The sequence below is a fragment of the Arachis hypogaea genome, chromosome 17, assembly GCF_003086295.3.
Source record: "Arachis hypogaea cultivar Tifrunner chromosome 17, arahy.Tifrunner.gnm2.J5K5, whole genome shotgun sequence".
Classification (NCBI taxonomy): domain Eukaryota; kingdom Viridiplantae; phylum Streptophyta; class Magnoliopsida; order Fabales; family Fabaceae; genus Arachis; species Arachis hypogaea.
Window position 1 is genome coordinate 72,946,999 of NC_092052.1, and position 72,089 is coordinate 73,019,087.

Below are 72,089 nucleotides of genomic sequence, written 5' to 3' on the forward strand. Positions count from 1 at the left end.
CTTAGAGCTGATGTTCAAACCTTCAGACAGAAAGAAGGTGAATCCCTCTATGAAGCTTGGGAAAGATACAAACAGTTGACCAAAAAGTGTCCTTCTGACATGCTTTCAGAATGGACCATCCTGGATATATTCTATGATGGTTTATCTGAGCTATCAAAGATGTCACTGGACACTTCTGCAGGTGGATCCATTCACCTAAAGAAAACGCCTGCAGAAGCTCAAGAACTCATTGACATGGTTGCTAATAACCAGTTCATGTACACTTCTGAAAGGAATCCTGTAAGCAATGGGACGCCTATGAAGAAGGGAGTTCTTAAAGTTGATACTCTGAATGCCATATTGGCTCAGAATAAAATATTGACTCAGCAAGTCAATATGATCTCTCAGAGTCTGAATGGAATGCAAGCTGCATCCAACAGTACTCAAGAGGCATCTTCTGAAGAAGAAGCCTATGATCCTGAGAACCCTGCAATAGCAGAGGTGAATTACTTAGGTGAACCTTATGGAAACACCTATAACTCAACATGGAGAAATCATCCAAATTTCTCATGGAAGGATCAAAAGCCCCAACAAGGCTTTAATAATGGTGGAAGAAACAGGTTTAGCAATAGCAAGCCTTTTCCATCATCAACTCAGCAACAGACAGAGAACTCTGAACAAAATGCTTCTAATTTAGCAAATCTAGTCTCTGATCTATCTAAGGCCACTGTAAGTTTCATGAATGAAACAAGGTCTTCCATTAGAAATCTGGAAGCACAAGTGGGCCAGCTGAGTAAAAGGATCACTGAAATCCCTCCTAGTACTCTCCCAAGCAATACAGAAGAGAACCCAAAAGGAGAGTGCAAGGCCATTGACATAAGTGCCATGGCCGAACCTGTAAGGGAAGGAGAGGACGTGAATCCCAAGGAGGAAGACCTCCTGGGACGTCCAGTGATCAATAAGGAGCTTCCCTCTGGGGAACCAAAGGACTCTGAGGCTCATCTAGAGACCATAGAGATTCCATTGAACCTCCTTATACCCTTCATGAGCTCTGATGAGTATTCCTCTTCAGAAGAGAATGAGGATGTTACTGAAGAGCAAACTGCCAAGTTTCTTGGTGCAATCATGAAGCTGAATGCCAAATTATTTGGCATTGATACTTGGGAAGTTGAACCTCCCTTGTTCATCAATGAACTAAGTGATCTGGATCAATTGACATTGCTTCAGAAGAGACAGGATCCTGGAAAGTTCATAATACCTTGTACCATAGGCACCATGATCTTTAAGGCTCTGTGTGACCTTGGTTCAGGAATAAACCTCATGCCCCTCTCTGTAATAGAGAAACTGGGAATCTATGGGGTGCAAGCTGCTAAAATCTCACTAGAGATGGCAGACAGCTCAAGAAGACAGGCTTATGGACAAGTAGAAAATGTATTAGTAAAGGTTGAGGACCTTTACATACCTACTGATTTCATAGTCCTGGATACTGGGAAGGAGGAGGATGAATCCATCATCCTAGGAAGACCTTTCCTGGCCACAGCAAGAGCTGTGATTGATGTTGACAGAGGTGAAATAGTCCTTCAATGGAATGAGAACTCCCTTGTATTCAAAACTCAAGGATCTCCCTCTGCAACCATGGAAAGGAAGCAGGAAAAGCTTCTCTCCAAGCAGAGTCAACCAGAGCCCCCACAGTCAAACTCTAAGTTTGGTGTTGGGAGGCCACAACCAAACTCTAAGTTTGGTGTTGAACTCCCATATCCAAACTCTAAGTTTGGTGTTGGAGAGTCTCAACAAAGCTCTGCACATCTGTGAGGCTCCATGAGAGCCCACTGTCAAGCTATTGACATTAAAGAAGCGCTTGTTGGGAGGCAACCCAATGTTTATCTAATTCTTATTTTTATTGTTTTTCATATTTTCTTAGGTTCATGATCATGTGGAGTCACAAAATAAATATAAAAATTGAAAACGGAATCAAAAACAGCAGAAGAAAAATTACACCCTGGAGGAGCATCTGTCTGGCGTTCAGCGCCAGAACAGAGCATGGTTCTGGCGCTGAACGCCCAAAATGGGCAGCTTCTGGGTGCTGAACGCCAGAACAGGCATGGTTCTGGCGTTCAACGCCAGAAATGGCACACAAATGGGCGTTGAACACCCAAAATGGCCACCAACCTGGCGCTGAACGCCCAGAGTTGGATACAAAGGCATTTTTACATGCCTAATGGGTTCAGGGATGTAAATCCTTGAACACCTCAGGATCTGTGGACCCCACAGGATCCACTCAGGATCTGTGGACCCCACAGGATCCCCAACTACCTCCACTCACTTCTTCTCACCACTCTCTTTCACACAACCCCATAAACACTCTTCCCTAAAAACCCCTCACCAATCACCTCAATCTCTCTTCCCCACTAAACCTTCACCACTCACATCCACCCACTCTTCCCAATAAACCTACCTCATAAACTCCACCTACCTTCAAAATTCAAAACCAATTTCCCACCCAAACCCACCCATATGGCCGAACCTTTACCCCCCCTCCCTTCCCTGTATAAAGACCTCCATTCTTCATCAAATTCACACAACACACCCCTCTACACTCCTCTTGGCCGAAACCTCATATCACTCTCCCTCTCCATATTTCTTCTTCTTCTTCTTCTATTCTTTTGTTTATTGCTCGAGGGCGAGCAATATTCTAAGTTTGGTGTGGTAAAAGCATAGTTTTTTTTTGTTTTTCCATTACCATTGATGGCATCTAAGACCGGAGAATCCTCTAGAAGAGGGAAAGGGAAGACAAAAGCTTCCACATCTGAGTCATGGGAGATGGAAAGGTTCATCTCCAAAGCCCATCAAGACCACTTCTATGATGTTGTGGCCAAAAAAAAGGTGATCCCTGAGGTCCCTTTTAAACTCAAAAGAAATGAGTATCCGGAGATCCGACATGAAATTCAAAGAAGAGGTTGGGAAGTTCTAACAAATCCCATCCAACAAGTCGGCATCCTAATGGTTCAAGAGTTCTATACCAATGTATGGATCACCAAGAACCATGATCAAAGTAAGAACCCGGATCCAAAGAACTATGTTACAATGGTTCGGGGGAAATACTTAGATTTTAGTCTGGAGAATGTGAGGTTGGCGTTCAACTTGCCATACATGGAAGAGAACGCACGCCCCTACACAAGGAGAGTCAACTTTGATCAAAGGTTGGACCAAGTCCTTATGGACATATGTGTAGAAGGAGCTCAATGAAAGATTGACTCCAAAGGCAAGCCGGTTCAACTAAGAAGATTGGACCTCAAGCCTATAGCTAGAGGATGGTTGGAGTTTATTCAATGCTCAATCATTCCCACTAGCAATCGGTCTGAAGTTACTATAGACCGGGTCATCATGATCCATAGCATCATGATTGGAGAAGAGGTGGAAGTTCATGAGATTATACCTCAAGAACTCTACAAGGTGGCTGACAAGTCCTCCACTATGGCAAGGTTAGCCTTCCCTCACCTCATTTGCCACCTATGCAATTCAGCTAGGATTGACATAGAGGGAGATATCCTCATTAAAGAGGAAAAGCCCATCACTAAGAAAAAGATGGAGCAAGCAAGAGAGCCCAGTCATGGAGCTCAAGAGGCGTATGAAGCTCATCACCAGGAGATTCCGGAAATGCCTCAAATGTACTTTCCTCCACAAAACTATTGGGAGCAAATCAACACCTCCCTAGGAGAATTGAGTTCCAATATGGGACAACTAAGGGTGGAACATCAAGAGCACTCCATCATGCTGCATGAAATAAGAGAAGATCAAAAGGCAATGAGGGAGGAGCAACAAAGACAAGGAAGAGACATAGAAGAGCTCAAGGACATCATTGGTTCCTCAAGAAGGAAACGCCACCATCACTAAGGTGGATTCATTCCTTGTTCTTCTTACTTCTGTTTTTCGTTTTCTATGTGCTTATCTATGTTTGTGTCCCCATTACATGATCATTAGTAGTTAGTAACTTTGTCTTAAAGATATGAATGTCCTATGAATCCATCACCTCTCTTAAAAGAAAAATGTTTTAATTCAAAAAACAAGAAGTACATGAGTTTCAAATTTATCCTTGAACTTAGTTTAATTATATTGATGTGGTGACAATGCTTCTTGTTTTCTGAATGTATGCTTGAACAGTGCATATGTCTTTTGAAGTTGTTGTTTAAGAATGTTAAATATGTTGGCTCTTGAAAGAATGATGACTAGGAGACATGTTATTTGATAATCTGAAAAATCATAAAAATGATTCTTGAAGCAAGAAAAAGCAGCAAAGAACAAAGCTTGCAGAAAAAAAAAAGGGGCGAAAAAAATAGAAAAAAAATAGAAAGAAAAAGAAAAAGCAAGCAGAAAAAGCCAATAACCCTTAAAACCAAAAGGCAAGGGCAAATAAAAAAGGCTTTGAGCATCAGTGGATAGGAGGGCCTAAAGGAATAAAATCCTGGTCTAAGCGGCTAAACCAAGCTGTCCCTAACCATGTGCTTGTGGCGTGTAGGTGTCAAGTGAAAACTTGAGACTGAGCGGTTAAAGTCAAGGTCCAAAGCAAAAGAAGAGTGTGCTTAAGAACCCTGGACACCTCTAATTGGGGACTTTAGCAAAGCTGAGTCACAATCTGAAAAGGTTCACCCAATTATGTGTTTGTGGCATTTATGTATCCGGTGGTAATACTGGAAAACAAAGTGCTTAGGGCCACGGCCAAGACTCATAAAGAAGCTGTGTTCAAGAATCATCATACTGAACTAGGAGAGTCAATAACACTATTCGAAATCTGAAGGTCCTATAGATGCCAATCATTCTGAACCTCAATGGATAAAGTGAGATGCCAAAACTATTCAAGAGGCAAAAAGCTATAAGTCCCGCTCATATGATTGAAACTATGTTTCATTGATAGTTTGGAATTTATAGTATATTCTCTTCTTTTTATCCTATTTGATTTTCAATTGCTTGGGGACAAGCAACAATTTAAGTTTGGTGTTGTGATGAGCGGATAATTTATACGCTTTTTGACATTGTTTTTAGTATGTTTTTAGTAGGATCTAGTTACTTTTAGGGATGTTTTCATTAGTTTTTATGTTAAATTCACATTTCTGGACTTTACTATGAGTTTGTGTGTTTTTCTGTGATTTCAGGTATTTTCTGACTGAAATTGAGGGACTTGAGCAGAAATCAGATTCAGAGGTTGAAAAAGGACTACTGATGCTGTTGGATTCTGACCTCCTTGCACTCAAAGTGGATTTTCTGGAGCTACAGAACTCGAAATGGCGCGCTTCCAATTGCGTTGGAAAGTCGACATCCAGGGCTTTCCAGAAATATATAATAGTCCATACTTTGGCCAAGAATTGACGACGTAAACTGGCGTTCAACGCCAGCCTTCTGCCCAAATCTGGCGTCCAGCGCCAGAAAAGGATCCAAAACCAGAGTTGAATGCCCAAACTGGCACAGAAACTGGCGTTCAACTCCACAAATGGCCTCTGCACGTGCTACACTTAGGCTCAGCCCAAACACACACCAAGTGGGCCCCGGAAGTGGATTTATTCATCAATTACTTACTCATGTAAACCCTAGTGACTAGTTTATTATAAATAGGACCTCTTACTATTGTATTAGACGTCTTTTTGACCATCTGGGAACGCATTGTTCTTAGACCATAGGGGCTGGCCACACGGCCATGCCTGGACCTTCACTTATGTATTTTCATACGGTAGAGTTTCTACACTCCATAGATTAAGGTGTGGAGCTCTGCTGTTCCTCAAAGATTAATGCAAAGTACTACTGTTTTCTATTCAATTCTTCTTATTTCGCTTCTAAGATATCCATTCGCACCCAAGAACGTGATGAAGGTGATGATTATGTGTGACGCTCATCACCATCCTTCTCCCTTATGAACGCGTGCCTGACAAACACTTCTGTTCTACATGAATTAAGCTAGAATGAGTATCTCTTAGATCTCCTAACCAGAATCTTCGTGGCGTAAGCTAGAATGATGGCGGCATTCAAGAGAATCCGGAAGGTCTAAACCTTGTCTGTGGTATTCTGAGTAGGATTCAATGATTGAATGACTGTGACGAGCTTCAAACTCGCGAGTGCTGGGCGTTAGTGACAGACGCAAAAGGAGGGTGAATCCTATTCCAGCATGATCGGGAACCGACAGATGAATAGCCGTGCCGTGACAGGGTGCGTGAGCATATTATTCACTGAGAGGAGGGGATGTAGCCACTGACAACGGTGATGCCCTTGCATAAAGCCAGCCATGGAAAGGAGTAAGACTGATTGGATGAAGATAGCAGGAAAGCAGAGGTTCAGAGGAATGCAAAGCATCTCCATTCGCTTATCTGAAATTCCTACCAATGATTTACATAAGTATCTCTATCCCTATTTTATTATATAATATTCGAAAACACCATTATCACTTTATATCTGCCTGACTGAGATTTACAAGGTGACCATAGCTTGCTTCATACCAACAATCTCCGTGGGATTCGACCCTTACTCACGTAAGGTATTACTTGGACGACCCAGTGCACTTGCTGGTTAGTTGTATCGAAGTTGTGACAATTATGTATTGAGATCAGAGCACCAAGTTGCTCACGTTGCCGGGGATTGTTTGAGCCTGGACATCACAATTTCGTGCACCACTCTCTGCTTCTTTTCTTCCTTGTTTCGAATGCACCTATGACGCGGACGCGTCAACAACGCTTGCGCGTCGCGTGCGAAAATTTTTTTTTTATGCAGAATGCAGATGCAAATGCAGACTACATGCATGAACACTAAGAAAAATAGAATAAAATAAAACTAAGAATAAAACAAAATAAAATAAAACTGAAAAAGAACGATCATACCATGGTGGGTTGTCTCCCACATAGCACTTTTAATTAAAGTCCTTAAAGTTGGACATTTAATGAGCTCCCTGTTATGGTGGCTTGTGCTTGAACTCATCCAGGAATCTCCACCAATGTTTATGAATCCAATGTCCTCCGGGATCCCATACTATTTGCATAAAGCCTTCAAGCAAGTTAAAGCAAGTGACAAGGCCCCAAGAGTGTTGATTGTTTGAATGAATTCTGGGGTCCCAAACCTTGCTTTTGCACCCGTCTTCTTGTTGATCATCATTTTTCCACTTGGGTGATGAACAGTCGGAATTCTTATGGAGACATCCAAACAATTTCCTAGACCCATTCAATTGAGAATTATACCAACCTTTGTACTTCAATTTGGAGCATACAACCATATTGAACCTTGCATGACAACCCTTACCACTAACCATCTCCCTTTTACTCTTATAGCCACAAAGAGCTCTAAGTTACCCATCCGTCTCAAGCAAAGCATATTCAATTGGGCTAATTAAGCTTAGAGATGAAAGATTTACCCACTTGAATGAAGGAATGGGCGATGATGGCTTTGGGGGAGAGGTCTCCAACAACTTTGGCAAGGTAATTTCCAGCTCCATTCCCTTGAGCTCTTCCTTGACAACTTCCACCTTTTTGCAAGCTTCTTTAATATCAAACTCTTCCTCTTGGTAGCTTTCTTCTAATTCGATCTCTTCTTCATTGTTCACCAAGGGCATGGGAGGTTGTGCTTCTTCTTCTTTAATCTCCATGTCAAGTCCAATGGGAGAGGATTCATATATAGATAAAAATTAATCAATGATTGAATCCATCTCTTGATCATCCCCTTCAAAGTCTTCAACTATGATATGCCTTGGAGGTTGTACACCCTCCTCAACATCAAATTCAAACTCCTTAGAAGGGGGCTCTATGACTGGGCTTTCCCATGGACGTTCCACATCTCCTAAGTCTTCAACCACTTCTTCTTCTTTGATAATTCCGGCTTCCTCCACTTGTTCCAGTACAAAGTCATGCTTCTTACTGTCCACTGGAGTTTCTAGTGTCTCCTTCATGCTACGTTCTTCATTAGATTCTCCACATGAAGCCATGAGGGTTCCTTGAGTCTCCGAACGTCGGGAAGCTAATTGATTTATCTCTTGTTCCAGTTGATGAAGGGTTGCATGAAATTGATCTACTATTTCCTTGAGGCGAGCCTGTGATTCTTGGGTCGATGGATATGGACACTGTGCATATGGAAGTGGTGGTTCTTAGGGGTAATTAGATTGGAATTGGGGTGGATAAGGGTTAGGGTCATATGGAGGTGAATGGTTGTAGGTGGCTTGTGAGTATGGTGGTTCAAAACTATGTTGAGGAGGTGGTTCATTGGTATATGGTGGGGCTTGTTGGTAACTACAAGGGGGTCCACCATATCTATCATCTTAATACGCACCTCGGAATGGCTCTTGACCATAGTAAATTGGTGGAGGTGGTTTGTCACAGAGGGGTCCACCATAACTATTGTCTTGGAATGCATTGTAGGATGGTCGTTGTCCATGGTATCTTGGAAGGTGTTGTTGCCGAAAGGGTTGATCAGATCCTCGTAGCTCCTTTCATCTTCGATTGTTTTGACCTTGATGCATGTTCCTGTTATAGCTTCCATTCCTTTTAACAACATTGGAACCAAACTTAAAGCCAGAGGGGTGAGAATTCATAGTAGCTAAAGAAAATAAAAATTAATAAAAATAAACTCCTAAAACTAGAAACACTAACAAAGAAACAAAAAAGCAAATATTTACAATAACCAATAATAAGGCACACGTTTGCAATTCCCCGGCAACGGCACCATTTTGACGATATAGATTCTTGCTAATAAATAATTTTATAAAAATAATCGTGTTGTAAGTATAGTTTCTAAACCAACAGAGAATTCTTTCATACAAAAGTTTGGTTGTCACAAGTAACAAAACCCAATAAAATTTATAACCGAAGTATTCAAACCTCGTGTCGTCTTCTCAAGGAATTGCAGGGAAGTATGATTTATTATTGGTTATGAAAAAAGGTATATTTTTGGGTTTTTGGAATAAGAAACAAGTAATTTAAATGACAAAAAAAATAAATTAATAATAAAGTAAATTAATTATCATGAAAACCATTGTAAAGTATAAGAACTGGAAATCTCATCCTAGTTATCCTTATCATGTGTGATGAGAATTGTTTATTGCTCCCACTTAGTTAACCCTTACTAAATAAAAGAAAGTCAAGTGGACTAATTAATTTGATTCCTCAAGTCCTAGTCAACTCCCAAGGAAAGACTAGCTTTAGAGGTATCCAAATCAATTAGCAAATTTCAATTTTCAATCAACAGCTGAGTTTGATAACTCAAGTGTCACCAATTACTTAACCAAAGCAAAGGGAGAAAAATCTAAATTATTTATATAAATAGAAGATAGCAATCATAAATCTGAAATACCTCAAATTGCATCAAATAGAATATTCAAATCTAACATGAAGAGTTCATAAGCCAAATTGGCTAAATAAGTAATTACCAAGAGAAATAGAGCAACTAAAGTAATAGAGTAAATAAAAGTAGAAGAGAAACTAAATCAAAAGAACATTGAACCTGGAATGCAGAAGAAGTAAACATAACCTTTAAGAGAAATCCTAATCCTAAATCCTAAGAGAGAGGAGAGAGCTTCTCTCTCTAAACCTACATCTAAAACCTACTATTGTGAATAATGAATGTTGTATTTTTTGAATGAATGGATTCTTCCACTTTATAGCCTCTAATATGTGTTTTCTGGGCTGAGAACTGGGCCAGAAACAGCCCAGAAATCGCTGGAGGCGAATTTTGGTCCGTATAGGTCGCTGGTTTTCTACAGAACCACGCGTGCGCGTGGATTCATGCATGCGCGTCACTTATCGTCAGAGCAACTATGGTATATTATATATAATTTCGAAGAATCGGACGTTAGCTTTCCAACGCAACTGGAACCGCCTCATTTGAACCTCTGTAGCTCAAGTTATGACCGTTTGAGTGCGAAGAGGTCAGGCTAGACAGCTTAGCAATTTCTTCAACTTCTTGTATTCCTTCCACTTTTGCATGCTTCCTTTCCATCCTCTAAGCCATTCCTGTCTTATAAATCCTGAAATCACTTAACACACATATCAAGGCATCGAATGGTATAAAGGGAGAATTAATATTTGGTGATTTAAAGGCTTGGGAAGCAAGTTTCCAATTATAGAACAAAATTAGGAAGGAAAATGTAAAACCATGCAAATCATATGAATAAGTGAGTAAAGAATTGATATAAACTACTCAATTGACCATAAGATAAACCATAAAATTGTGGTTTATCAGCGCATGTCACGCGTACGTGTCAGTCACGCGTACGCGTCAGTCACGCATACGCGTCAGGTACGCACACGCGTCGCTGTGCATTCTCGCTTATCACGCGTACGCGTCAGGTATGGCACGCGTCGCTGTAAAAATATCCAAATCACGCGCACGCGTGAGCCCTGCTTGCGCGTCGATCCTCACTGGTTATCTCCTTCAATTCTTGTGTTCCTTCCATCTTTGCAAACTTTTTCTCCATCCTCTAAGCCATTCCTGTCCTATACAGCCTGAAAACACTTAACGTACAGATCACGGCATCGAATGGTATAAAGGGAAATTAAAATACACAATTTAAAGGCTTAGGAAACAAGTTTTCAACCATAGAACAAAATTGGGAAGGAATTGAACAATCATGCAATTTGTATAAATAAGTGTGCAAAGACTTGATAAAAACCACTCAAATTAGCACAAGATAAACCATAAAATAGTGGTTTATCAGGCGTCCAGGTCAATATCCTCCCTTGTAAAAAAGAGTTTTTGAAAGAAAGAATTTGCCACCATTTCTAGAGTCAAAGTCTCCGTGGCCCAACACCCATCCTCCAAAAACAACCCATGAATTTTGTTCCTCTTTCGCCTAATAACCGTCTGCAGATGAAAAAATTGTGTATTTCTGTCTCCACATCTCACCCATTGTTCTCTATATTTTTTGTACCACAACAGCTCTTCTTGAAGAAGGATAGCATTTAGTTCCTGATGTAAAACTTGCTCTTTGATCCTAAACTGTTGATCCTCCCGACTCTCCAGAGTAATCTGATCGTCATTCAAAAGCCTCTCTAGCTCCCTTTTCTTAACAAAAATATCACTAAAAACCTTTTTATTGAAGCTAGTTGCATCTTTTTGAACCTCCAACAAACATTTGACCACATCTGTAGCTCTTTTATTCCAATCTGTATGAACAACATTCCTAAAAAGAGGATGAGTCATCCATGCAGCCTGGAATCTGAACGGACGATGGCCCTTGGTAGCCCTCTCTGCCATCTTGCACCTAGTGAACAACAGACAATGATCAGAGTGAAGGCGCGCTAGCACCTCAGTATAAGCCTCCGGAAACATTAGTCGCCAGTCCTGGTTGATGACTGCTCTATCAAGCTTCTTAGCCACCTGCACCCCACCTTTAACCCTCCTGTACCAAGTGAATCTTCTCCCAATAGCCCCCATATCAAACAACCCACAATCCTCCAATGTTTTCACAAATTGTTCTGCTCTGGCAAGTCTAAACTACCTCCCTCTAACTTCACTCTGCAACAGAACATCATTAAAGTCCCCTAACATGATCCAAGGTCCGTAGATCATATTAGCAATCCTTGTCAAGTCACCCCACAGTTTTTTACGCCGATGTATATGTGGATTAGCATACACCGTACTGCAGTAACTAGAAGTATTGCCCATAAAAATTTCAAAACTGATACATTGATCAACTACATCCAACGCTCTCACAGAAATATTTGAATTAGAACATAGAACTTAGATACCCCCACTATGATCATTAGCCTCAACAACACCAACATCCTGATAACCTAGGTTGTTCCAAAAAGATTTCATCCTCTCGAAAAGAATATGGGTTTCAAACAAAATAAAAAAAGTAGGGTAAAATTTATTCACTAAATCTTTACTATGAACCTGGGCCAATTTATTATAGGCCCCTCTAATATTCCAAAATAGAAAGCTTAAATCTAAATAATCCATAAAACAGTTGTACTGTAAAAAGGACAAACCTTAGCCGAAGTCCCTAACGAGATGATAAAGATCCACCATCATATCCCCCTGAGACTTGCTTGTCCTTACCCGGTTATTGCTCGGTTTGTCTGTGTCCCTCTACTAGAAACCCTTCCCATGCAATTCGCTGATTTGATGCTTGCTGACATCGCCAAGGCATTTCGGAGTCGACGGTGAATTCTGCAAAGAAGAAGGGCGCAACCTCTTGTGTCCTTTTTGATAATGGAAGTGAAAGTCGGCACCGCAACGGAGACAGCTTTGCCCTTCATCCCTTGCTGTTTGGAAGACGCCATGCATGCTTGAGATCTGCCAACCGACCCGGTCTTCACCCCTGGTTCAGCTCCTCTCATACGCAGCCCAAAGTCACGATTTTGGCCCAATTTCTGATTTGAGTGCAACAACACTTTGTCTTTAGAGGTTTGTTGGGCTTTGTTTGATTGACTCAATTTTTCTCTCTTTTTACTGCTGACTTTGGTCCAGCCAGCCTCATCTCCCAAATGTTGGGACCCCACTTCCTTCCCAAACAACATATCACCCAATTCCTCTCCAATATCTACAACTATCACTGAATCTTCGGGATTGCATCCAAATTCAAAAATTTTCTCCTTTGAGGCTTCCTGTGGTTGCACCATCTGGGTCGCCGACTTGGTCACTGATGTTTTCTTTTGATCCACCTCTTCTAACTCAATCGGGATCACTCTGCAGTCACTTGTTGGATGCCCGAAATAATTGCACTTGTCACAAATAAGGTGTAAACATTCATACTCCACCTTATATTCAAACTCATCGACAATCACACTTCGGACCACCGGCAAACCAAGATTAATTTGCACGCAAGCCCGAGCAAATTTCTCCCACTCTGTCGACTTATTAGCCAGATCCACCCTGACTGGTCTCCCCACAGCAGAAGCGATTCTCATCATGGCTTTATCCTAATAGTACCATATGCTCAAACCAGTGTTTCGAATCCAAACCATAGTCTCCCCGAAAGTGTCCTCACAAGGTTTAAAATCCGGTAATCACGGCTTGACTGCAATATAGTGACCGAAGATCATCCATGGCCCCCTAGTAAAACCTTTTCTCGATCGTCCATGCGATCAAATTTGACGAGGAAGTACCCCAAACCCACATCCAAGATTTCATATCCACTGGTGATCCTCCATACCCCTTTCAGTTTGTGAAACATGGCCGTGTAACTAAGATTTTTTTCAAGAACCTTAATCACAATTGCCTCCTTGTATGGTTCAGAATAACCTTGTCACGGAAAGAAATTTTGGAAGTCACCCTAGAGCTAAAAAGGTCGCCCTTACTTGATCCCTCCTTTACACCTGATGCAATCCCTCCCACGCTCTTCCCCTTATCTCTTCCGATGGCATGGCCATCTTCCTCACCGTGTTTCACCCTCAAACGCTCTCTTCCGCTCTCTTCTTCTCTCATTTTCCCTGAGTACGGAGTACGTACTCCTTCTCTGCTACTTTAAAAATGGTTTAATTATTCTTCTGTTGGTTCCTATAGTTTTATTAAATTTATAGTTAGGTCTTTATAATTTTTTTTTCAATTAGATTCCTATACTACTTTTAGTTTTGTAATTTAGTCATTTTCATGTCAAAAATATTAAAATTAATAGAATATTTTTTAAAAAAATATATATAATTAAAGATCTAATTAAGTTCTTAATTCTAAATATCTTTAATTTAAAGATAAATATTCAATTTATTTTTAATATTTTTTATATTAAAAAAGATCTAATTATAAAATTAAAAATAATATAAAAATTAATTAAAAAATATAAAAATTTAATTAAAAATTTAATAAAACTAAAAATACAGAATAATTAAATCTTTAAAAATTATTTCTCTAACATTACGGATATAAAATACGGCACTTCATTATTGGATTTCACTGCATATCATATATAAATGCATGATGCATCAATCTGTTGCATGCAAATTATATATTTGTATGTCGTACTTTCAAACAAATATGTTGTGTTGTCATTCAATTCTATATTATTGAAGGTCGCTTTATTTATTTTTATTTTCACGTTAAACAGTTAATATATTTGAAAAAGACATTATATATATATATTAAAAAACCGAAACCAACATTAATACGGTAATGATGAAGTGTACCAACTAAGTTATATAAAAAATTGATCTTAGAGGAAGTGGATGTGTATCTGAGTAGTGTGCACTAGAATTCTTAGAAAATGATAGCCTTTGTAAGTTTTGGATAAGTCAATTTAGTTTTGAGTTAATAAGTTAGATTTTTCAAATCTAATAGTATCAAGTCCAATCATATAAATATTATTCTCTAATTTGATCTAGGCGTGAAAGTGCATATTAAAAGCATCACCTTATTTAGAATATATGACTATGATAACTTTTATATTTTAAGGTATTTCATATTTTAAACTAATTTTTGGCATGTGTTAGATTGAAAAGAAAGTTAGGGGAAAATATAATTGAGTTATCTGTTTGTGATTTTAAGATGGCAAGTGTTGTTCTTGTATAACTAATCACTCTTTTATATAGTTCATCCACTTTAGAATAAGCTCATATTCTTCTTGATGAATGAGATATATGTCCATTAAAAAATATACGAAATGTAAATACCTACAAAAAGTATTCTAACACTTAAATTAATTTTTGGTATTTTCTTAAAAGAAACTCAAATGGAATTTAAAACCTATATTTTTCATCAAAAGCTTTCTTTTCTTAAGTGTTGTAGAATTATAAGTGTTGGTCGGTTATAAAGTTTTACAATAAATAATTAAAATAAAAAATCATAACTACGAAAGTATAAATAGATCAGTTATAACCGAGTTATAACAAATAGAACAAGTGTAAAATACTAAATTATTAGTTGTGATATTATTTTTTTTCCTTTTTGAAATTGTAAACCCTAATTAAATGCAAGTCTTTGCTTTGGATAGACTGTCTCTTAACTGTTATTATTTTTGGGGCATTGAGTTAGAACATAGAAGTTAGAACTACTTAACATTATTAATATTAGTAGCATGAATGCATGAAATGGAGCTGAAGATATATCAAGAGATGAGATGGGCAGTGGTTGTTCTAAGGATTTATTAAGGAGAGAGAAGGAACAATATATTTCTCTGTTCATTTGTTTGGGTAACTCATATACTATTATAGGACTTGGTTGATTTAATAGCCGAAGGTGTTGAGAGAGAGCCTTTACTTCCATCAGAGAGTGTGTTAAATACCATAGGTCATCATATCCATGCATATAAGGATATGTGGTTCGGTGCTCGTTTTAATGGCTGAAGAGGGTGTTGGAGAGCTTTAAAGTTCTTAGTTTCTTCAGTGACCTAATTGGGGAAGTTGGAGTTATTATCTTAACATTAAATAAAGAACCCTTTGGCATTCAAGGACCTTCTTCCCTTCAACTGTACACACTACCAACATTAATTATGCTAGACCATATACATATCAAAAAATATATTTATATGTTTTCAAAATCATATTTAATATAATTTTTTTAAAAATAATTATATGGACTAGTTTTTTTCACATATTTATATATTATAAATTTTAAATATTATCATAAAAATAAAGTATTATAAATATTTTAAAGTATGTGTTAAATATATGTTATGTTTATAAATATTTTTCCTTTACATCTCTTTCCCTCCCCCGTCTCACCGACTTTAATTTCATAAGTAGCAAAACTTTTCTTTCGGTTGTGGCTAGGGTCCGATAAAGATGTTTAAAATATATTTTTTATTTTTTTTAATAATTAAAATTTAATACATATAATCGATTAAATCGTGTTATTTTTGTCAGAATTAGACCAGAAAAATTTTAATTTTACTAAAAAATAGTGAATCAAATTTTAAATCAGTCTAATTATTTTTTATAAAAAATTACTACAATATCCTTATCATAGAAAATAACTAAAATACTCTTATTATATATATTAATAAAATATATATATATATATATATAAGGGATATTTTAGTTATTTTTTATAATAGAAATATTGTAGTCATTTTTTATAAAAAATATTAATTTATATCGATTCAAAATTTAATTTATTAATTTTTTTGCTAAACTAATTTATTCGGTCTAATTTTAATAAAAATAACATAATTTAATTGATTATATGTATTAAATTTTAATTTTTAAAAAATATCTTTAAAAAAAATATTTTTAATATCTTTATTTAAATAGCTCTCTTATTTTTTTTTCTAGTATGACATGTTATGGAGGAGCCAAATTTATAATTTAATATATGCAAAGACTATATATGTTGTGTCTGTTTATTTTATGTCGAGAAATTGAGAAATTTTTTTATGATTCATTTTGTACATTCATTTTGGAATTTATTATTATTATTATTATTATTATTAGATGGAGTATAAATAAAATTTTTACTTGGGTAAAATATATTTTTTGTTTTTGAAATTTGGTAAAAATTTTAAAAATATTCTTAAATTTTATTTTGTTTCAATTTTGTTCTAAAAATTTTTGATTTGCATCAAATATATCTTCGATGGCTAAATTTTCAAAAAATTTAAGATCAATCTAATAATAATGCATGAAAATTATACTTGATTTGCTTGTGATTAGAGTTGTTCTTATGAAATTGTTGTTGAATTGGTCTTAAATTTTTTGAAAAATTAGTCGTTAGAGGTATATTTGATGCAAATCGAAAACTTTTGGAACAAAATTAAAACAAAATAAAACTTAGAGATATTTTTAAAACTTTTATCAAACTTCAAAAAAGACAAAAAATATACTTTATCCTTTTTACTTTAAGTGAAATCTCTTTGTTGTTAATACTAATAAAATAATTAGTTACTTAATAAATATCCTGAAATAATGAATCATCATATGTTTAGTTATTCTAAAATATTAGAGTTAAGTATGATTTTGGTTTTTAAGGTATAAGTCGAAAATTTTTTTTGTTCCTAACTTTTTTAGGCATACAAAATTGTCCCTAAGGTTTAAAACCAAATTTTAAAATCATCATTTTCACTTAAATATTAAAATTTTGGACCAAATTACCCATAACAAAAGAATAAAAAAAAGAATATTTCTACTCCTGCAAAAGGAAAAAGGAAAAAAAAGAAGGAGAAAGAGAAAAAGAAAAAGAAGTTATTTACAATTTACCTCTATTTTCACTTCTGTCGTCATTTTTGTACGATTTTAGTCTCTAAGACAAAGACAATTTTAAAAATAAATTAAATCTTATAGATAATTTTATATGAAAAAAAATTAGAATCGAACAAATTTTCAACTTATAACTTAAATACTAAAATGTATCCAAAATATTACTATGATAAGTTAAGGGGCAGTGGTACCTTATCTTGCTAGTGTAAAAGTGGAATTTTGACCTGATGTGTAATATTTTTTTCCGATAAGACATGATATCTAATAACATACAAATTAAACTTATTATAAATATCAACAGTTTGATGAATAGTCAAATACACGTACATAATTGACAGATGATAAAATAATAAAAGAAAACAGTATATATGCATGCAGTTTGCATACATCTTTAAATTTAGTCAATATAATTGAAATATGGAAATTCATATTTATATCTTTATTCGTATTATTTACTGAAGATCAAACAGTAAGTATGTTTACATATATTTAATTGTATTATTTTACATTTTTCTAATAAAATAATTAACTATTAAAATAATAAAATTTTTTACATCAAATAAATTTTTTTGACAATAGTTGAATTAGATATTTTAGAAAAACATACAAAAATAATCATCCACCGTACCATTGTATTTTTTACATTTATTCTTATGTTGACTATAAAAGTCACTTAATTTGATTATAAGTATGAATCAAATTGACAAATTTAATTATATATTTTATAAAGTTTGATTATATTTATGTATGTAGTTCTTTTGTATTCCTATATATATATATATATATAACGTAAATAAGAAAGAAAATTCATATTATTAAAAGAAATAGAAAACAAAATTAATAAAAATTGTTAGAAGTAACTTATTGCTAGTATCTAGATATCGCATTGACATCATAACAGTTGTGATAATTAAATATGCATACATTTTTTTTTCTCTTCAACTTTCGGATTGTCATGCTATTTGTATTAAGACTGCGACCACAATATTTAAAATAAAAAATATTTATAAGACAATAGAAACTCAGTCTAAATTAATCTAAATTTTTTTGTGTTAAATTATTTTATTTTATAATTATCACTGAAATAATTAGATTACTTTTGATATTATAAATATATACTTTTAAATATTATATACATAAAAGTATAAATATTAAATTAAATAAAATAATTTTAGATTATTGTCACTTTAGTCTTATCGATTTAAAACTATATTATTATAGCAGAAATGCAAATTGGCACACATAAATAAAATTTTATGTGTTCTATTTTTACTCTTCTGAATTCTAACCCTAAAAACTGCAAATAGAAAATACATCTAAAAAAGATAGTCCTTAGAAACAGTTATCTATAAATTTTTCTTTAAATTAATCAGCCTGTGACAAAGAGCCCTAAGTATAAATAAATAGAGCCGGAAATCAGAAGTTCAAATAATTAATAACTAAAAATGAATAAAGTAAAATAAAAAAAAAAAAAGGAAATGCGTACATAAATAAATAAATCCATGTTATGATGAATGAGGAGCGAGGCAGCTTGAGAAACACGTCATTCAAAGGTAGCCAGTAAAGGTCTTTAATTTCGTCCCTTGTTAAGTATTGTGTCCCCTTACACCTCCAACTATATAACCAACTTAATCTCACTCCTCCATTCACATTTTTATTTACTCACCACACCACAAACTCGATCATACACTATAAATTTAGTGTGTTCAGAAAAATTAAAGAGGAGTAGAACGTAACGTAACCTACTTACCTAGCTATTAAGCTATGGTTTCCTTTCACAAAGCGCTGCCCGAGAGTCCTTCAGAGCTGAAACTTTCATCAAACAATAATAAGAGAAAATGGGAACAGCCACTACTTACTACCGAAGATTTCTTCAAGGACCTATCAAAATCCTCAAAGATTGAAGCAAATCCTCATCAGAAAATCAATAAATCCATCTTTGATATAGAGTTTCACCTTCAGACTCCGCTACCTTCCGCTAAATTACAACACCACCACCTCACTATTCAGGTATATATATTCACGCGTACCTTATAGTTTAATTTCTTTTGGTTATTTTGTGAATTAATCTAATAATCCTTATTGCATAGTCAATATTGTAGTTCACATTATTGCAAAGAAAAGAAATTAAAAATTTTTAAAAAGTAAGAACATACGAAACCTAAACTAAGGTTCATTTTTAATGGGTTTTATATTAGATTTATTTAACAATCTGCTAGTATTGGTTGAAATTGATTGTTACAGTAATGATTTCTCAGCATTCTTGTTAATTAATTAATCTATCCTGTTGGTTCATATGGATCAGTCAGGGCATATAAATATGAGTAACACAAAGATGATGAACATGAAGAAATTGGATTCAAAGATAACCCCTGAAACGGGCATAGACCTTGAGCTGAACCTGACATGTGAATCACTGAGGAGAAAAGAAGACACAAAGAAGAGTTCCCCTGCTATATTAGCCGACGTGTTCAACAATAAGGACACGTCATCATCATCGTCATCGCAATCACAATCACCGTCGCCGTCATCTTCGTCGCCGCCACTACTGCCATCGTGGTTGTTGCTGGAGGGCGAAGATCAGAAGGAGATGGTTGCAACGGTTTGCATGAGGTGCCACATGCTGGTGATGCTTTGCAAGTCATCACCTTCTTGTCCTAATTGCAAGTTCATGCATCCACCAGATCAGAATCCTTCATTCTTGAAGAGACGCAGATGCAGCCTCTTGTGCTGATTCATGAATGCAGAAATGATAAATCTCACTTATTAATTAATTAATCTTCTAGTTCTGCTTAATTAGTATGGGTAATTTAATTTGACTTTCACTGAATGAGTGTGATGAGTGGCAGCAGATTATATATATAAGCATTAAGATTTTAATTAAGAAACTAACATATATATACTATAATATTATTATTATTATTATTATCATAATTAATCATATCTATGTACATAGAAAAGTGGCTGGTGTTGATCGTTCCTACAATTATTGTGTATGTTTTTAGATGTAAAATTTCGGTAGGCTTTTTTCCCCTTTTTCTTTCAAGAATGGAGGTTTATGAGGCCTCTTAACTATCAAATAGCAAGAGCGCATGTTCTTTGTGATGTCATTGTAATTTCTAGTAATGAGAAGAACCGCGTTTCTCTAATTTGTTATTAACTTCACTTTGATATATATATATATGTAGCCATTTAACTACTGACTTTTCATCAATGGGTATGTAATAAACTCGTTTGTATGCTACTCATTTTAAATTAGGTTGTTGATTGTTAAAATTCCAATATATGAACTACTATTCTTGTTCCAAGTTCAACAGACATCATGAATATAAAGGATAGCATCTCAGTGAATTGAATAAGAGGTCAATATATAACACATAAATAGTAAGAAGATACTACTTACTAGAAAACCGAAGCATCTGCTGAAGCAATATTTAAATGAACAACATAAAGTACTGCACAAATTGAATGAGATCATCCGCAGAACTTAGCTTTCTTTATTATTTATTCATTTTTTAACAGGGATACATGTCAGCCTACTATCGAAATTAGCTCTCTCTGATGGCAAAATTTGGAAGAATAACAAAAACTAAGGGCCTGTTGGTTTGAAAATATTTTTTCAATTATATTATGTGTAGATCAAAATTCAACCAATAAATCAATTACAAATATTAAATACATGTCAAAATATAAAATACTTATTAAAATTAGAGAAATGTTAGGAGGTCGTTAGAATTTATTGTTTTGGACCATCATAATTAGTTATATCAACTTAATTATTTTAATTTAATAATCTAACAACATACTTTAGTCCGCACTTTTAAATATTAATGACTAATTGATAGATAAAAATAATAAATTTTGATAGTTTTTTAGTATTTTTTTTTAAAATAAGTTAAACAATTAACACATGTATTTATACATAAATATATAATAGCTAATTTGATTCTCTATATTTTTTTTGTTCATATTACTTTGTTAAAAAATAAAAAAAAATTATATTATCTGTTTTTTTATTTTTAAACAGATTGTCAAAAACGAAAGGTTTTTTTTTATGACAAATCAACCACATTTCCTAAACTTAACGTGAAAGTGTAAAAGAGAAAAGTTATAGTAACATAACTTGACTCATCTAGTTCATCAAATACCTAAATGGCTAAATTAGGTGTGTTTGGTTTTGATTACTACTATTATTTTCAAGAAATAATCATGTTGAATCTAAAATAATCTAAACACACGATCAGTCAAGTAAAGGCTATAATTAATGACAGCAAATGAAGATCTGAAATATGGCTATTGCATTAATTAGCTTACGTCTGTTATACTACTACTACAACATTATATTTCCAATCGCATTAAATGCATACATTGGATGTTAATGTGTCTCTCTTATCTTCATGCACATTTACGTTTCTTGCTCCCATAAATGGAAGCGTTGAAGTTATAAATAGTTAATCCTTACATGCCACATATTAAAGAACCTCAATTTCCATGTTATACAATTCCTAAACTCCCTTTTGGATGCTGGAGCTACCAAGTCAGCTGCATTTATGGCATGCTTCATTGTTTAGGACTCTAGTTGATGGATATAGACAAACTAAACAGAGTTTAGCTAAATTAAAGCTTAATAAGTACTGCTATTGTGTTGTTCAATTACGGCGCTGTAGATCGTCCCTAACGATGTTGAGTTGTTTTTTTCCACTGAATAATATAAAGTGTATTTCCAATCATCAAAAATATAAAATATGGATATTTATAAAAGCAGTGTAATTAGATATTTTTTAAAAATTGTCTATTATTCAGTTTTAAAAAAAAAAAAACTAAAAAATAAGTAACTTTTTATAAAAAATAAGTAATTTTTTATAAAAATAAATATTTAAATTAATTAAGTAATATTATTTAAATAAAAAAATTAACTAAAAACTAAAAATTTAAAAGACAAATAGGATTTCTCTTATAAAAGATATTCTGATATTTAAGTTAATATGATTAAATTTTTTATTTATTTTTTTTTAAATTCTAAAACAGCCACTTTCTCATCACTAGAATTTTTTCTTTTGTATATGAAATATGAAATAGAGCCATTGATGGTTTGTATGATTAGTTACTAAAGAACATTCAATTATAATAAAGAGGATTATTATAAGGGTAAAATATGTTTTTATTTCTCAAATTTTTTTACAAGTTTTAAAAATATTATTTTAAATTTTATTTTTTTTTAAATTTTGTCTCAAAAATTTTTTATTTGTATTAAATGAACTATTGACAACTAATTTTTTAAAAAGTTTAAAATTAATTTAGTAATAATTTTACAACGATAATTTTTAATACAGACAAGTCAAACATAGTTCTGTCACTAATTCTTAGTTATCAAACATTATTTTTGGATTGACCCTAAGCTTCTTAGAAATTTAACTGTAAGAGTATATTTGATGTAGATCGAAAACTTTTTAAATAAAATTAAAACAAAATAAAACTTAATTAGGAGTACTTTTAAAATTTTTAACAAATTTCAAAAATAAAAAATATCTTTAAACTTTATTTGTATATTTTTTATTAAAATAAATTAATTAATAATTTTAACTTCAATTTTTAAAATATATATTAGCCAAAGCGATTAAAATAAAATGGAGATATCATCTCATATTTTTTACCCACATGATTATACATATCATCATATATATGAATAACATGAAGATGGATACAAAAATAAATACTTAAAAATAATTTGCTTGCTAGTATTCTACAACTATATTAATTTGAAATTAAAAGAATGAGATAATAAAGGGAGTGACATTGAATATGATGGCCAAACTCAACTACTAACGCAAGTATAGAAGTATTTTAAAGGATGGAGTCATCACATTTTCAATTTGCATTTAGATTATGTCTGTTAAACAAAAATAAAGAGACAGATTCAAAAACAAAAATAAAGAGACAGATTCAAAAACAAAAACAGAGACGGATATTTACCATCCCGATTTTAGAAAATAATAAAACTGAATGAATACTTTGTTTCTTATACAAAAAAGAAAAAGACATTATGTTCTATCCTTATTTTAGAACCAATAAATTTTTCAATCTATAATTTCTATATATCTGTCTCACCGACAATATCTAAAACAGTCTTGAGAAGAATAAGTTATAATTTTAAAATTTATAATTTAAAATACCGATTGTTTGAACCTCCACTTTAAGGGATAAAAAAAAGTGTAAGTTATTTTATTAATATAATAATGTAGTCCATATAATTAATAAAATTAATTTTAATTATAATGAGATAAATATAATGGCTATTATTTAATAAAAAAAGTAGAATTAGTAAAATTTTTAAAATAATAAAACAAAAATATTCCTTTTCTTTTTTGAGATAGAAAAATAGAGAAGCTATTGGTTTAAAAAAAAATACGTGACAAGAAAAGTAAAACGTTTTTAAAAAGTAATAATTTTAATTTTTTTTTCTATGCCATCAACAAAAAAAAAAAGAAAGAAGAGAGAAAAAGCATTCAAAAATATTAAAAGACTGCACAATAACTCAATTGAATAGAACGTATGCTCATAACACAAAGATCAGTAAGAGCAATAAAAATATGGTGTGTCTATAATTTACAGGTGAATATGTATTTTATTTATGCTTTTATGACGTGATAATGGTAAATTTTAAGATCTTTTATTTAAAAATAATTTATGTATTAATAAAAAAAAATCAAATTCTAATTGTCAGAACAAGGGTATAAAATTTATGATTATTCATAAATTAATTTGTTCAATTTGTATAAATCAAATAAATATTTAAAAATTCTAGCAGTGCAAATTTTTTGTGTATTTAGAATTATTTATTAGCCATCAAAATGGTCAAATCTGATAATGTAAAAATATATATTGTGTTTGTTGCTATAAGGTATTTAAAAATCACACCCAAAAGTAGATTAATTATTTTATATTAAATTGGCAAGATTGTTGGTATATGATGCATAGATTTTTGACGGTTTAGAATTTTACAAATGAAATTTTGTTACAAGTATAGTTTCTAAACCAACAATAATCCTTTCATATAAAAATTTGGTTGTCACAAGTAACAAACCCCTATAAAAATAACCGAAGTATTCAAACCTCGGGTCATTCTTCCTAAGAATTGCAATAAAGTATTCTTGTTATTGGTTATGAAGTATGTTTGGAGTTTTTGAGGTAATAGACAAGAAATATAAATGACAAAGGAAATAAATTAACAACTAACAAAGCTCTTGGCAAGGTATGAGAACTAGAAATCCTATCCTCATTATCCTCCTCAATTGTGACAACAATTGTCCATTGCTCCCACTTAGTTAACTTCTAACTATGAAGAAAAGTCAAGTGGATGAATTAACTTGATTCCACAAGTCCTAGCCTAATCATGATGAAAGACTAGCTTTAGTGACATTCAAGTTAATTAGCAACTTCTAATTATCAATCAACAAAGGAGTTTGATAACTCAAGAGTCACCAATTACTCTACCTAGGCCAAGAGGAACAAAATCTAACTCATAACTAAAAGAGGTATTTCAACAAACACATAGAAGGCAATAAAGGTAAACAACATGAATTGCAAGAATTAAAGAGAGATCTAACTACAAAGGCAATAGTAGATCCATAATAGAAAATCAAAGCAACATGAAAAGACATGAAAATCATAAATTGCATTGAAAGAGAAATAGAGATCTACATAAGAATTCATAAAGCAAAAGGAAAATTGAAGTAAGAGAAGAAGTAGATCTAGATATAAGAAATTAACCTAAACCTAATCCTAATTCTAGAGAGAAGAGAGAGTTTCTCTCTCTACAAACTAACTTTCCCTCCAAAACCAAACTAAACTAAACTAATTCACTAGATTGTTGATCCCTCTTCATTCCTTGAGTTGAATAGCATCAGAAAATGAGTTGGATCTGGGCCTGGGAAGCCCAGAAATCGCCCCCCAGTAGATTCACTTTAAGTGGGTCACGTGCGAGCACCAATGCGTGCGCGTGGGTCACGCGTACGCGTCGCTTGAAAAATTGCTATCCACGCGTACGCGTCGCCTTGCGACGTCACTTTCCACGCGTGCGCGTCTGCTGCGCGTGCGCGTCGATCTTAGCATCCCAAATCCTTGTTTCTTCATGAGTTCTCTACTTGCATGCTTTTCTTCTCCATCCCTTTGATCCATTCCTAGTCTTTCCAATCTGAATTCAATAACAAACATATCAAGGCATCTATTGGAATCAAAGGTGAATCAAAATTAGCAATTAAGGGCCTAAAAAATATGTTTTCATACTTAAGCACAAATTAGGAGACAATCATGAAACCATGCTATTTCCTTGGGTAGATGTGAGAAAAGGTGATAAAATCCCCTAAATTAAGCACAAGATAGACCCTAAAAATGGGATTTATCAACCTCCCCACATTTAAACCATAGCATGTCCTCATGCTAAATCAAGAAGGAAATAAAAGGTTTCAACATTTATTCAATGTAACAACTACTAAATGCATCCTATCTAAATGCAATTATCTATATGAATGCAACTACTTGGTCAAAATAAATTAATTTCTAAAAGAACATATATAGGCACAAGGGCTAAGGCAATAGCAAATCTAATCCACAATTGAATTGAGTTATTAAATATTTTTATAAACTTGCAAGAAGAGTGATGATCATAGGTGGGGACATGTAATTGAGCAATCGAACCCTCACCGGAAGTGTTTGCACTCTAGTCACTCAAGTGTTTAGGGTCGATCCACTCAATTCTCTCCTAATCATGCTTTCCAAGATTTGTTTTTTATCTAACAATCAACAATTACTTCATGCATGCATACAATTATCATGAGGTCTTTTCATAGGTTGTAATGGGGCTAAGGTCAAGGTAGGATGCATATTTGGTCAAATGGACTTGAAATTTGAATCCTTGATAAGCTTAGACTTTCCACCTAACCTATGACATCCTATACAATTTCAAAGCTAACCTAACTACCCATTTTTCACTTTTTCACATACTCATGCATTTCCTTTTCATTTCACAATACTTATGTATTGATTCTTATTGAACTTTGCTTTGGGGCATTTTGTCTCCTTTTTATTTCTTTCTTTTTTTCTTTTTCTTTTTCTTTCCTTTCTATTTCTTTTCTTTTCTTTTGTTTTTTCATATATATATATATATATTTCTTTTTTTATCATTCATTTTCTTTTTTTTTTTCAAACTAAAATATATACAAGATTATCAATGCATATGATTTTACATTTAATTAACACATGAGCATGTACCCAATTCTCAATATTTTCAACAAAAACAAAAACATACTCTTACTTCAACCAATGTCCTAAGTTTCTCCACACTTGAATGACACACACACACTAGCCTAAGCTAATCAAAGATCTAAATTAAGGACATTTATTGTTTTTCGCTTCAAGGCTTGTAATGTGCTAAAATTAAGAACAAAGTGGGTTAATCCTAGGCTCAAAGTTGGCTAACAAAAGTTGATAAAAGGTAGGCTATTTGAGTGAGTGAGCTAATGAAACAATAGCTTCAATCATATAAGTGCCTGAATACACAAAATAATGGACATAAAGAATCAAACAAATCAAAGATTACAATCATAGAAAGAGAACAATACACACAAGAAGGAAAATAAGTGATTATAAGATGTAACCACGCAATTAAGGCTCAAATATCACAAGGTTATGTGTTCTTAGCTCAAAACATGATCCACAATATATATATATATATATATATATATATATATATATATATATATATATATATATATATATATATATCAAGCAAGTTCAATGAAAGATTTTTACTCAAATCAATTGGGATGCCCAATAGATAAAATTCTTGAAAAATTTCATTATTTTGACTAAGCTTATTATGTATATATATGCAAAAATAAGAAAACGAAACTAAAAATCCTAAAAGACCTAAAAATGAAATGCAAAAGTGTTGGGATTAAAAACTTGTCACCCAAAAACACCGACTGGTCAGACGACCTCCCCACACTTAAAAGTTTGCACCGTCCTCGGTGCATTCCAAGATGAGCAAGGGGGTACGGCGACTCTCCAGATTGCCACCTTCAGTTGGTAGATCAACCGGTTGCTGCGTGTTTTTTTCTTCTGCTTCTATTTTTGCTTGTGGTGCATCATCCTGAAAATAGAAAACATGATAATGAGAAAAGTAAATGCAACAACAAGGAAGCATACATTGTTGGAATAAGGTAATAATCACTAAAATGCAGTGAGTGACTCAATGTGTGACATTAATGAAACACGTGTGTGAGTTCTAAGATGCATGCGGTCTAGAACACACTAGAATAAAAAGTTATGTCACATTTACACAAAAAGGAGCATGCACTTCACTCATCCTAATATGCTTGAGATGCTCTAAACTTGTGGGTTAAAACAACCAAACAAGCAATAAAGAAGCATAAAAGCATTCAAGCCAAAAACAACATATGAATGCATATGATCATGAAACACAATGCATTAAGATAACTACAAAACATCCATCAAGAAATTGCCTAATCAAAGAAAAGAATTCAAATCACATAGTGGCCAAATCATGCAATTCAAGAAGGTTCAGAGTGCTTGAAAGGCAAAGTCATATGTACTTGGTGTCCACAAAGGTTAAGCATGAAAAATCCAAAATCAAGTAGCACATTATAACTTCAATAATAAAATCCAACAATGACAATTAACAATACTGATGTTGAACTAACATCTCATCAATAATCAGCAGCAATAGACAGTAGACAAAATGAATAATCCAACACTTATTAGGAAAAACAAAGAAAATGAAATGAAGATTCAACTAACTCAACAATTAACTATCTAAAAGGAATGGTTATAAATGGTGTTTGGAAGTGTTGGATGATGGGTGAGAAAAGAGAAGAAGAGAGGAGAAGGAAATAAATGGAAAGAAGAGAGGAAAAGAAAAGAAGCGCATCCATTGCAACTCCCCGGCAACCGGCGCCATTTTGATGAATAGATTTTTGACGGTTTAGAATTTCACAAATGAAATTTTGTTACAAGTATAGTTTCTAAATCAACAATAATCCTTTCATACAAAAATTTGGTTGTCACAAGTAACAAACCCCTATAAAAATAATCGAAGTATTCAAACCTCGGGTCGTTCTTCCTAGGAATTACAATAAAGTATTCTTGTTATTGGTTATGAAGTATGTTTGGAGTTTTTGAGGTAATAGACAAGAAATATCAATGACAAAGGAAATAAACTAACAACTAACAAAGCTCTTGGCAAGGTATGAGAATTAGAAATCCTATCCTCATTATCCTCCTCAATTGTGACAACAATTGCCCATTGCTCCTACTTAGTTAACTTCTAACTATGAAGGAAAGTCAAGTGGATGAATTAACTTGATTCCACAAGTCCTAGCCTAATCATGATGAAAGACTAGCTTTAGTGGCATTCAAGTTAATTAGCAACTTCTAATTATCAATCAACAAAGGAGTTTGATAACTCAAGAGTCACCAATTACTCTACCTAGGCCAAGAGGAACAAAATCTAACTCATAACTAAAAGAGGCATTTCAACAAACACATAGAAGGTAATAAAGGTAAACAACATGAATTGCAAGAATTAAAGAGAGATCTAACTACAAAGGCAATAGATCCATAATAGAAAATCAAAGCAACATGAAAAGGCATGGAAATCATAAATTGCATTGAAAGAGAAATAGAGATCTACATAAGAATTCATAAAGCAAAAGGAAAATTGAGGCAAGAGAAGAAGTAGATCTAGATCTAAGAAATTAACCTAAACCTAATCCTAATTCTAGAGAGAAGAGAGAGCTTCTCTCTCTAGAAACTAACGTTTCCTCCAAAACTAAACTAAACTAAACTAATTCACTAGATTGTTGATCCCTCTTCATTTCTTGGTTAAATAGCATCAGAAAATGAGTTGGATCTGGGCCTAGGAAGCCTAGAAATTGCCCCCAGCGGATTCACTTTAAGTGGGACACGTGCGAGCACCGACGCGTGCGCGTGGGTCACGCGTACGTGTCGCTTGACAAATTGCTATCCACGCATATGCGTCATGTACGCTTACGCGTCGCCTTGTGACGTCACTTTCCACGCGTGCGCGTCTGCTGCGCATGCGCGTCGATCTCAGCATCCCAAATCCTTGTTTCTTCATGAGTTCTCCACTTGCATGCTTTTCCTCTCCATCCCTTTGATCCAGTCCTAGCCTTTCCAATCTGAATTCACTAACAAATATATCAAGGCATCTAATGGAATCAAAGGTGGATCAAAATTAACAATTAAGGGCCTAAAAAGCATGTTTTCACACTTAAGTACAAATTAGGAGACAATCATGAAACCATGCTATTTCCTTGGGTAAATATGAGAAAAGGCGATAAAATCCTCTAAATTAAACACAAGATAAACCTTAAAAATGGGGTTTATCAGTATATAGGTACAATATTAGAAATATTTAAATATCTAAAGATATTAAATATTTTTGGTTCAGTGCATATCTGATAAGCAAATTAAATTAAATTAAAATTAATTAGTATTATTGTGTTGTTGTATATTAATGTATCACTCAAAAAGAAAATACTAATATACTTTAAATGTTTTATTTGAATCTAAATGATATATTATTTGATTATTCAAAGTGTTAATGTGGGAGTTTATATTATATTTGCAGTTTTCATGAATTTGTTTGGCTCAGGCAATGAAATTGTCAAGTTTAATAGATTTACTATGCTGATTGGTCTGAGCAAATCCAATTTTAATTGAGTGTTATGGACTTAGACTTGGTATTAGTTATGGATCAAAAACCTACTGATATTACTGAGACTAGTTTCGAAGAATACAAGTCTCTTTATGAGGCTTGGGATGGGTTAAATAGGCTATATTTGAACTTGATGAGAATGAAAATGGTTGAAAATGTTAAGCCATTCATGCCTAAGACAGACAATGCTATTGATTTCATGGCTAAAGTCAAGGAATATTCTCAATCGGGTATAACTGACAAGTTCATTGTGAGCAACCTTATGACAGAACTGACAACTAAGAAATTTGAATGGTCACAACCCATTAATGATCATGTGACTGTAATGTCTAATCAGACAGCAAAGTTGAAATCCATGGGTATGAATGTAAGTGAGTCTTTCAGTTTATCATGAACTCGCTTCCTCTTGAATTTGGTCAATTCAAGTGAATTATAATACTCTTAATGAAAATTAAAATTTTGAAGAGATTAAAGTCATGTTGATTCAAAAGGAAGGGAGATTATAATCCTCTCCATTTCACATTTCAAGCTGGATCTAGTAGTAGTAAGGATAAACTGGGTAAAAAGGATAAGAAGAAGCATGCTTCGCTAAAGGTTCATAATGGCAATGTCCAAAAAAAAAAGGCGCTAAAATATTTTTTTGTAACAAGACTGGACATGTAAAGAAAGATTGTCCGAAAAGAAAGAAATTGTTCAAAAAGAAAGGTATTTATTATGTTTCGGTAAGTTTCAAATCAAATCTTGTTGAAGTGCCTAATAATACCTGGTGGATAGATTCTGGTGTAACTACTCATGTAAAACCCTCACAACCAGAATGCCACGCTTCTGGCTGTGCCACTCTGATAGCGAGGATATTACGATGACTTAAGTATATATAACTATAATATGTAGGAGCCTTTACCTACCATCCTTATTGACTTTTCTTTAAAAATCGGTATGTATTAGTTTATTTTTTTATACAAACATGCATAGATATGTACATATTCCAATTATCACAAAAAAATCAATGACTACTACTACTCAAGTAAATACCTTCATTTTCAAGAATAAAATACATCTAGTATACTACTATATACATATAACAAATAATACAAATTTCTGCCCCTCTTAAAAGAATAAATGACAGCGAAAGAAAAATAACTAAATACAAATAAACTAATGCACGATCAAATACTCAGTAAACTCTTCATAGGCTTCCTCGTTCGTTTTTTGAAAAGTATTAGACTACAGTGGTGAGAACCTAACCCGAAGTTCTCAGTAGGAGAAGGGAATGCCACAAATTTAATATAAATAAATGCATCTGGTTAACGCACATCTCAGAAAAGTTTATCTTTATGAAAGTCTACGTTTTTTACTTATTTGTTTTGAAATCATTTTGACTTAGATATTTCAAAGAATCTAGCCACAAGAAGCAATCAACTACTCGAGTTGATACACACTGATCTTTGTGGTCCTTTTGATAATCCATCTTGGAATGGTGGAAAATATTTTTATCACTTTTATTGGTGACTTCTCTTGATATTGTTATTTATATCTTTGCCACGAAAAGTCTCAATCTGTGAATATTCTTGAAATATTCATTAATGAGGTAGAAAGACAATTAGATAGAAAAATAAAGGTTGTGAGGTTTGATAGAGGTGGTGAATATTATGAAAAAATTTATTGAAAATAGACAATGCCAAAGTTCATTTGCAAAACTTCTTGAAAGTCGAGGCATATGCATACATTATACAATGCCTGGTACACTACAACAAAATGGTGTAGCTGAAAGGCGGAATCGTACTCTTATGGAAATAGTTAGGGGCATGATAAATGATAGTAATGTACCTTTATCTTTATGGATGCATGCATTAAAATCTGTTGCGTATCTACTGATAGCATTCGTAGTAAAGCGATTCTTAAGACACCTTATGAACTATGGTCAGAAAGAAAATCCAGTTCAAGACATCTTCATATTTGGGGCTGCCCAGCAGAAGGAAGAGCATATAATCCATATGAAAATAAGCTTGATTCAAGAACTATTAATGGTTACTTCATAGGTTATTCGGATAAATCAAAAGGGTACACCCTAATTATAGTACGAGAATAATTGAATCTGGAAATGCAAAATGGTCATTTTAGTGGGAGTGAGAAATCACGAAAGGTAGATATTCGAGAGAACCATGTAATAACTCCTACACATGTCTTCTTAAGTTGTTGTTCCTATTATTGTGTCACGGTGCCAAGACAACAATGTAGCATTCCAAACTCACTAGATGAACATACAAATGTTGAGCCTAACAATGATGTACAAGTTCTAAATGAGAAAGTGATAGACGAACTACAAGAAATCTTAAGAAGGTTACTAAGGCAGATAAGGCTAACAATTTCATATGATTTTGTGGTTTACTCACTTGAGGAAGAGTGTGACTTAATCATTGATAAAGATCCAATATCTTCTAAGCAATTCATGAATCTCACAATTCTAAAAAATAGTTAAATGCTATGAAAGAAGAGTTGAAATCAATGGATGCCAGTAAAGTTTAGGATTTAGTCGAGTTGCCTAAAGGTTCAAAACAAATTGGTTGTAAATGGGTATTTAAGATTAAACGTGACTCACAAGGTAATATTGAAAGCTATAAGGTTAGACTTCTTGCCAAAGGTTACACCCAAAAGGATGGCATTGACTATAAAAAATATTTTCACCAATTTTGAAGAAGGATTTTTTAAGAATTATTATGGCTTTGGTGGCTCATTATGATTTAGAGCATCGTCAAATGAATGTAAAGACCGTCTTTCTCATTGCTAACTTAGAAGAAGAGGTTTATATGGACCAATCTCAAGGGTTCTTGACCACCGAAAAAGAAAATTTGGTGTGTAAATTGAACATATCAATATATCGACTAAAACAAGCTTCTAAACAATAATTTATCAAATTTAATGATACCATCTTGTCATATGATTTTTGGAGAATGCTATAGATAGGTATATCTACATGAAAGTCAATGGGAGCAAGTTTATTATACTGGTCTTATATGTTGATGACATATTTCTTGCTGCTAATGATGTTAATTTGTTATATGATGTAAAGAACTTTTTCTCTAATAAATTTCAAATGAAAGATATGTGTAATGCATCTTATGTAATAGGAATAGAAATATTCCGTGATAGATTGCAAGGTGTTAGAATGGAAGGTTGTTTCTCAAGAATAGTTCCAATTTATAAGGAAGATAAATCTAGTCAAATGCAATGTCCCAATAATAAATTAGAACAAAAAGCAATGGAGTATATTTCTTATACTTTAGTAATTGGAAGTCTGATATATATTCAGACATGCACTAGACTAGATATAAGTTTTCTATTGGAATATTGAGTCAATATCAAAGTAATCTTGGAATAGACCACTGAAAAGCTGCAAAGAAAATCCTTAAGTATTTACAAGGAACCAAGGAACATATGCTCACTGATAAACCCCATTTTTAGGATTTATCTTGTGCTTAATTGAGTGGATTTTATCCACTATTCTCACACCTATTCATAGAATTCGCATGTTTTACATTTTCCTTCCGAATTTTGTGCTATGATTGAAAACATGCTTCTTTGGCCTTAAATTTGCTATGTTTAATCCTCTCTTATTACCATTCGATGTTGTGATATGTTTGTTAAGTGTTTTCAGAGTTTATAGGGCAGGAATAACTTAGAGAATGGAAAGGAAGCATGCAAAAGTGGAAGGAACGCAAGAAAATGGTGTTTTGAGAAGCTGGCAGCGACGCGTACGCGTGGGCGATGCGTACGCATGACTGGCGCAGAAGACGAGCGACGCGTACGCGTGACAAAGCGTCACGTACTGCATTACACAGAAGACGCTGGGGGCGATTTTCGGGCTCCTTTTGGCCCAGTTCCAAGTTCGAAAACACAGAATAGAGGCTGCATAGTGGGGGAATCATGGACACAACATTCATTCACATAATTTTAGGTTTTAGATGTAGTTTTTCTAGAGAGAGAGGCTCTCTCCTCTCTCTAGGTTTTAGGATTTTTAGGTTTAGTTCTTCTCAAATTCTGAATTTTATCTTATTGCAATTTAGTTTCTCTTCTACTTTTATTTGTTCTAGTACTTTAGTTTATCTATTTCTCTTGTTGATCTCTTAATGTTGCTATTTTAGTTTATTAATTCTCATGTTAGAATTGATTTTCCTTTTAATGCAATTTGAGGTATTTCATGTTTATTGCTTCTTCCTTTATTTGTTATCATTGATGCTTGAAATTGTTGGTTTTAGATTTTACATTCTCTATTATTTTTCTATGCTTTTACTTTGCGCCCATCAAGTGCTTGATGAAATGCTTGGTTGGATTTTAAACTAGCTTTTTATGTTCTTAGCTAAGATTGAGTAATTAGAGACTCTTGAATTATCAAAGTCTCTTGTTGATTGACAATTGAAAGTTGCTAGTTGACTTGAATTCCACTAACTCAAGTCTTTTCTTAGGAGTTAACTAGGACTTAAGGGTTCATGTTGATTTTCTCGTTTGACTTACCTTCAATTGTTAGAGGTTAACTAAGTGATAGCAAAAGGCAATTACCATCACAAGTGACTATGATAATAGGGATAAGAATTCTAATTATCAATCCTTGCTAAGACTTTTCTTAATTATTATTTTATTTCCTTGCTATTTACGTTCCTTGTTCCACATTTCAAAAAACCCAAAAAGATACTAATCTCATAACCAATTATAAGTACACTTCCCTGCAATTCCTTGAGAGATGACCCGAGGTTTGAATACTTTGGTTATTATTTTTATTGGGGTTTGTTACTTGTGACAAACAATTTTTTTTGCATGAAAGGATTATTTGTTGGTTTAGAAACTATACTTGCAACGAGAATTCATTGAGGAATTCTAAACCGTCAAAAATCCATTCATCAAAATGGCGCCGTTGCCGGGGAATTGCAAACGTGTGCCTTATTATTGGTTATTGTACATATTTGCCTTTTTGCTTATTTGTTAGTTTTTGTTAGTTTTAGGACTTTGTTGCTTATTTTTATTAGTTTTTATTTCTCTTGCTACTATGAATTCTCATCCCTTTGGCTACGAGTTTGGTTCAAATTATGTTGTAGGGAATGAAAGCTATAATGCGAACATGCATCAAGGTTGGGACAATCAAAGATGGGAGGAGCCACAAGGATTTGATCAAACCTTTCGGCAACAACCTCCTCCAATGTGCCATGAGCAACAACCATTCTACGATGCATCCCAAGACAATGGATATGGTGGACCCCCTTGTAGTTACCAACAAGCCCCACCATATGCCTATGAACCCCCTCCTCAACATAGCTTTGAGCCACCATACTCACAAGCCCCTTTCCACCATTCACCTCCATATGACCCTAACCCTTATCCACCATACCAACCACTATACGAACCATATGAACCATACCCAGAATCACCACCTCAATATAAACCATCTCCATACCCTTATCAAGAAGAACCACCTCCATATTATGAGCCTTTTCTCCCAATAGATGAACCCTCCTATCCACCCCAAGCTCCCATAGATGATACCTTTAGTGTTATTCGCCAAGGGCAACAGGAGCTTTAAACCACACTTACCTCTGCTCTCATCGGTCTCACCTCTACTCTCCAAACTCTTATATCCCGTGTGGATCCATCCTTTACCCCCAATACTCAACCCTCAAGCTTTGGTGCATTTACTTTTCACCCATATCCATCAATACAAGAGCAACATGATCCCAATTATGCTATTGACATGGAACAAGAGAGAAAGGATTGTCTTAGGGACGTAATGGATCGGGTTCACGCATACATACTTCAAGAGAAGCAAGAGGAGGCCTAAAAAGTGGAGGTAGGAGAGACCCTTGAAGATGAAGGAGTAGTTGAAGAATTAGGGGGAATTGAAGAAAATTGTCAAGAGGTGGAAGTTATCAAGGAGGAGTTAGATTTTGTACTAGAGAAAGTGGAGAAAACCGAAATTATCGAAGAAAAGGAAGTGGTTGAGGACTTAGGAGATGCAGAACCTCCATGGAAATCTCGAGTCATAGAGCCTCCTTCCAAAACATTTGAATTTGATGTTGAGGAAGGTGTACAACCTCCAAGGCATATCATGGTTAAAGACTTTGAGGAGGTTGATCATGGGATGGGTCCAATAATTAATGAGTTCTTACCTACAATTGAACCCTCTCCCATTGAACTAGAGGAAAAGGTTAATGTTGCAGAAGCTTGTCAAGAGGTGGAGATCATCAAAGAGGAGCCCAAGAGAGTGAAGCATACATTGGCAAGGCCGCCACTGGAGATACCTCCCCCCAAGCCATTACCAACCAACACAACATTCAAGTGGGTAAAATTCTTATCCTTAAACTCTACTGATAAAGAAATAAAAGGATAAATAAGATAAGAATTGAAATTGAATATAAAAGATAAATTGTAATTGAAATAGAAATAAACAGGATAGATTGAAATTGAGTACAAAGAGAATCACTCTACTTTCTACCCAATTTCTTGACGCAACAAAAAAGGGACTCCTCAACCTAATTTGTCAATTCCATAGTTTGAAAATTGAATCGAAGGGACTCCTTGATGCGCATAAACTAGTTATGCTACGATTTAGGAAATTGCACGATCGGCAAAATTCCTTCCGGCAAGTGCACCGGTTATCGTCAAGTAAAAACTCACAATAGAGTGAGGTCGAATCCCACAAGGATTGGTTGAGTGAGCAATTCGGATTAGAAGTGTGTTCTAGTTGAGCGGAATCAAGATTGAGATGAGAATTGCGGAATGTAAAATTGGCGGGAAAAGTAAATGACAAGAAATTGAAATGGCGGAATCTTAAATTGCATGAATTAAAGAGCAGAAACTAAATTGCTGAAATTAAAAGGGAATGGGGGTGATTGCATGAATTGAGTTGCAGAATGTAAAGAGAAGATGGAAATCAGAATTGGGGGATTCATTGGGTTATAGGAGATATTGAGATCTCCGAATCAAAACATGTTTATCTCTTCCTCAAGCAATGCGTTCATTGAATTTTGCTTGGCAATCTTATATGATTGGATCCCAATCCCTTGGCTCACCAATTCTCTCTAAAAATGAACAAATTCCCAATCCCTTGGTTTAAATGTTCATAAGAAGAGATGATGCTCGATCACTGATTATACCACACAGTTTCATGAACCACAATTTGGTAGGATTACATGTCACAATATCCATCCAAACCCCAATCCAATTCACTGTGAGAAAGCTTCTCTAGCATGAATCCTCCATTCCTTTCCCAAGGTTCCGAAGGATTCCAATTATGGGTAGTTTCTTTCCCAAGACAACTACCCAATGGAATTAGATCGAGAAGCTTTCTAACAAAATTCAAGAGAAAAGATTGAAGAAGAAGACAAACTATTATTGATTCATTGAATTACAATAGAGCTCCCTAACCCAATGAAAGGGGGTTTAGTGAGTCATAGCTCTGAATTCAATTACAAAGATATGAAAACTAGCTAAAAGTGAAGGTAAAAGTCCTTTCTAACTTAAATTCTATCCTATTTATACACTTTCTATATTGAGCTTCTGTTGTGTTTCTTGGGCTTTGAGGCCTCTCCCTGCTTTCCTTTTGCCTTGGGTTTATGATCCATAATCTTGATGAGGCTGCTGATCCAAATTCTGTAACATTCATTGAGCCAACTTAGTGATAATCAAATAATGGCACATGACTCAATAAATTGAAATTTCAGACTCATCAATCCTTCAGGCCCAATCCCATAAACCATGATATTCAATTGGGTTTCATACCAGAATAAGTTTAAGTTAATGTTTGTGCTCAAATACTAACTTAAACCACAATATTTTTGGTCCAGAAACTTTTTCCAAGAGTGGCGTTTAAGTTGCAGTTTAAGCTTAAACTGCAGCTTAAACGCCAGACACTTCCAGTGAGGCCTTTTGTAGAAGCACGTTTAAGCTTCAGTTTAAGGTTAAACTGAAGCTTAAACGTGGAAATGGAAGAAGGCAGCCCTGGAGAGTCATGTAGTCGAACACGTTTAAGCTTCAGTTTAAGGTTAAACTGAAGCTTAAACGTGGATATAGGAAGGGCAGCCCTGGAGGTCGAACACGTTTAACCTCCAGTTTAAGGTTAAACTGGAGGTTAAACGTGGAAATGGAAGGAGGCATCCTGGAGGTCGAACACGTTTAACCTCCAGTTTAAGGTTAAACTGGAGGTTAAACGTGGAAATGGAAGGAGGCATCCTGGAGGTCGAACACGTTTAACCTCCAGTTTAAGGTTAAACTGGAGGTTAAACGTGGAAGCTTAGAAGGGTAGCCCTGGAGGAGTCGAACACGTTTAAGCTCCAGTTTGAGGTCAAACTGGAGCTTAAACGTGGAAATGGAGAGAGCAACCCTGGAGGAGAAAACTTGGTCGAACACGTTTAAGCTCCAGTTTGAGGTCAAACTGGAGCTTAAACGTGGAAATGGCTCCCTGGTGCTTTTCCCATTCTGGCGTTTAACCTCCAGTTTAAGGTTAAACTGGAGGTTAAACGTGGAACTCCTTCCTGAGTGGCATTATCATTCTGGCGTTTAACCTCCAGTTTGAGGTCAAACTGGAGGTTAAACGTGGAATGCTTCTTTGGTGAGACTTTTCATTCTGGCGTTTAACCTCCAGTTTAAGGTTAAACTGGAGGTTAAACTTCAATTCCAGCATTTCTTAGCCTTCATGATTCTGGCGTTTAAGCTCCAGTTTAGGCTTAAACTGGAACTTAAACTCCACATGTGATATTCAAGCTTCCTTTATTGATTTTGTTGCTTCCTTGCTTAGCCTCTTCTTCCCTGAAATCATCCAAACAAATGCATCAAAGTCTTGCAAAATTTCATGAGAAATCTTCCATTCATAGCATTCAAGTAATATAACTAAAACTCATGGAATTTGCATCAAAATCATATTGTTTGGATGGTTCATTGCTTTGTTATTCTTTTAACCATTCTTGGTTACTTTAAGCTCAAGAAAATGCATAAAACCACTAAAACTAACAGAAAAATACTAGTGAAACTAGCCTAAGATGCCTTGGCATCACTCCTCAACCTTCTAACCGATTCCCCGATGCAACAAGAGAGGGACTCTTCAACCTCAATTGTCCACACCATGGTTTCATCACGAAACCAAAAAGGGGTTTTAAATCTCTAAAAATTCTATGCTACGACTACAATAGCTAATGAGGTATTTATAACCTCTTATTAGGTTAAAACAAAGAAAAAACCTAAAGCCCATAAACATAAGGCCCAATCTAGTAATTAAATAAACAAAATAAAAATACATTAAATAAAATATTCTAAAAATGTAAACTAAAATATCTTCTAAATAACTCTTGAACTCTCTATATCAAGAACATTTGAAGCACGTATCATTCTCGTCCTCTTCAAAAAAGATTCGTCCTCGAATCTTGTAGGTGGAAAAAAAATAATATATGAAAAGGACAATAAGTACAAGGAAGATAATTTCTTTTTTTTTTTGTTTTTTTCTTCCTTTTTTTTTGTTTTTTTGCACTTTATGCTTTTTTTCAAACAATAATGAAATGCAAACGAAAACAATAATACAAGAACAAAAAGAAAGACGCGACATACACTGGACTTTTTTTTTATGATAAAAGAAGAACAAATATAGATTAATAAGAATTAATCTAATACCTGAGCTCTGATACCAAATGATAAAGAAATAAAAGGATAAATAAGATAAGAATTGAAGTTGAATATAAAAGATAAATTGTAATTGAAATAGAAATAAACAGGATAGATTGAAATTGAGTACAAAGAGAATCACTCTACTTTCTACCCAATTTCTTAACGCAACAAGAAAGGGACTCCTCAACCTAATTTGTCAACGCCATAGTTTGGAAATTGAATTGAAGGGACTCCTCAACCTTCTAACCAATTCCCCGATGCAACAAGAGAGGGACTCCTCAACCTCAATTGTTCACACTATGGTTTCATCACGAAACCAAAAAGGGGTTTTAAACCTCTAAAAATTCTATGCTACGACTACAATAGTTAAGGAGGTATTTATAACCTCTTATTAGATTAAAACAAAGAAAAAACCTAAAGCCCATAAACATAAGGCCCAATTTAGTAATTAAATAAACAAAATAAAAATACATTAAATAAAATATTCTAAAAATGTAAACTAAAATATCTTCTAAATAACTCTTGAACTCTCCATATCACGAACATTTGAAGCACGTATCATTCTCCTCCTCTTCAAAAAAGATTCGTCCTTGAATCTTGTAGGTGGAAAAAAAATAATATATGAAAAGGACAATAATTACAAGGAAGATAATTTCTTTTTTTTTTTGTTTTTTTCTTCCTTTTTTTGTTTTTTGTTTTTTTGCACTTTATGCTTTTTTTTAAACAATAATGAAATGCAAACGAAAACAAGAATACAAGAACAAAAAGAAAGACGCGACATACACTGGACTTTTTTTATGATAAAAGAAGAACAAATATAGATTAATAAGAATTAATCTAATACCTGAGCTCTGATACCAAATGATAAAGAAATAAAAGGATAAATAAGATAAGAATTGAAATTGAATATAAAAGATAAATTGTAATTGAAATAGAAATAAACAGGATAGATTGAAATTGAGTACAAAGAGAATCACTCTACTTTCTACCCAATTTCTTGACGCAACAAGAAAGGAACTCCTCAACCTAATTTGTCAACGCCATAGTTTGGAAATTAAATCGAAGGGACTCCTCAACCTTCTAACCAATTTCCCGATGGAACAAGAGAGGGACTCCTCAACCTCAATTGTCCACACCATGGTTTCATCATGAAACCAAAAAAGGGTTTTAAACCACTAAAAATTCTATGCTACGACTACAATAGCTAAGGAGATATTTATAACCTCTTATTAGGTTAAAACAAAGAAAAAACCTAAAGCCCATAAACATAAGGCCCAATCTAGTAATTAAATAAATAAAATAAAAATACATTAAATAAAATATTCTAAAAATGTAAACTAAACTATCTTCTAAATAACTCTTGAACTCTCCATATCACGAACATTTGAAGCACGTATCATCTACCTTCCCACTTGAATATGTTTTGCTTGAAACGGATGGACAACTTAGAGCTATTTGCGGTTTTAAGAGTAAAAGGGAGATGGTTAGCGGTTGGCAACACCATCCTAGGTTCGTTATGGTTGGAAGCTCAAGGCCTAATTGCAAGGGTTGGTATAATTCTCAATTTATTGGGTCTAGGAGGATGTTTGGGTGCTTACATGAGAATTCCAAGGCTAAACCACCCGGATGGAATCATGATGATCAAATTGAAGACGGGTGTAGAAACAAGATTTGGGGATCCCGGAATACAAGAGGATCAATTTTAGGAGCTCAAAGCTTGTGAAGAACTCCATCAAAGCTTAGGGAATTTACTTGGAATTGATAGAGCTTATTAGAAGTCCAAGCGTTGGTGGCAGTTTCAAGATGAGTTCAAGCACAAGCCACCATGACAAGGAGCTCACCAAATGTCCAACTTAAGGACTTTAACTAATAGTGCTAGGTGGGAGACAACCCACCATGGTATGATCATCCATTTTTATTATTAGTTTTATTTTATTTTTTATCAGTGTTCATTTATAAAATTCTGCATAATCACCTGCATTCTACATAAAAAAAGAGCATTCAACGCAGGCGTCTATGACGCGTACGCGTCATGCGTGAATGCGCAAAACCTTTGAATTGACCAGAGAGTTGCGATGGAGACGCATGGGAGGGGTGCGTGGCACACAAGCCACCCCACGCGTACGCGTGCCTCACGCGTACGCGTGGACATGAAAATCAGCGTAAAGAGCGAATTGAACAGAAAATTGCGCTGCCACTGTGCTGGAATCGCACGAGTTGTCATGCGTACGCGTGACGAACGCTCGCGCATCACTTTTCTTCTTTGGGCATCCACGCGTACGCGTGGGCAACGCTTACGCGTCGCATGGCCATTTTAGTTTGCTCGTGTACGTGTGATGCGCGCGCACGTGTCGCGCCCTTTTTTCAATTCATACTTCTTTCTTCTCTCCTTTCTCCTTCTTTCCTCCTCCCTTCTTACTTTCATCTTCTTCTTCTTCATTTCTTTAACTTCTCATCCTTATTCTCTTTCATTCTATTTTCCTTATTGCATTTGCATGCCTTCACTAATTGTATTTTAATTTTGTGCATGTTTTCATTTTCTTTTCTAAATTTGATATTTTTTTCTTCGGTGTTGAATTTTCTTGCTCAACTGTTGAATATTTCTTGCATTATTCTGGTGTTACATGACTTGTTTTATTTTGATTGGGTAATATTATTTAAGTCAATGCTAATTTTTTATGATACTTGTATTCCATTTGCATTGACATGAATTTATATTGTCTTTCATGACCCACTATCTCTTCCCCTTTGTTGCAATTTTTACACTATTGATATGCCATTTGCTTCTACTATTTTCTCACTTGCATGTTGTAGCTACCATGTAATTGAGACCCTCATTATTTGACATTAACCCACCCATATTTTATTTGTTTCTTATCTTTGTTCCTGGGTTACTTTTTTTCCCTTTTCTCTTCTTTCAGGATGGCCATCAAGAAGGAAAACGGAAAACTTTTACATGGGGCGGCAAACAAGTTCCTACACACATTCTTTGGAGAAAAAGCGTCAGTTGGAGCCACCCGTCCACTTGCACATCTTAGCATGCACTGAGGGCGGTGCAATCTTTAAGTGTGGGGAGGTCAATACCGACTTCCGTGGGTTAGTTATTTCCTATTTCAACACCAATGTCTAATTTTCCTTGTTAAATTAGTTGTTGCATTTGCATGTTTGATTGCATGTTTGCTTGATTTTGTGCATGTTCTTCTACCACTACTTGGTTGAAGTGATAAGTTCTTTTTCAAGACTCTTTTTATAGTGTTTCACTAATTCAAATTAAAATTTGTGTTAAACTTGTTTGAAGATTGTAATTTGGAACATGGTTTATAACTAAGAACATGCAACCTGTGAGATTTTGAGCTTAATTATATGGTTACATTATTTAACCATGATTTTATTCCTGTGTGTTTTCTTCTCTATGATTGCAATCTATGGTTTGTTCTATTCTATATGCCCGTTGTTTAGTGTATTTGCATGCATACATATGATTGAGGCCATCATTTGTTATTAGCTCACTTACCCCAAATAGCCTACCGTTTCAATTACCTTTGTTTGCCACTTTAAGCCTTTTAATCCCTATTTGTTCTTTATATTACCACATCACTAGTCTTAAGCGGAAAAATAATTAATTACCCCATTTGAATCTTTGGTTAGCTTAAGATAGAGAGTGTGTGTCAACTAAGTGTGGGGAAATATGGGAACTTGGGTTGATGAGAATGTGTTGTGTTTTTACTGACAAATATTGGAAATTTGGGTGCTTGCTCATGTGAAATTAGAAAAACCATATGCATTGATATATTATGTTTTTATTTATGATAAAAAAGAACAAAAAAAAAGAAAAAAAAGAGAAAAGAAAAGAAATAAATGAATAGGGGATAAAATCACCCAAATGCTAAGTTCAATAAAAAGATCAATGCACATGTGATGGAATTAAAAATTGATGCATGAGTACGTGAAATATACAAAAGTGAGATTTTGGGTAGCTAGGCATGATTTTAGAATTATATAGAGTATATGTGTGTGTTAGGTGAGAATTTAGGTTAGTCAAAGATTCAAAGTATAACTCACTTGGCCATACATGTATCTTCACCTTTACCTTAGCCCCATTACAACCTTAAAAAGCCCTCATGATGTTTGCATTTGTACATTAAATAGTTGTTGATTGGTTAGATGAAGAACAAAGTTTTAGAAAGCATGACTAGAGGAGATTAGAGTAAATTAATCCTAGACACCTGAGAGATTAGGGTGCATATACACTTCCAGTGAGGGTTCAATGCTTGATTCTATGTTCCCGGCTTTCATGAGCTATCTTCTTACAAGTCTACTTGTACTTTATTTTGAGATTTGAATTAGTGGAATCCAGTTTATATTTAGTCTTGGAAAATTTAATTACTTTTAAACCAAGTAGGTAAAAGCATTTCACATTTAGTTGCATTCATATAGATAGGTTGCATTTCATACATTCTACCATTCCTTTTCACTCTTTTATAGTTTCTCTTGAGCTTAGCATGAGGACATGCTAATGTTTAAGTGTGGGGAGATTGATAAACCCCATTTTTAGGATTTATCTTGTGCTTAATTGAGTGGATTTTATCCACTATTCTCACACATATTCATAGAATTCGCATGTTTTACATTTTCCTTCCTAATTTTGTGCGATGATTGAAAATATGCTTCTTTGGCCTTAAATTATGTTTAATCCTCTCTTATTTCCATTCGATGCCGTGATATGTTTGTTAAGTGTTTTCAGGGTTTATAGGGCAGGAATGGCTTAGAGGATGGAAAGGAAGCATGAAAAAGTGGAAGGAACGCAAGAAAATGGTGTTTTGAGAAGCTGGCAGCGACGCATACGTGTGAGCAACGCGTACGCGTGACTGGCGCAGCAAACGAGCGATGTGTACGTGTGACCAGGATTTTGGCCAAGCGACGCGTACGCGTGGACGACGCGTACGCGTGGATGACGTGTATGCGTGACAAAGCGTCACGTGCTGCATTACACAGAAGACGCTGGGGGCGATTTCTGGGCTCCTTTTGGCCCAGTTTCAAGCCCAAAAACACAGAATAGAGGCTGTAGAGCGGAGGAATCATGGACACAGCATTCATTCACATAATTTTAGGTTTTAGATGTAGTTTTTCTAGAGAGAGGCTCTCTCCTCTCTCTAAGTTTTAGGATTTTTAGGTTTAGTTCTTCTCAAATTCTGAATTTTATCTTATTGCAATTTAGTTTCTCTTCTACTTTTATTTGTTCTAGTACTTTAGTTTATCCATTTCTCTTGTTGATCTCTTTATGTTGCTATTTTAGTTTATGAATTATCATGTTAGAATTGATTTCCCTTTTAATTCAATTTGAGGTATTTCATATTTATTGCTTCTTCATTTATTTGTTATCATTGATGCTTGCAATTATGGTTTTAGATTTTACATTCTCTATTGTTTTTTTATGCTTTTACTTTGCGCCCATCAAGTGCTTGATGAAATACTTGGTTGGATTTTAAACTAGCTTTCTATGTTCTTAGCTAAGATTGGGTAATTAGAAACTCTTGAATGATCAAAGTCTCTTCTTGATTGACAATTGAAAGTTGCTAGTTGACTTGAATTCCAGTAACTCTAGTCTTTCCTTAGGAGTTGACTAGGACTTGAGGGTTCATGGTGATTTTCTCCCTTAACTTACCTTCAATTGTTAGAGGTTAACTAAGTGATAGCAAAAGACAATTACCATCACAAGTGACTATGAATAGGGATAGGAATTCTAATTATCAATCCTTGCTAAGACTTTTCTTAATTATTATTTTATTTCCTTGCTATTTACATTCCTTGTTCCACATTTCAAAAAACCCAAAAAGATACTAATCTCATAACCAATTATAAGTACACTTCCCTGCAATTCCTTGAGAGACGACCCGAGGTTTGAATACTTTGGTTATTATTTTTATTGGGGTTTGTTACTTGTGACAAACAATTTTTTTTTGCATGAAAGGATTATTTGTTGGTTTAGAAACTATACTTGCAATGAGAATTCATTGAGGAATTCTAAACCGTCAAAAATCCGTTCATCACTCACTTACAAAAAATTTGATGGCCTTGAAGTAGATGGCTACTCAGATTCAGATTTCGCTGGATGCATAGACTCGAGAAAGTCAACTTTTGGTTATGCTTTTATGTTAGATGGAGGAGCTATTTCATGGAAAAGCACAAAAGAATCTATCATTGCTACTTCTACTATAGAGGCACAATTTGTGGCATTCTTTGAAGCTACAATTCAAGCATTGTGGTTGCAAAATTTTATCTCAAGGCTTCGTATCATTAAAAGTATAACAAAGCCACTAAGACTGTATTGCGATAATTCTACAGTTGTTTTTTTCTAACAATGACAAGTGATGAGCGGATATTTTATACGTTTTTTGACGTTATTTTCTTAGTGTTTTCAGCATGTTTTGTTGAGTTTCATTATTTTTTTATTGCAAAATTCACTTTTTGGATTCTACTTTGAGCTTTTATGTTTTTTTATGTTTTTAGGTGATTTTTGGATGAATTTGGCAAGTTCTAGCAAAAGTCTGATTCAGAGGCAAGGAAAGCATAGCAGATGCTATCAGAATATGACCTCCTTGCATTCAAAAGAGCATTTTTAGAGATATAAAGGTCCAAAAGATGCGTTCTCAATGGCGTTGGAAAGCTAACTTCCAGAACTTTCCAGCAATATATAATGGTCTATACGTTTTTTCAGATGGGACTATCCAACATGGGCGTTGAACGCCCAAACTACCCCCTGTGGGGCGTTCAATGCCCTAAGAGGACTCAATCCAGCGTTCAACGCCGTCAAGGAGAACAAGGTAGCGTGGATACACCCTCTAATGGGTGTTGGACGCCCACTCCTTCAAGTTAGAAGCCAAGCTCAGCCCAAACACTCACCAAGTGGGCCCAGAAGTGGATTTTCGCATCAGTTTACTTAGTTTACTTCATTTTGTAATTCTTAAGTATTACTTTAGTATATATAAAAGAAAGATCACCCTTATTTAGGACTTTTGATCTTCAGCTTCACCAATCTTTATCTCTTATTACTTTCGAACTATTCTCTGTACAATATGAGCAACTAAACCTCCTAGGTTAAGGTTAGGAGCTCTGCTGATTCCTATGAATTAATACAAGTACTTTTCTATTTCAATCAATCTGTGATTCTATTCTATGATGCATTATCGTTCTTCATCGTTATGAATCTCGATTCTACATGAGTTCTTACGAGTCCTGACCCGGATAGTATTGAGCTACAGCTTGAGGATGCATTACGGGTTCCAACAGAATTATCTGGATTAATTGGGTATGTGACATATAACCCCGTTAGTCAGCGGCAATTGAGGTTCCTGTGGCTCTAAGGGCTAGAACCATAAGAGCAGCAGTCTCTGATCCAGAAGATCTGACCTTGTCTGTGGCGTTTTGAGTAGGATCAACAAAGAGATTGACTTGTGCGTGCTTCACCCTCTCTTAGATTGGTCTAGTCCGTTCGGATGTTTGGTCTGGAGCTGAGTAGATTAATGACCATGACCCATGGCTTAATCACTTACAGCCTTGCCATTAAATGAATCATTCATCGTTGAAGTAGAGAGTATGATGTGTTAATTTAGAATAAGAAGCACCTCTGAAGCCTTAACTATAGCTAATTACTGTCTTTGCGTTCGATTGTTATTGCTTGTTTATGCGCCTACAACAAACAACTACTATCCTTCTATTTGCCTGACTAAGATCTGTAGGATAACCAGAGATTGCTCAATCTGGCAATCCTTGTGGAATTTGATCCTCACTCACCTGAGGTATTACTTAGACGACCCGGTACACTTGCCGATTCAGTTGTGCGAGTTTAAATTTCGCGCACCAAGTTTTTGGTGCCGTTGCCGGGGATTGTTTGTAATTGACAAACTAACGGTTAGCTTGTTCCTTAGATCATGTACTTTTTACTAGCTTTCTTTAAATTTCTCTTTTTTATTAATTTTCGAAAACTTCAAAAAAAAATATTTTCTAACTTTTATCATCTTTTTCTGTTGTTTAAGTCGTGTGTCAATTTTTAAGTTTGGTATCTTTTTGGTTTTTGTTCTTTTCTTAAGTCTGTTTGAAAATTGTTCTTACTTTTATTTCTTGGTGTTCAAATTGTTCTTGCTATTTTTCTTGTTTGATTTTAAAATTTTTAAATTTGGTGTCTTTTGGTGTTCTTCCTCCAAGTTTTTCGAAAATTTGTGTCTTTGATCTTTAAAATCTTTATGTTTGGTGTCCTTTAATGTTTGTCCTTCCTAATTTTTGAAAATTTAGTGTCTTTAATTTCAAAATTTTTAAATTTGGTGTCTTGTAGTATTTTTCCTTCCAAACTTTTCGAAAATTTCTTTTAATTTAATTTCAAAAATTTAATGTTTGGTGTCTTGGTTGGTAGTCTTGTTTTTCTTGCATATCTTTTCTTTAAATTTTTATCTCATCTTTTCTTTATTTGATTTTCAAAATTTTGCTATCTTGTCTTTCTTTTAAATTCAATTTTCAAAATTTTAGTATCTTGTTAGTTTCTCTTTCTTTTGAATTTTAATTTTTAAAATCTTTAGAACTCTAGAATCTTATCTTATCTTTTCTCTCTCTTTTGACTTTTTCTAAAAATTCAATTTTCAAAAAATCTTTCCTTGATTTCCTCTTTCTAATTTCAAAACTTTTTAAAATCAAATCTTTTCTCTTTAAAATTTTTTAAATCTTATCTTATCTTGTTTGACTTTTCTTTTTTCAAATTTAATCTTTCAAATCTTTTTATAACTCTTACTTTTTTTAATTTTCAAAACTTTTCAAAATCAAATCGTTTATTTTCAAATCTTTTTAGTTAGTTATTTGTTTGATCTTATTTCAATTTTAAAAGATTGGTATCTCTTTCATTTTTATTTCTCTTTCCTCTTTTTCAAAATCTTCTAATCTCTCTTTCTTTCTTCTATTTTAAAAAATTCTTAACTCTTTTCTCTCTCTTCTTTTTCTAAAATCTTCTAATCTTTCTCTCTCTTTAATTTTGAAATTCTTCTTTTCTTTCCTCTCTATTTTTGAAAACTTCTTCGTTTTAAATAAAAGACATCTTTTTTTTTCTTTTCTTCTTTAACCATCTCTCTAACAAAGGACCTCTATACTCTGACATAGAGAATCCTTTCTTCTTCTCTTCTTAGTTTCTTTCTTCTTGTTTATGAACAGGAATAGGGATAAAGAACCTCTCTTTGATCTGGATCCTAAACCTGAAAGGACTCTGAGAAGGCGTCTGCAACAAGCTCAGGCTAGCAGATCCGTAAGGAATCTAACAGGAGTCCTAGAATAAGAAGCTGGGAAAACAACAATGGCAGCTAATCTAGACAATGGGGGTGACGCAAGAAAGGTCCTAGGATCTTACACTGCACCCAATTCTGATTTCTATGGGCGCAGCATCTCTATTCCTGCCATTGGGGCAAACAACTTTGAGTTGAAGCTTCAACTGGTCACTCTAATACAACAGAACTACCAGTTTTATGGACTTCCATAGGAAGATCCAAACAAGTTCCTATCTAACTTTCTGTAGATATGTGACACTGTCAAGACTAATGGAGTAAACCAGAAGTCTACAAGCTCATACTCTTTCCATTTGCAGTAAAAGACAGAGCAAGGCTATGGCGGGACTCTCAACCTAAGGAAAGCCTAGACAGTTGGGAGAAGGTGGTAAACAGATTCTTAACCAAGTTCTTTCCACCTCAAAAGCTTAGCAAGCTTAGGGTAGAAGTACAAACCTTCAGATAGAAAGAGGGTGAATCTCTCTATGAAGCTTGGGAAAGATACAAGCAATTGATCAGGAGGTGTCCTCCTGAAATAATCTCAGAATGGACCATGTTAGATATTTTCTATGATAGTCTATCTGAGATGTCCAAGATGGCATTGGACTACTCTGCAGGTGGATCACTCCACTTGAAGAAAATGCCTGAAGAGGCACAAGAGCTTATTAAAATGGTTGCTAACAACCAGTACATGTACACTTCTGAAAGGAACCCTGTGAACAATGGGGTAACTCAAAAGAGAGGCGTTCTAGAGGTAGATACCTTAGAAATCATTTTAGCTCAAAACAAGCTTATGTCCTAGCAAATCAACATGATCTCTCAAGACTTGAGTGGGACACAGAGTTCAGAAGCTTACTGTCCAGAGACAACCTATGAGGTGGACACAGGTGATAACGCCTGGACCACCATGGAGGAGGTTAACTATATGGGAAACTCCTCCAGAAACTCCAATAACAATTCCTATTCGAATACTTTCAATCAAGGATGGAGGAACCACCCTAACTTTGGGTGGAGAAATCAGCAGAAGCCTCAACAAGGCTTCAACAACAATCAGAATGGAATAAACCAGAACCGGTTCAACAATAAACCATTCGAACCCTCTCAGTAGCAGATGGAGACACCCACGCAGAGCCTCTCTGACTTGGCTACTATAGTCTCTAATCTCTCTAAGACCACACACAGTTTCATGAATGAAACTAGGTCTTCTATCAGGAACCTAGAAATACAGATTGGTCAGCTGAGCAAGAGGATTTCAGAGATCCCTTCAAACACTCTTCCAACTAACACAGAGGTTAATCCAAAGGAAGAGTGTAAAGCCCTTACTATAGAGGTCATGGCCAAACCCAAGGAGGAGGTTGCCATTCATGAGCTCAAGGAAATCAGAGCTCATGAGGAGACTGAGACAGTCACCTTACACGCCCCTCAATTGAGAGAGGAATCTAAAGAATACTCTTCTTCAAAAGAGGATGAGGAGTCCAAGGAAGAGCAAATTGCTCGGTACTTAGACATCCTCGGAAAGCTGAAAGCCAACTCCTTTCATACAGAGGCGTTGGAGGAGGAAGATGAGCCTGTGGTGCTGGCCAAAAAGTATAGTGCCTTGGTCCAAAAGAAGCTTTCTCAAAAGCTACCACATCCCGGAAGCTTTCTGATCCCCTGCACTATAGGGACCATCATCTTTGAGAAGGCATTATGTGACCTTGGTTCAAGCATCAATATAATGTCTCTATCTGTGATGAAGAGGCTAGGAATACTGAAAGTACAAAATGCCAAGATCTTATTGGAGATGGCAGACAAGTCCCTGAAAAGGGCATATGGCATAGTGGAAAATGTCCTAGTAAAGGTTGAAGACCTTTACATCCCTGCTGATTTTATAATCTTAGATAATGGGGAGGACATAGATGAATCCATCATCCTTGGAAGGCCTTTCCTAGCCACTGCCAAGGCCATAATTGATGTAGAAAGAGGAGAGCTAGTCCTTAGACTACATGAGGATCATATCTTGTTCAAGATCCCTAATCCTCGATCTCCCTCTGATAGAGTTGGTATCATTGTGCAGCACATTGTGTTTTAACATTCCCTCTCAGTGCAAAGCTTTACAGCACCCCAGACACTAACTCTAAGTTTGGTGTTGGGGAACCATCATCAAGTATAGAGAAGGAAGGTACTAAAAAGAAGGTACCTAAAGGCTGGAAGAACAAGAAGATCCCTACTGAAGGCCTCTTACCTAGCATGAGAGTTGTCTTCACCCAAAGTCCAGTCCTTTCATACACAGTGAGCAGAATCTTGTCTCTATAGCATGTGAAGCTCATTCATGAGAGCACAGGGAAAAAGTTTACTGTAAGGGGTGAAATTCTGAGCCCCCCACCTATCTCCATAATGGAGCTGTCCGTCAAGCTAATGACGGTAAAGGAGTGCTTGTTGGGAGGCAACCCAACCATAATTAGAGTAATAGTATTTTATTTCTTGTCATTTGATTTTGTTTAATTTATTCCCGTTAGTTTTTCTCTTTCTTTTTGATGTTTGTGATCATGTACAGCACTTAGAACAGTGACAGAAGCTTACAGAACTGTAAACAGAACACCCTGGAGTAACCCCCTTGCTGGCATTGAACGCCAGGCAAGGAGGGACATGTGCATTCAACGCCACAAGGGGACAAGGAGCTGGTGTTCAACGCTAGGAAGGGAGCATCCTGGGTGTTCAACACCCCAAAAGGAGAGAAGCCTGGCGTTGAACGCCAGAAAAGGGATACCCTGGGCGTTCAATACCCCATAGAGGGCAGCCAGCCCCAACCCTTTACCCTCCTCTGGGCGTTCAATGCCCATTCCTAGCATTAAACGCCAGGTAGGGGGTAGGTAGATTGAGTCTGCAACCTTTTAGCTAAGTGGGTCCCACAAAATCTCCACCTACTCCACCTTCTTCTTTCTCCTACTTTTCCTCTTTCCCATGCACACTCTTCTCCATACACCCTCAACCAATCAAATTCACATCACCTTTTCCTCTTCCTAAAACCCTTCATCACTCCCATCATTCTTCCCTCCCTCATAACTGAACCCTAACCCTCCCACCCCTATAAATACCCCTTCATTCCTCTCATTATCTTCACACCTAAACACTCTATTCTTCTTCCCTTATACACTTTACACACTCTACACCTTCCTCACCCACCACTTGGCCGAAGGTTTCTCTTCCTTTCCTCCTCTATAATTCTTTTTTCTTCTACTTTTTTCTTCTCTTTTTACTACTATTTGCTCAAGGACGAGCAAACTTCTTAAGTTTAGTGTTGTAAAAGCTTTACTTTTTGACTTCTACCACTCATAAGTATGGCACCCAAAGTCAATGAAGCCTCAAGGAAGAGAAAGGGAAATGCTCCTGCTTCTTCTTCTAAACCTTGGGAAATGAAGAGATTCCTCATCAAGGCTCATCAAGACCACTTCTATGATGTGGTGGCAAAGAAAAGGGTGATCTCTGAGGTCCCCTTTAGACTCAAAAAGGATGAGTACCCATAAATCCAACAAGAAATCTGGAGAAGAGATTGGGAAGTACTAACCAATCCTATCTCGGAGGATGGAATACTAATGGTGCAAAAATTTTATGCCAATACTTGGGTCACCAAGAATAATGATACTAGTGTGAACCCACAGCCAAAGAATTGGCGCACCATGGTGAGAGAGCAACTCCTGGACTTCAGCCCGGAAAGTGTAAGAGTGGCGCTCAAGCTACCACAAATGCTAGGAGACCCACAATCTTACACCAAAAGGGTCAACTCTGATCAGAGGTTGGAGCAAGTGCTCACTGACATCTGTGTAGAGGAAGCCCAATGGAGGCTAGACACCCAAGGCAGGCCCTTCCAACTGAGTAGGCTTGACCTTAAGCCTGTAGCTAGAAGATGGTTGGAGTTTATCAAGCAAGGCTGCCGTTTCCACAACTCATATGTTACTTATGCAATTCAGCTGGAATTGTAATAGCAGAAGACATCCCTATTGAGGAGGACAAGCCCATCACAAAAAGAAAGATGGAGCATGTTAGAGAGCATGCACATGCACCACATCAAGAGCCTGCACAACCGCCTCCACCAGAGATCCCTAAGATACCTCAAGGGATGTATTTTCCTCCCCGAGACTATTGGGATTAGCTGCATATCTCAATAGGGGAGCTGAGCTCAAACGTGGAGCAGCTGAGAGCGGAGTACACTGAGCACGCTACTACCCTCCATGAAATGAGAGAAGATCATAAAAGGATGATGGAGGAGCAGCAGAGGCAAGGGCGTCAGATAGAGGAGATCAAACGCTCCATTGGATTCTCCAGGGGAAGCAGCAGCTGCCGCCACTGAAGTTGTTGAGTCCCATTATATCTCTCTATTTTATTTCTGTTTCACTGTACTTTTATTTATTGTCTATTTTTTTCTATGTCATGATCACAAGTAGTCACTTTCTAGTTTTATTTTCTGTTTGTGTGATAAGATATCCATTGTATCATACCCATGCTTAAAAAGAAAAATTTATTTGAAAAAAAAACAGTGAGATGCATGCATTTTAAGTTTATCATAAATCATTCCAATTGTTTTGATGTGGTGGCCTTGCATTTATTTCTAAATGTATGACTTAACAATGCGTAGTTGATATTCAAATTAAGAATATTGATTCTTGAAAGAACAGAGGATTTAGAGAAATATTATTAACTCTCTGAATAAAAAAATATTGATTCTTGAAGCAAGAAAAAGCAGCAAAAAAAGAAAAAGAAAAATAAAAAAATATATGCTCATAAAAAAAATCAAAAGAGCAAGGATCCAAGACTTTGAGCATCAATGGTTATGAGGGCCAAAAATCAGTCTAAAAAGCTCAAATGAGTTGCTATCCCTAACTAAATGCTTGTGGTGTAAAGATGTCAAGTGAAAAGTTTGAGACTGAGCAATTAAAGTCGTGATCCAAAGCAAAAGAGTACGCTTAAGAACTCTGGGTACCACTAACTGGAAATTTAAGCAAAGCTAAATTCAAATCCAAAGGATTCTCCCAGTTAAGTGCTTGTGGCATTTATGTATCCGGGGGTAATACGGGAAAACAAAACGCTTAGAGTCACGGCTAGGCTCAAAAAGGTGCAAAGCACCAAAAGAAGCTGTGTTTAAGAATCAGGAAAAGCTAAACTAAGAGAATCAATAATATCATCCGAATTCTAGTTCTAAGAGAAGCCAATACTTCTAAGCTCCAAAGGAAAGTGAGATGCGAAAACTGTTCAGAAGTAAAGAGCTATTAGTCCCGCTCATCATTTGGAACTGAGCTTCATTGAAAAACTTTAAGACTTACTGTATCTCTCTCTCTTCTTTTTAGTCCTGCTTTTTTGGTTGCTTGAGGACAAGCAACAGTTTAAGTTTGGTGTTATGATGAGTGGATATTTTATACGCTTTTTTAAGTATGTTTTGTTGATTTCATTATGTTTTTATTGAAAAATTCACTTTTTGGATTCTACTTTGAGCTTTTATGTTTTCTTATGTTTTTAGGTGATTTTTTGGATGAATTTGGCAAGTTCTAGCAAAAGTTCGATTCAGAGGCAAGGAAAGCATAGCAGATGCTGTCAAAATCTGACCTCCATGCATTCAAACGAGCATTTCTGGAGATACAGAGATCCAAAAGACGCGTTCTTAATGGCGTTGGAAAGCTAACTTCCAGAGATTTCCAGTAATATATAATGGTCTATATTTTTCTTCAGATGGGACTGTCCAAAATGGGCATTGAATGCCCAAACTACCCCTTGTTAGGCGTTCAACGGCCCAAGAGGACTCAATCGAGCGTTCAACGCCATCAAGGAGCACAAGGTAGCGTGGATACACCCCCTAATGGGCATTGGACGCCCACTCCTTCAAGTTAGAAGCCAAGCTTAGCCCAAACCCTCATCAAGTGGGCCCAGAAGTGGATTTTCGCATCAGTTTACTTAGTTTACTTTATTTTGTAATTCTTAAGTATTAGTTTAGTATATATAGAAGAAAGATCACCCTTGTTTAGGACTTTTGATCTTCAGCTTCACCAATATTTATCTTTTATTACGTTCGAACTATTCTCTGTACAGTATAAGCAACTAAACCTCCTAGGTTAGGAGCTCTGCTGATTCCTATGAATTAATACAAGTACTTTTCTATTTCAATCAATGTGTGATTCTATTCTATGATGCATTGTCGTTCTTTATCCTTATGAATCTCGATTCTACATGAGTTCTTATGAGTCCTGACCTAGATAGTATTGAGCTACAGCTTGAGGATACATCACGGGTTCCAACAGAAATATCTGGATTAATTGGGTATGTGACATATACCCCATTAGTCAGGGGCAATTGAGGTTCCTGTGGCTCTAAGGGCTAGAACCATAAGAGCAGCAGTCTCTGATCTGGAAGATCCGACCTTGTCTGTGGAGTTTTGAGAAGGATCAACAAAGAGATTGACTTGCGCGTGCTTCACCTTCTCCCAGATTGATCTAGTCCGTTCGGATGTTTGGTCTGGACTTGAGGAGATTAATGACCACGACCTATGGCTTAATCACTTACAGCCTTGCCATTGAATGAATCATTCATTGTTGAAGTAGAGAATATGACGTGTTAATTCAGAATAAGAAGCACCTCTGAAGCCTTAACTACAGCTAATACTGTCTTTGCGTTCGATTGTTATTGCTTGTTTATGCGCTGGTACACGAAATTGTGATCATCAATGGCGCCAACAATTTGGTACGCACAATTGTAATCTCAACTCTTTGTCACAACTCCGCACAACTAACCAGCAAGTGCACTGGGTCGTCCAAGTAATAAACCTTACGTGAGTAATCCCACGGAGACTGTTGGCTTGAAGAATGCTATGGTCATCTTGTAAATCTCAGTCAGGCGGATTCAAGTGGTTATGTAGGATTGATAATTAAAATATGAATAAAATATAAAATAAGATAGAGATACTTATGTAATTCATTGGTGAGAATTTCAGATAAGCGTATGAAGATGCTTTGTTCCTCCTGAACTTCTGCTTTTCTATTGCCTTCATCCAATCATTCATACTCCTTTCCATGGCAAGCTGTATGTTGGGCATCACCGTTGTCAATGGCTACTTCCCGTCCTCTCAGTGAAAATGGTCCAAATGCGCTGTCACCGCACGGCTAATCATCTGTCGGTTCTCGATCATGTTGGAATAGGATCCATTGATCATTTTGCGTCTGTCACATGCCCAACACTCGCGAGTTTGAAGCTCGTCACAGTCATCCCTTCCCAGATCCTACTCGGAATATCACAGACAAGGTTTAGACTTTCCGGATCTCAGGAATGGCCACCAATAATTCTAGCCTATACCACGAAGGTTCTAATCTTAGATTAGAAACCCAAGAGATACACATTCAAGCTTGATTGCATGTAGAATGGAGGTGGTTGTCAGGCACGCATTCATAGGTGAGAATGATGATGAGTGTCACGGATCATCACATTCATCAAGTTGAAGAACGAGTGTATATCTTAGAGAAGAAGTAGGCATAAATTGAATAGAAAAACAGTAGTACTTTGCATTAATTCATGAAGAATAGCAGAGCTCCACACCTTAATCTATGGTGTGTAGAAACTCTACCGTTGAAAATACATAAGAACAAAAGGTCTAGACATGGCCGAATGGCCAGCCTCCCAAAGCGTGAACATACAAGTTCAAAGATGAAATGTGTGTAAAAGTCTCTAAGTCTCTCTAATACAATAGCAAAAGGTCCTATTTGTAGAAAACTAGTAACCTAGGGTTTACAGAAATGAGTAAATGATGCAGAATCCACTTCCGGGCCCACTTGATGTGTGCTTGGGCTGAGCATTGGGGCTTTCACATGTAGAGGCTTTTCTTGGAGATAAACGCAAGCTTTTGTGCCTGTTTGGACGTTTAACTCTAGCTTTTATGCCAGTTCTGGCGTTTTGACGCTAGAATTTCTATGCTGACTTGGAACGCCGGTTTGGGCCATTGAATCTCGGGCAAAGTAAGGACTATTATATATTGCTGGAAAGCCCAGAATGTCTACTTTCCAATGCAATTAAGAGCGCGCCAATTGGGCTTCTGTAGCTTCAGAAAATCCACTTTGAGTGTAGGAAGGTCAGAATCCAATAGCATCTACAGTCCTTTTTCAGCCTTTGAATCAGATTTTTGCTCAGGTCCCTCAATTTCAGCCAGAAAATACCTGAAATCATAGAAAAACACACAAACTCATAGTAAAGTCCAGAAATGTAATTTTATTTAAAAAACTAATAAAAACATAATAAAAACTAACTAAAATATACTAAAAACATACTAAAAACATTGCCAAAAGCGTATAAATTATCCGCTCATCACAACACCAAACTTAAATTGTTGCTTGTCCCAAGCAACTGAAAATCAAATAGGATAAAAAGAATAGAATATACAATGAATTCCAAAAACATCTATGAAGATCAGTCTTAATTAGATGAGTGGGGCAATTAGCTTTTTGCTTCTGAACAGTTTTGGCATCTCACTTTATCCCTTGAATTTCAGAATGATTGGCATCTATAGGAACTCAGAATTCAGATAGTGTTATTGATTCTCCTAGTTCAGTATGTTGATTCTTGAACACAGTTTCTTTATGAGTCTTGGCCGTGACCCTAAGCATTTTGTTTTCCAGTATTACCACCGGATACATAAATGCCACAGACACATAACTGGGTGAACCTTTTCAGATTGTGACTCAGCTTTGATAGAGTCCCCAATTAGAGGTTTTCAGAGCTCTTAAGCACACTCTTTTTGCTTTGGACCACGACTTTAACCGCTCAGTCTCAAGTCTTCACTTGACACCTTTACGCCATAAGCACATGGTTAGGGACAGCTTGGTTTAGCCGCTTATGCCAGAATTTTATTCCTGTGGGCCCTCCTATCCACTGATGCTCAAAGCCTTGGATCCTTTTTATTTTACCCTTGCCTTTTGGTTTAAAGGGCTATTGGCTTTTTCTGCTTGCTTTTTCTTTTTCTTTTTTTTTCTTTTCTTCTCTTTTTTTTTCTTCGCCATTTTTTTTGCAAGCTGTTCACTGCTTTTTCTTACTTCAAGAATCATTTTTATGATTTTTCAGATTATCAATAATATTTCTCCTTTTCCATCATTCTTTCAAGAGCTAACAATTTTAACATTCATAAACAACAATTTCAAAAATATGCACTGTTCAAGCATTCATTCAGAAAAACAAAAGTATTGCCACCACATCAAAATAATTAAACTGTTTTAAAATTCGAAATTCATGTACTTCTTTTTCTTTTTCAATTAAAAACATTTTTCATTTAAGAAAGGTGATGGATTCATTTTCATAGCTTTAAGGCATAGACACTTAGACACTAATGATCATGTAATAAGACATAAACATAAATAAACATAAAGCATAAAAATTTGAAAAACAGAAAATAAAGAACAAGGAAATTAAAGAACGGGTCCACCTTAGTGATGGCGGCTTGTTCTTTCTCTTGAAGATCTTATGGAGTGCTTGAGCTCCTCAATGTCTCTTCCTTACCTTTGTTGCTCCTCTCTCATGATTCTTTGGTCTTCTCTAATTTCATGGAGGAGGATGGAATGCTCTTGGTGCTCCACCCTTAGTTGTGATGGGCTTGTCCTCATCAATAAGGATGTCTTCCTCTATGTCAATTCTAGCTGAATTGCAAAGGTGACAAATAAGATGAGGGAAGGCTAACCTTGACAAAGTAGAGGACTTGTCTGCCACCTTGTCGAGTTCTAGGGATATAACCTCATGAACTTCTACTTCCTCTCCAATCATGATGCTATGGATCATGATAGCTCGGTCTATAGTAACTTCAGATCGGTTACTAGTGGGAATGATTGAGCGTTGGATGAACTCCAACCATCCCCTAGCCACAGGCTTGAGGTCATGCCTTCTTAGTTGAACCGGCTTCCCTCTTGAATCTCTCTTCCATTGAGCGCCCTCTTCACAAATGTCTATGAAGACTTGGTCCAACCTTTGATCAAAGTTGACCCTTCTAGTGTAGGGTTGTGGATCTCCTTGCATCATGGGCAAGTTGAATGCCAACCTTACATTTTCTGGACTAAAATCTAAGCATTTCCCCCGAACCATTATAAGCCAATTCTTAGGGTCCGGGTTCACACTTTGATCATGGTTCTTGGTGATCCATGCATTGGCATAGAACTCTTGAACCATTAAGATTCTGACTTGTTGAATGGGGTTGGTGAGAACTTCCCAACCTCTTCTTCAAATCTCATGTCGGATCTCCAGATATTCACCCTTTTTGAGCTTGAAAGGGACCTCGGGGATCACTTTCTTCTTGGCCACAACTTCATAGAAGTGGTCTTGATGCACCTTTGAGATGAATCTCTCCATCTCCCATGACTCGGAGGCGGAATCTTTTGCCTTTTCTTTTCTCTTTCTAGAGGTTTCTCCGGCCTTAGGTGCCATAAATGGTTATGGAAAAATAAAAAGTAACATTTTTACCACAACAAACTTAGAAGGTTTGCTCGTCCTCGAGCAAAAGAAGAAAGAAGAGAGTAGACGAGGAAGAAATAGAGGAGATGGAGGGGGGTAGTGTTTCGGCCAAGGGAGAGAAGTAGTGTTTAAGATGTGTGACAATGAAGGGGTGAAGAGCGGTTTATATAGGAGTGGGGAGAGGGTAAGGTTCGGCCATGTATATGTGGGATTGGGAGGGAAAATGGTGTGAATTTGAATGGTGAGGTAGGTGGGGTTTATGATGGATGGATGTGGATTGGTGAAGGATTTATGGAGAAGAGAGTAGGATTTGATAGGTGAGGGATTTTTGGGGAAGATGTATTGAGGTGATTGGTGAAGGGTATTTGGGGAAGAGTATTATGAAAAGGTATGAAGAAGAGAGAGAGTGAGTTGAGGTTGGTGGGGATCCTGTAGGGTCCACAGATCCTGAGGTGTCAAGGATTTCTCATCCCTGAACCAATTAGGCTTGCAAAACACCCTTTTCTGCCAATCCTGGCGTTAAACGCCAGGTTGCTGTCCATTTCTGGCGTTTAACGCCAGCTTCTTGCCCTTACTGGCGTTTAAACGCCAGTAGGCTTCTCCTCCAGGGTGTGCTGTTTTTCATTCTATTTTTCAGTTTGTTTTTGCTTTTTCAATTGTTTTTGTGACTTCACATGATCATCAACCTACAGAAAACATAAAATAACAATGGAAAATAGAAATTTAACATAGATAAATAAAATTGGGTTGCCTCCCAACAAGCGCTTCTTTAATGTCAATAGCTTGACAGTTGGCTCTCATAGAGCCTCACAGATACTCATAGCATGATGATGGCCTCTTAACACCAAACTTAGATTTTGAATGTGGGGGTTTTGTTTGACTCTGTATTGAGAGAAGCTTTTCATGCTTCTTTTCCATGGTTACAGAGGGAGATCCTTGAGCTTTAAACACAAGGGAGTCCTCATTCACTTGAAGGACCAATTCTCCTCTGTCAACATCAATCACAGCTTTTGCTGTGGCTAGGAAGGGTCTGCCAAGGATGATAGATTCATCCATACATTTCCCAGTGTCTAGGACTATGAAATCAGCAAGGATGTAGTGGTCTTCAACCTTTACCAAGACATCCTCTACAAGTCCATAAGCCTGTTTCCTTGAATTATCTGCCATCTCTAGTGAGATTCTTGCAGCTTGTACCTCAATGATCCCTAGCTTCTCCATTACAGAGAGAAGCATGAGGTTTATGCTTGACCCTAGGTCACACAGGGCCTTCTCAAAGGTCATGGTGCCTATGGTACAAGGTTTTGAGAACTTTCCAGGATCTTGTCTCTTCAGAGGTAATTTCTGCCTAGTCAAATCATCCAGTTCTTTGGTGAGCAAGGGGGTTCATCCTCCCAAGTCTCATTACCAAATAACTTGGCATTTCACTTCATGATTGCTCCAAGGTACTTAGCAACTTGCTCTTCAGTAACATCTTCATCCTCTTCAGAGGAAGAATACTCATCAGAGCTCATGAATGGCAAAAGTAAATTCAATGGAATCTCTATGGTCTCAGTGTGAGCCTCAGATTCCCATGGTTCCTCATTAGGGAACTCCTTGGAGACCAGTGGACGTCCATTGAGGTATTCCTCAGTGGAGATCACTGCCTCTTCCTCCTCTCCAAGTTCAGCCGTGTGGGTCATGTTGATGGCCTTGCACTCTCCTTTTGGATTTTCTTCTGTATTGCTTGGAAGAGTACTAGGAGGGAGTTCAGTAACTTTCTTGCTCAGCTGATCCACTTGTGCCTCCAAATTTCTAATGGAGAATCTTGTTTCAGTCATGAAACTTTGAGTGGTTTTGATTAGATCAGAGACTATGGTTGCTAAGTCAGAGTGGCTCTGCTTAGAATTCTCTGTTTGTTGTTGAGAAGATGATGGAAAAGGCTTGCTATTGCTAAACCTATTTCTTCTACCATTACTGTTGTTGAAGCCTTGTTGGGGCCTCTGTTGGTCCTTCCATGAGAGGTTTGGATGATTTCTCCATGAAGGATTATAGGTGTTTCCATAGGATTCTCCCATGTAATTCACCTCTTCCATTGCTGGATTCTCAGGATCATAAGCTTCTTCTTCAGATGAAGCTTCTTTGGTACTGCCTGTTGCTGCTTGCATGCCAGACAGACTTTGAGAAATCATATTGACTTGCTGAGTCAATATTTTGTTCTGAGCCAATATGGCATTCAGAGTATCAATCTCAAGAACTTCCTTCTTTTGAGGCGTCCCATTGTTCACAGGATTCTTCTCAAAGGTGTACATGAATTGGTTATTTGCAACTATTTCAATGAGTTCCTGAGCTTCTGCAGGTGTCTTCTTTAGATGAAGAGATCCTCCAGCAGAGCTGTCCAATAACATCTTAGACAGTTCAGACAGACCATCATAGAAGATACCTATGATGCTCCATTCTGAAAGCATGTCAGAAGGACACCTTCTGATCAATTGCTTGTATCTTTCCCAAGCTTCATAGAGGGATTCACCTTCCTTCTGTCTGAAGGTTTGGACTTCCACTCTAAGCTTGCTCAATTTTTGAGGTGGAAAGAACTTTGCCAAGAAGGCATTGACTAGCTTTTCCCAAGAGTTCAGGCTTTCTTTAGGTTGTGAATCCAACCATATTCTAGCTCTGTCTCTTACAGCAAAGGGAAAAAACATAAGCTTGTAGACCTCAGGATCAACCCCATTGGTCTTGACAGTGTCACAGATTTACAAGAATTCAGCTAAGAACTGATGAGGATCTTCCAATGAAAGTCCATGAAACTTGCAATTCTGTTGCGTCAGAGAAACTAATTGAGGCTTAAGCTTTATTGGCATTGTTGTTGGTCACCAAGCACCTTCCTTGCATTGTTGGCATTGTTGTTGTTGTTTTCGGCTGCCATGGCTTCTTCTTGTTTGAAAAGCTTTGTTAGGTCCTCTACAGAGAGTTGTACTTTAGCTTCTCTTAGCTTTCTCTTCAAGGTCCTTTCAGGTTCAGGATCAGCTTCAACAAGAATGCCCTTGTCCTTGCTCCTGCTCATATGAAAAGAGAGGAGAAGAAAATATGGAATCCTCTATGCCACAGTATAGAGATTTCTTGAGATGTCAGAGGAAAATAAAAATAGAAGGATGAGGTAGAGAAAAGAGAATTCGAACTTATCAAGAGGGATAGAGTTTGAATTGTACATTGAGGAGGAGTGTTAGTCCATAAATAGAAGGATGTGAGAAGAGGGAAAGAATTTTTGAAAATAAAGTAAAAAGATTTTGAAATAATTAAAAGAATTTTTGAAAATTTGGTAAGTGATTTTCGAAAACTAAGATTGGGAAAGAAATTAAGTAATTTTTGAAAAAGATTTTGGAATTAGAAATTAAAAAGATATGATTGAAACTTAATTTTGGAAAAGATGTAATTGAAAAGACATGATTGAGAACGTATGATTGAGAATCAAATTAAAAAGAGAAAGTTTTTAAAAATTAAAGTTGATTACTTGACCAACAAAAAATTAAAAGATATGATTCTAGAATTAAAATTTTTGATCCTTTCTTAATAGGCAAGTAACAACTTGAAAATTTTGAATTAAATCACTAATTGTAGCAAGGATTTTCGAAAATAGTAATAAATAAAAAAATTGAAAAGAAATTGATTTTGAAAGGATATGATTGAAAAGATATGATTTAAAAAAGTTTGATTTTGAAAAATTATGAAAATTTGCAAAAGATTTGAATTAAAAATAAAATCTTCCCTCTAGTGTCCTCCTGGCGTTAAACGCCCAAAATGGCATCCATTCTGGCGTTTAACGCCCAAAATGCTACCTTTTTGGGCATTTAACGACCAGCCAGGTACCCTGGCTGGCGGGCGTTTAAATGCCAATTTTCCTTCTTCACTGGGCGTTTTGAACGCCCATCTTTTTCTGTGTAATTCCTCTGCTGAATGTTCTGAATCTTCAATTCTCTGTATTATTGACTTGAAAAGACACAATTTTAAAATTTTTTTTGAATTTTTAATGATGAGAAACAATAAAAAATGCAACTAAGATCAAATAAACAAGGCATGCAAGACACCAAAATTCAGAAGTTTGTATACTAAGGACTATAACAATTTAAAAATGCATGTAAGAAACAACAAAAGACACAAAATAAGAGAAATTAAAGATCAGAGCAATGGAATCATCAAGAACAACTTGAAGATCAATGAAGAATATATTACATATATTCGAAAAATGCAAGAAGAATAAAGACATGCAATTGACACCAAACTTAAAAATTGACACTAGACTCAAACAAGAAACATAAAATATTTTTTATTTTTATGATTTTATAAAAAAAAAATTTTTTGATTTTTCAAAAATTATATGGAAAAGAAAGTAAAGAGATTCAAAATTTTTAATAAGAATTCCAGGAATCATGCAATGTTAGTCTAAAACTCCGGTCCAGGAATTAGACATGGCTTACTAGCCAGCCAAGCTTTCAGTAAAAGCTTCGGTCCAAAACACTAGACATGGCCAATGGCCAGCCAAGCTTTAGCAGATCATTACACTCAACAGCAAGATTGATAGAAATCAACAAGCTCTTGTGATGATAAGTTGAAACCTCGGTCCAAAAATTTAGACATGGTTTCACAACCAGCCAGACTTCAACAAATCATCATGAAACTCTAGAATTCATTCTTAAAAACTTTGAAGAACAAAATAGAAATTTTTTTTTGTATTTTAAAAAAAAAATTCGAAAAAAAGCATAAAACATAAAATAAAATTACCTAATCTAAGCAACAAGATGAACTGTCAGTTGTCCAAACTCGAACAATCCCCGGCAACGGCGCCAAAAACTTGGTGCACGAAATTGTGATCATCAATGGTGCCAACAACTTGGTACGCACAATTGTAATCTCAACTCTTTGTCACAACTCCGCACAACTAACCAGCAAGTGCACTGGGTCGTCCAAGTAATAAACCTTACGTGAGTAAGGGTCGATCCCACGGAGACTGTCGGCTTGAAGCAAGCTATGGTCATCTTGTAAATCTCAGTCAGGCGGATTCAAGTGGTTATGGAGGATTGATAATTAAAATATGAATAAAACATAAAATAAGATAGAGATACTTATGTAATTCATTGGTGAGAATTTCAGACAAGCGTATGAAGATGCTTTGTTCCTCCTGAACTTCTGCTTTCCTATTGCCTTTATCCAATCATTCATACTCCTTTCCATGGCAAGCTGTATGTTGGGCATCACTGTTGTCAATGGCTACTTCCCGTCCTCTCAGTGAAAATGGTCCAAATGCGCTGTCACCGCACGGCTAATCATCTGTCGGTTCTCGATCATGTTGGAATAGGATCCATTGATCCTTTTGCGTCTGTCACAGGCCCAACACTCGCGAGTTTGAAGCTCGTCACAGTCATCCCTTCCCAGATCCTACTCGAAATACGACAGACAAAGTTTAGACTTTTCGGATCTCAGGAATGGCCACCAATAATTCTAGCCTATACCACGAAGGTTCTAATCTTAGATTAGAAACCCAAGAGATACACATTCAAGCTTGATTGCATGTAGAACGGAGGTGGTTGTCAGGCACGCGTTCATAGGTGAGAATGATGATGAGTGTCATGGATCATCACATTCATCAAGTTGAAGAATGAGTGTATATCTTAGAGAAGAAGTAGGCGTGAAATGAATAGAAAAACAGTAGTACTTTGCATTAATTCATGAAGAACAGCAGAGCTCCACACCTTAATCTATGGTGTGTAGAAACTCTACCGTTGAAAATACATAAGAATAAAAGGTCTAGGCATGGCCGAATGGCCAGACTCCCAAATCGTGAACTTACAAGTTCAAATATGAAACGTGTGTAAAAGTCTCTAAGTCTCTCTAATACAATAGCAAAAGGTCCTATTTGTAGAAAACAAGTAACCTAGGGTTTACAAAAATGAGTAAATGATGCAGAATCTACTTCCGGACCCACTTGGTGTGTGCTTGGGCTAAGCATTGAAGCTTTCACGTGTAGAGGCTTTTCTTGGAGTTAAACGCCAGCTTTTGTGCCATTTTGGGCGTTTAACTCCAGCTTTTATGCCAGTTCTGGCGTTTTGACGCCAAAATTTCTATGCTGACTTGGAATGCCGGTTTGGGCCATCGAATCTCGAAAAAGTATGGACTATTATATATTGCTGGAAAGCCCAGGATGTCTACTTTCTAACGCAATTAAGAGCGCGCCAATTGGTCTTTTGTAGCTCCAGAAAAACCACTTTGAGTGCAGGGAGGTTAGAATCCAACAGCATCTGCAGTCCTTTTTCAGCCTCTGAATCAGATTTTTGCTCAGGTCCCTCAATTTCAGCCAGAAAATACCTGAAATCACAGAAAAATACACAAACTCGTAGTAAAGTCCAGAAATGTGATTTTTATTTAAAAAACTAATAAAAACATAATAAAAACTAACTAAAATATACTAAAAACAATGCCAAAAAGCATATAAATTATCCGCTCATCATGCGCCTACAACAAACAACTACTATCCTTCTATTCGCCTTACTAAGATCTGCAGGATAACCACAAATTACTCAATCTGGCAATTCTCGTAGGATTCGACCCTCACTCACCTGAGGTATTACTTGGACGACCCGGTGCACTTGCCGGTTCAGTTGTGCGAGTTTAAATTTCGTACACCAACAAGTACTTTAAGGGTGTAAAACACATGGATTTAAAGTACTTGACTGTTAAAGAAGAAGATCAGAAATAAAAAGTATCTATTGAGCATATTGTTACTGATATGATGATAGCGAATCCATTAACTAAAGGATTACCACCCAAAATATTTTCTGGTCATGCAATACGGATGGGCATAATTGATAAGTCCTTACTACCATAAAAGTATAATATGTATGCATATGTATGACTATATGTTTTGCTTACTTTGTTATGACACTTGTGAATTCAATTAAGATTATGTTTCTACTTACTCACTGATTATCATATTATGGTAATTACATATAATGTTTAGACTGATAACATATTACTATATATTTTCTTATATAAAAGTTAAGTTGAGTTGATTTTATGATACATAGAAGAAATCATGTTACTAATAGACATATTCCGCCATAAACCAATTAATTCAACTCAAGTATGAATGACGATTTAATTATTTTAACATAAAGTATTACGCTTTATGGTTGTTTAATTTTCAAGTTACACATAGACCAAATGGTAGATTGTAAGTTATTTTAATAAACTAATAATTTGATCAATGTAATTAATAAAACTCATTCTAATTATAGTGAAATAAAGATGATGGCTATTACTCAATAAAAGAGTAGAATTAGTGGGATTTTTAAATAAAAAAATAAAATATATCCCTTTTCTCTCTTTAGAACAACAAAATAGATTACGATTTTTTAAAAACATGTGACAAGAGAAGTAGAACGTCTTTGAAAAATATTAATTTTTGGTTTTTCTCTATGCCATCAATGAGGAAAAAACAAAGAAAGAAGAAAAAAAAGAAAAAACATCCAACAATATTGAGAGACTGCACAACAACTCACTTGATTAGAATGTATGCCCATAACACAAAGATCACTAAAAACAGTAAAAACGTGGTCTGCTTATAATTCACAAATATTGAGAAAGAAGGAAGAAAGGGAAAAACATCCAAAAATATTGAAAGACTGTACAATAATAACTCAGTTGATTAGAATGTATGTCCATAACACAAAAATCACTAATAGCAGTGAAAGCATGGTATGCTCATACTTCATAGGTTCTTAAATTAAAATTAGACTCTAACATTAGAAAATAACCACAAGTTAAAAACATCTCAATATTTACTGACATGGATCTGGATATGTATTTTATTTATACTTTTATAATGTAATAATTATAAATTTTAAAATTTTTTATTAGTGTTAGAAATAATTTTTGTATTGATAGTAAAAACTCAAATTTTAACAGAAAGAACGCATAAAATTATGGAGTTGGAGCACTAAAACACCATGAACAGAAGAAATATAAGATTGAAGACACTTAACCCGTTTAATCTTAGTCGAGTTGGACAAAACTAGCAAGTTAGGATACAAATAATTTAAAGTTTAATGGTGACAAAAGAAATTTTATATCAATATCAACGTAACAAAAAATTATGAAAAATCAGTTAATTATGTTGTTAAACAATGATAATTGTAAATGTCCTAGCTAGCATCCATAACGGAAGATTAGCCATATATAATAGATGTTTTCACTAAATGATAAGTGAGTTTGGTCGATAATATTCTTTTTTTTTTTTTTTAAATCTTCCTTTATAAAAAAGAATCAAAGATGACGGTTTTAATGCATAACAAGCTCATAGGAAGAAGCTATTAACTACAAGCTTTAATATGCTTATAAGTTATTTTTGAGCAATATTATAAGTAGCATTATAAAGAAAGCTTATGATATAAATACATCTATCCTAAAATTAACTATTAAAATAAATAATTAGTATAAAATATATGTTCGAATATAAATACACATTAAAAATGAATCGAACAATATATATATTTATACATAATATATTAATTATTGATTTTAGTATACAAAGAATATTTTTATTGTAAAAATTATCATTATGAATACAATTCTTTTATTTTCATATATAAATTTTTACTTCTATTTTTATTTATTCATCTTAATTTCACAATGCATTATCAATACAAAGATTCTTAAGATAAGAAATTTTAGTGTTAGTCTAGATTAACTTTTTGAATAAAAAAATACTTTTTTTTTTCAAAAATAAAGCCCTTTTATTAATTTTAATACCTTTGAATACATCTTTTAAGAAAAATAATTTTATTAAAAAAATAAATTATTTACTTTTTCTAAAAACTAATATTACCTTATTTTTAAATAAAGTAGAAGTAAAAAATATTTTTAATATTTGAAAACTCGTTTTAGAAAATCAATCCAAATATAAAATAGATTTTTTATATTAAAGAAGATCTTTTAAAAAGAATAAAGAAAATAAGTACTGTTTTTAAAAATCAATTCAAATTGACTCTTAATTATGTCAAATTTTTTTGTTTAGAATTTATACTACTTCATATGCTTAGAAAAAATTATTTCTCATCTATTGCGAATGTTGAAATTTGCCTTGAACCTATGGGTTTTTATAAAACCTGGTCAAATCATAATTAATTAAGTAATTAATTGAATATGGATAAAAATGTTAAAAAATTTAGCAATTAAAATTTGACAATTTAAATATGATATTTGGACTTAGTGGATTTTTCTGAGTCGGAAAACATAATTTTCTGCGTAAAAATGCGCACTGAAAATTTGACCGGTAGTACCGGCTGAAATCTGTCAGGTACTACAGTTGGAAAATTAATTATGAGTGTGAAAGGTTAAAAAGTTAAATTTTTGTAGTTGAGATGGTAAAAATAATTAAAACGCACATTAAAACTCTAATCTTAAAGGTTTTTGCCCAAAATTAGACCAACGGGTTAAATAGAGTAAACTAGGCCCAAGTGGCCCAAGCCCACACTATATAATAATTTATTTCAGCACAAAATAACACATTTTCCCCCATTTTGAGAGAAAAATATGCTGAAATTGGGAGAGAAAGAAGAGAGAAATCCTAAACCCCCTTTTGATCTTCAAAGTTCCATAACTTTTTATTCGGAGTTCCGATTGACGTGTCGTTTACGGCCATGCGTAGCTCTTCTCATTCTCTTTGATTCTATCTAGGTATTGTGGTGAATAATTCATTCTCGTTTGCCCAATTTCATTTTTCTCTTCAAATTCATGTTTTGGTTTGGATTTTGAAAAAATCTTATAATTTTGGTTGTTTAGGAGTGCTCTAGTATGAGCTATTGATGAGTTTCATTAACTATTTTCATGGGTTAAGGTAAGAACCCTCAAACCCTTGTGATTTATGAGATTTTATAAACCTTAAGTTGATGTATGTATGAAATTGTGTATATTAGAGTATTGGGTGCTTTTGAGTACGCATTTGGAACTTGGAATTAGCTTGTAGAATTTTTGGGTGAGCCTTAAAGTAGAAAATTCAAGTGTTGGGTGTGAACCACCATCACTAAAGGTACGGTTTAAGTTTTATTTAAGTACCGTGTGGTGTAATGAGAATACCTAGGATAAGATTATTGCTTGAAATTGAACGAATTTATGCTTGATTTTTGTTAAAATTTTGAATGATTAATGAGCTTTATGGTTCGGCCACCAAAAATAGCCCATGATGAAGTTGTTATTGATGAATTTGGGGCTGATATCAAGTATGATTTAATGAAAATTTTGAAAGATTTGGTGGTTGGATGGTTAAAGTGAACTCTATGAAAAATCGGTAACCAAAAAGGTCGAAAACAAATTTAAAATAAAATATATATTTTGAAAGATCACAAAAAGGGTTTTGGTTTTAAGAATAAGTATTTGTCACCAACACAATATGAAAATGTAATTTGATAAAAGATCGAGGTTAAAAATAGTAATTATATAAGTTTTGGGGTATTTTATAAAATGTTGGTTTAAAAAGTAAAATATTTAAAAGTTTGGGATTTAAAACGAAATTTCTAAAGTTTAAGAATAAAGTATTACAAATTGGTTTTTGATATTAGAATAAAAATATTAAATATTACTAATCTTTAATCAATATTATTACTTATACTAATTTAACAGGTATATTTTATTAGTATATTTTTATTAAAGTTATTATTTTTATTAAATAAGAAAGAAAGATAAAATAATAACATTTCCAAAAAGCATTAGAAATATAGAGTTAAATTGAGAATCTTATGATTCTCTTTTTATAAAACATTTAGAAAAAGGCGAAAGAGTAGTGCAAAGATAACATGTGAAGTTGAAAGAAAGAAAATAAAAGAGAAAAGATAAGTAACAATTGATTTTGTCTACTACTTGAGGTGCAGTAGAGATATGGTGGTGAGTCCACCTAGAATCGCTTTCCAGTGTAAGGAAAACATACTTCAGTTGGGAGAGTTATGCCTGTAATGGAAAGGACTTACAGAGGTTACATTCGGCATGCTATAAGGTAGATTCCTTGCAGAGGTTATGCCACTAGAAAGCCATATCCAACACGGGGTGTTGGATTACGTCAGGAGCGGGTAGAAACCGACAGATGAGCACATCACCTGTAGTAAGAATAGACATGTATCATATTGTTTGCACATATTTTCTATAAAATTCATTATCTGTGGTTATGTATTCCTGTGCTTAATTTCTGTGTTCTCTAAATATTGAGTTTGGTTGTGCCGTGTTAATTGTTGTTGCTGGCTAAGTATATTATAAAATGAATCTAACTAGCTACCTCGACCCTACTAAGGACTTCCTAGTTCTTACCCCTTCTTTTCCCCTTTTAGATGGAGACGGGAGTGATCTTCTATGAGCTTGATTACCCGTATATCTACGAGGACCCGATGCATTGTAGTTTCTATATAATAGCTACAGAGCCTCGAGTACACCTATACATATTATGCGATCATCCTTTTCAGCACCTTATTAATTCCCTGTACTTTGAGCCGGATGCACCGTATGAGTTTCTGCTATCGTGGCTTCATCCGAATGCACACTACCATCTTTTCCTGGATGGACCTGGACATCATGTTCAAGCAGACATAAACATAAACGTAAATCCTATTTCTTCAAAATCGACCTTTAAGAGGGATATACAAGTTAAAATACAAAAACGAAAAACATACATATATATGATAAGTAAAAAATAAAAATCCCAAAAGTAGTTTTCGCTTGCGGAGAGGATCCGGCATGCTTAGCGAGGTGCGTCATGTCCTGTATCTGAAAACATAAAATTTCCAAAACGGGTGAGAACCAAAAGGTTCCCAATAGGATAACAGTTCCAAATAGAGACGATGTAAAACTATCCGAACCCACTAGGCAATCCTAAGTTCCAACAACTGAGATCCAAGCCTAGGGTTATACTAATCCAAAACCGGGTAAAATACTCTACATACTTCACTATATATTCATGGTCCAAACCTTAATCTCATCCCACATTCCACTCATCCTGTCTCTTTTCAATTCAATACCACAAAATTTTAGTATTGATTTCGGTAATTGTAACCTGTAGATACAAACACAAATAATAGGATGCAAACACAATCAAGAATAGTTATAACATATACAGCAATTAGCAATTAAGCAGATATATACAAGTAGGCAAACTAAAATAATGCACACTCAAATAATTTCACATAAATGCAAATGATGCATGCTTGTTCTACTGGCCATGAGCTCACGTGTCAGTTATATTATCAGAACCCGATACATCTAGTCGCTAACCTTGACATTGTCTTTCTGTCATTCATCTCCATGAGGAATAACAATAATCTCGACTTCATCAGAAGCTGGTCTGAAAAGGGCAGTGCACACCGTTGCACCTCTCACGGGAGGCAACGCTATTCGGGAATTGCGAGCCCGACCATCCTTACAACAAAAGAGAGCCACGAAACAAGCAGGATCAACCACCATCCTTGTTTTGGCATAACTCGGCTTAGAGCAAGCGGGATTCACCACCGTCCTTGCCAAGAGTAACATAAATTCATATGCAAGAGGGTTAAACCATAACTTTGTCAAAATATGTCTCAGTTCAGTTCACAGTAAAATCTTTACTCAGTAATTACATTAGCCATAAGCTTTCGTTAATAATCATTCACTTTAATTCACAACATCTCCCAAAACATCAATTTAGTCAAATCCATAAGTTCACACTTGTTCCCAAGCCTAAAAACTAGTTATCGGACCTTAATTGGGGTTATGAAATTTTACAAGCTTGTCGATAAAGCCAAACAGTTAAAAATAGAGTTTTTATTGGAAAAACAGGGCTTGTGCATACACATCACCCTTGTGCGTACGCATGCATCTGAAAGGTTT

At 35.2% G+C, this 72,089-nt stretch overlaps 2 protein-coding genes and 2 non-coding genes across 4 annotated transcripts in view; 2 read left to right on the forward strand and 2 right to left on the reverse strand.

The window, feature by feature from the left end:
* LOC112767634 (small nucleolar RNA R71) overlaps positions 1–105 on the reverse strand; it is a 108-nt gene extending 3 nt beyond the window's left edge. The window contains exon 1 of the small nucleolar RNA XR_003185075.1: positions 1–105. This exon is cut by the window's left edge and continues 3 nt beyond it. This is a non-coding gene — a small nucleolar RNA (small nucleolar RNA R71).
* A 10,548-nt stretch (positions 106–10,653) lies between these two features.
* LOC140180628 (uncharacterized) lies at positions 10,654–13,371 on the reverse strand. Its single transcript, XM_072221884.1, has 5 exons — positions 13,245–13,371; positions 13,010–13,188; positions 12,004–12,866; positions 11,441–11,590; positions 10,654–11,341 (listed from the first exon to the last, which is right to left on the reverse strand). Exons 1-5 carry the CDS (start codon positions 13,369–13,371, stop codon positions 10,654–10,656), a joined length of 2,007 nt encoding a protein of 668 aa, XP_072077985.1.
* Positions 13,372–18,495: 5,124 nt separating this feature from the next.
* Positions 18,496–20,218, forward strand: LOC112767017 (uncharacterized). The gene is made up of 2 exons (XM_025812903.3): positions 18,496–19,079; positions 19,375–20,218. The coding sequence occupies exons 1-2, from the start codon at positions 18,834–18,836 to the stop codon at positions 19,801–19,803; spliced, it is 675 nt and encodes a 224-aa protein (XP_025668688.1). The 5' UTR covers positions 18,496–18,833; the 3' UTR covers positions 19,804–20,218.
* Positions 20,219–61,654: 41,436 nt separating this feature from the next.
* Positions 61,655–61,762, forward strand: LOC112767965 (small nucleolar RNA R71). The gene has a single exon (XR_003185404.1). It is a non-coding gene; the product is annotated as a small nucleolar RNA R71 (small nucleolar RNA).
* The last annotated feature ends 10,327 nt before the right edge of the window (positions 61,763–72,089 follow it).

Coding starts and splice junctions, on each gene's coding strand:
- LOC112767017 (XM_025812903.3), top strand. CDS start 18,834: ATGGTTTCCTTTCACAAAGCGCTGCCCGAGAGTCCTTCAGAGCTGAAA. Junction 19,080..19,374: donor ACCACCACCTCACTATTCAG/GTATATATATTC, acceptor CATATGGATCAG/TCAGGGCATATAAATATGAG.
- LOC140180628 (XM_072221884.1), bottom strand. CDS start 13,371: ATGAGAGAAGAAGAGAGCGGAAGAGAGCGTTTGAGGGTGAAACACGGT. Junction 13,189..13,244: donor AGGTGTAAAGGAGGGATCAA/GTAAGGGCGACC, acceptor TTCCGTGACAAG/GTTATTCTGAACCATACAAG. Junction 12,867..13,009: donor GCATGGACGATCGAGAAAAG/GTTTTACTAGGG, acceptor TGGTACTATTAG/GATAAAGCCATGATGAGAAT.